The 72089-nt window shown below is 40.8% G+C and overlaps 1 protein-coding gene across 1 annotated transcript; it reads right to left on the reverse strand.

Annotated features, from left to right (window-relative positions):
* Positions 1-30217: 30217 nt before the first annotated feature.
* Positions 30218-31021, reverse strand: LOC102663831 (uncharacterized). Its single transcript, XM_006574001.1, has 3 exons — positions 30785-31021; positions 30414-30703; positions 30218-30329 (listed from the first exon to the last, which is right to left on the reverse strand). Exons 1-3 carry the CDS (start codon positions 31019-31021, stop codon positions 30218-30220), a joined length of 639 nt encoding a protein of 212 aa, XP_006574064.1.
* Between the last annotated feature and the right edge of the window lie 41068 nt (positions 31022-72089).

Here is a 72089-nt window from a genome sequence, read left to right on the forward strand (position 1 = left end):
CGAGCTCATATCACTAAGCAAGAGTCCATTTTTGGCGCTAAGCACGACAATTCGCACTCAGGACAGTTCCCTCTCGGGTTGGAATTGCGCCTAGAGCGCTTCTCGTGCTAAGAAAGAGATCAAAATTTGTTATTTTGCAAATCCCAACAGTCAAACTATAGGACCTGTGTTAGGAACCTACAGTTCAAATTTGAAGATGATCCAACAATTAACGAATCTAGGATCCCGGTTTTACTGGATAAGGTTTAGATAAATTTTGAAATCTCATAATTTCAACTTAGGTCAATAAAACTCCACATAACTCAACATCCACATCAAGCATATCACACATGGATAACTCACACCATACCTCAACTCATCCAAGTAAAAAATATAATCAAACAACACAATAAATACATTTAAACATCAATTTATAGTTAGCAAAATTTCAAGGCATTACAAATTTCCTAATTCAAATCCTAATTACTTATTAATTGGATGATACTTTAATTTGACTTTTGATCTCAATTTAATTACGGATTAGTTCGATTGAATTACCTCTAATTAGGTTGACTAAACCTTCATCTTAGGATCACGATCTTTAGAAAACTATGATAATTCGAATTTCTTGGATTTGGTGAATTGGTTTGATGCTCCTTAAATCTATTTCATAATCCTATTAATTTTGTGGTTCTATTTCTGAATTTTAATTGTCTACAAACTGCTTGATGAAATCCCTTGCTCTGATTTATAAGTGAATTGAAGTTGGAACTTAATTGGATGGTGTCTCTAAGTTGACCTAGGTTATTCCTATATTGCAGAATTGTTGGAATCCTAGTTTATTTTGAGACGATTCGGCATCGTTATTTGTGGGTATTAATGATCCCGCAAGGAATATTTACTTGATGCTCTCCTGTGTTGAATGGATGAATAGGTTCATTTATATCTATGCCTTGGCAGGCCTCTAATTTGGCCACGGTTGGATCTTCAACCATTTTTATAATTACGTGCTATACTAAAGAAAGAAATATTTATTAGTTCTTTCTAAAGAAGGGGTAAGTGGCATTTTTGGACAATACCAAATAATAACTAAATAGAAAATTTATATAAAGAATAAAGTATTTAACATAAATTTTTTTTACTATAATTTGTTTTTTAATTAAAACGAGTGAGTAGAAATATTTTTAGAAAAATAAAATTTAAGAGATAAGAGGAAATATTAAACTATTAAAAATAGGTAATTTATTTGTTTCGAAAATCAATAGGAGGGGTTATAAATATAATTTTTTAAGAATTTGAATATTTAAAATGGGAAGAGAAAACTTTTGTTGAAAATTAAAAGATAAAAATAGGAAAATGAATCTAAAAATATAAATCTTTTTTAAAACTGAAATATATAGTTATTTATTTTAAAAAAAATTATCAAAAAGGTAAACTAAAATTTAATGTTGAAAATTGAAGGTAAAATGAAAAAACTGAAATATATTTGTCTAAAAGTATTTTTTTTCGAAATTTATTTATCAAAAGGGAAAATAAAAGTAAGAAAAACTAAATACTGAAATTCTAAAGATGAATTCAAAATATAAATCTATGATCTAATAAGAAAACTGAATTATATCCTTATCTATATGTATATTTCAAGATTTTTAAGTTAAAAAGGAAATGATAAAACAAATAAGATAAAGACAAAAAATGATATAAATAAAAACCTAACAAATAAATAAAATCAAGACAGATAACAAATATGATAACTACCTAATAATATTAATGAAAATTACTTAATCTACGAATATAATTCCCTAAAAGATTTTAATTTGAATTTCAAACAACTATTCCCTGGCAATGGTGCCAAAAACTTGTTAATGTTTTAATTACATTAGGATTTACATTAGCCAAGTGTAATTGAATCTCAATTGTAGTACTAGACCAAAGCGCAAGTCGTCTACCAAGGAAATAATGTGAATGTATGAATACATGAATTTTGATGATGCCAAAGAAGAATCAAACAAGGCCGCTTCAAAGGATAAGCATTTGCTTCAAGATTGCTTCAACAAACAAAGCCTTGTTTCAAGATTCACTAAAGATCAAGTCTTACCTCAAAACAAAGGGTTTCAAAGTCATGCAAGGCTCTGGTAATTGATTACCAAGAAGTGTAATCGATTACCAGAAGGGAAGAATGAAAAAGAGTTGTGAAAAGGGTTTTGAATTTGAATTTTGAACATATAATTGATTACCATATGTTTGTAATCGATTACCAACAATGAAACTTTGGAAATTCAAATTCAAAAGTCATAACCCTTCAAAATATAACCGTGTAATCGATTACCAGTGAGAAAACTTCAAAAAAGCTTTTTGAAAAGACACATATCTTCAAACCATTTTGAAAAGGCACAAAGGGCCTATATATATGTGTGTGTCTAACTTCAAAAATCAATGAGAGAGATTCCAAGAGAAATTCATTGCCAAATGCTCTCTCAAAAGAAACTCTTGGGCAAACACTTGCAAATCAATTAAGAGTTCATCCATGGACTTCAATTGTAATATCCTTCTCTTAAAGAGAGAAACTTCTTCTTCTTTCTTCTCATTCAATGAGATTGATTAAGGGACCGAGGGTCTCTTAAGTTGTAAGGAATGCTGAACACAAGGGATAGGTTGTCCCTGTGTGGTTCAGACTTTGTAAACGGATTTTTACAAAGGGAGTGAAAAATCTCAAGTGGGTTGCCTGAGTACTGGACGTAGGCACGAAATTTGCTGAACCAGTATAAAACTGTGTTTGCATTCTCTCTTCCCTTATCTCATTTATTTTGTGGCAATCAATTTTGTGTTTCATGTTTAAAGAACATTATTAAATTGATTGCTGCTTCTTCTACATTCTAAGCCTATCCCTTTTAAGATAACTGAGGCCATTTGTCTAACAAATAATGCAAGGATGAATATTCAAATTAAAACCTTTTAGAAAAACATTTTTTTGTGTTTTTATATTTTAAAATACCTAAAACTAAAACTAATCAAAACATAAAATAAAAGATATTTTTTAGAGAGATTAATATGCTGAAAATTTAATAACAAAAATTAAAAAGAAAAGATAAAAAGTTACTTGTTTACATGAAAATAATTGTAGATGAAAACAATAATGTTGAGATGCTAAGATTGTACTCGGACTCCCCTTATTTACTGTAATTCCTCACACTTATATGTTGTTATATCATTCATCCCAAATTCGCTAATGTATTTTATCCCTAATCCCTTAGGTGATAGACCCTAAATAACTTGTCTTGATTCCCAATCCCTTGGCAAACCAACACAAGAAATCAACATTATCGTTCGTCAATTAGTGAGGCTTAACCAAGATTATTCTATCCCTAGAGATAATCTCAATTAAGTATCTGATTCAGTTCAGGTTTCAACGAAACTCACCAAAGTGCACGTTAATTTCTGGAATCATCTATGAGGTGCATAGGCTCACAAAGCATTAAGTATAAAAGGTGAATAATGAACTCAAACAATATACTAATGTGAGAAAACTACATCAAATAGGGTTCAATCCTTTCCTCTCTTAGCTTAGAAAGAAACTAGCCACTCATGAAATACAAGAGACAAGAGAAGAGGGTTTTTCAATGAAAGGTGGTGTGTATAGGTGTTTTTTGTTGCTGCCTATGTCTCTCTATTCATAGAATCATAGATATGTTTAATAGAGGCAAATAATTTCCTTAATTTATAAAATAATATATTTTATACAAGGAAATTATCTCTTCAACTAATATATTTTGTTTTAACTATTGCAATTATCTTCCAAGTGATTTTCTTCATTTATCTTTGAGCTATATCTCCATAATTATCTCTGTTTCCAACTAATTGAGTTTCTAGACGCACTATCTGGTGCGCTCCTCACTGAAGGGAGATATCTTATGTAATATTTCATCTTCTCCTTAATTTGAGTTGGCTTGAGTGGCTTATACCTTGTTTGAGCGAGGATACCTTGTAAAATTGCCCTGCTTCCTTGTAGAAACTCACAAAATCATATTAAAACTTCTAAAATCATAATTCCTATCTAAAATATATTAAAAATTGAAAACACAACTAATTTGATTAAAAACAAGGCTGAAAGTATATTAAAGTATCAAATAAACATCTCAAATTGCATTTGAAAATAAGGTAAGTTTGACATTTATAAGATAACTTGTAGCCCAAGGACTTTGCCGCGGACACTGCCAAAGCTCATTTTCTAGGATTTAGGCACATGTTATACTTTCGTAGTTGAGCAAAGGTTTCTTTTGCCATGGACACATGTTGTTTCTTTTGATTATCAAGTCATCTACATAGACTTCCAGGTTTCGACCTATATGTTTTTCAAAAACTTTGTTCATCATCCTTTGGTATGTAGCACCGACATTCTTTAATCCAAAAGACTTGACCTTGTAGCAGTAGTTTGTTTTTTCTATCATGAAGGCCATTTTCTCCTAGCCATCAGGGTGCAATGATATTTGATTGTACCCAAAGTAGCATCCACGAACCCTCCTGCTATGACATGTATTACCTCGTGCTCTCGATGAGGGAAATTTGGTCTTCTGTCAGGAGAATCCAACTTATGTTTCAACTCGGATTCATCACGATGCACAGTTTGCACATGATTTTCCACATCTTTAGCGTCGTATGTAGGTACCTTAGAGATCATTCTCAAGAATGTCTTCTTCTTTTGTATTAAAAAGGACTTCTTGAACTTTCTCGCTACTCATCATGAGGTGACTGATCATATCAAGGTCTGAACTTACCTCCTCGACCTGGCACATATTGTCGTAACCTACCCTTCGATGGGAGGGCGAGGAGAAAACCCAAAGGTGCGTTTTCCCTAAAAGAAAATGCGCAGGAGTCGCCACCAACGTTTATTCGAGGAAAACATTAGAAAAACCAAAAAGGGGTCTGCAAATTTTAAGAAAAAAGGGTTCAGGAGTTGTTTATGCATGGGGAAGGCATCGGCACCCCATGCATCTGTCACAAGGGACGGCAGCCTTTAATCGAGTGTGCAAAATCATGACTTCTATATTTATTTATTTTCCCTTTTTATGTTTTTTACTTTTTGAGGTCGACGAGAGCATTGCCCTTGCTCCTACGTATCCTTAAGTGCGACGAGGAACTCAGACCTACGTAGTTCTTTAAAAGCAAGAAAGTTGTGCGTTGAGTTGATTTTTAAACTTTTGAAAGGTTCATTTTAATCAAGAAAAATAAAAGAGATCGTTAAGGCATTGGACCTTGAATGGATTTAAGTGACTTTTATGGACAAAAACTCAATGACATGTTGATTTCATCTTGGTTTCACTTATTTACTTTCAATCTCATTAAAAGACGATTTGTGATGTAAATGATCGGTCAAAACTCATTTCACAAGAAGAAAAGATATTACTGATGGCAGAAGAATGAGATGAAGATGTGCAAAGCAACAAAGAGGACCCCTAAGGGTGCATAGATTGTATCCAAATCCTTAAAATAAATACTAACTGGATGATGAACGAAGAACGATGTAGAAGTCGATTACAGTTGCAATTCGGTAGCGCCTCGACCTCGTTTTTTTCTTATTTCTTCTTCTTCCCTTCAAATTTCACTGAAACCTTTCAATGTTTGAAAGCTGAACCCTTTCTTCAGCCCCCCCTCGCGCCTATTTATAGGAAATGAAGGAGTTTAGTGGATCTGCAACTTGCTCATGTGAGATGTTGCTTCAACCTGAAGTAACCTTGCTCGCCCAGGCGAGCTGGTTACTTCACCCCTAAGCTATTTGAGGGCCCAGGCAAGCTAGAGACTAGCCTGGGTGAGCTAGGGGTAAAAAAAAAGCTTAAAATGACCCTTTTGCCCTCTCTTTTGGGTATTTTCTGCATTCTTTACCAGAACGTTGAATAATCTTTCGTCTTGTGCGGCAACTGGTGTCGAACAACTCAATTTGGCTAGTGAGAATCAAAACGTTAGCGAATGATAGTCCCCGGATGAAATTAGGGTTTGACAGTTGCCCCTCTTTACATATCTTTTATTGAAAATTAAAAGGTAAGTAAAGATAAGGACACTAATTTCATCCCAGCGATCTTGTTATCCAACCGACAACTAGCGAAAACCCAAGCAGTGAAACCTCTCAAAAGAAATAAATGTATGAAGTATCAAGAGCACCAAACAAAAGACTTTGAAGTCTTGAAATATAAAGAAGACGTTGAAGTTTAACAAAAGACATTGAAGTCTTTGAAATGTAAAGAAGACATTGAAGTCTTGACAAAAGACATTGAAGTCTTTGAAATGTAAAGAAGACATTGAAGTCTTGACAAAAGACATTGAAGTCTTTGAAATGTAAAGAAGATGTTGAAGTCTTGACAAAAGACATTGAAGTCTTTGAAATGTAAAGGGCGGAAGACATTGAAGCCTCTGCAAGACAAAAGACTTTGACAGTCTTTGAAATATAAAGGGCAAAAGACATAGAAATATTTGTAAGACAAAAGACTTTCATAGTCTTTGAAATGTAAAGGTAGAAGACACTGAAGTCTCTGCAAGACAAAAGACTTTGATAGTCTTTGAAATGTAAAGGCAGAAGACATTGAAGTCTTTGCAAGACAAAAGACTTTGATAGTCTTTGAAATGTAAAGGCAGAAGACATTGAAGTTTCTGCAAGACAAAAGACTTTGATAGTCATTGAAATCTTTCACTAAAATGTGAACACGCCTAGCAAAGAAACAAACCCCCAAACCGATCAGAACAACATACATTTTTTCTTGAAGAAAAACAATGTGACTAATGGGAAATGAAAGCGTGCAGATAGAATTTCTCATAACCAAAAATGAGATTTAAGACATTAGTATCTCGTTTCTAAAAGAACATTAGAAGAAACATCGGGTCCAACCGAATAGATGAAAACCGCTCAAGGTGTATAAAGTTTCACAAAGGCAAGTGTTTCATGCTAATTCCAAACCATAGATATGTCATAAATTGACTTTGCAAGTCATTTCCCATCAAATCAAAGATAATACGCATAATCATCATGGATCAATAGGACTTTATAAGGTCGGATTTTGGTAGGAAATTTTGGCTTTGGCTGTTATGGCCTTTCCCCTTCCTTTTTCCTTTTCTCTTTTGTTTGGGGTGGAACAGGAGAGCAAACACAAAGATTTGGTTAGTAACTAAAGCAGGTGATCACTTTACACCCCCCCTCCCCCGTGTCTTAACCAAGTTACTATTGCTCTCCCCCCCTTTTTTCTTTTCGACAATTCTGCACTTTGTTAAGATATTGCCTGGTCCAAAGAACTTGTTTTTCTTTTCTATTTTCCTTTGCTCTTCTTCTATCTTTGATTAATTGATTCTTTTTCTTTCTTTTCTTTTCTTTTTCTTTTGCTTTCTTTCCTTGTTGTTTTTGTTCTTTGCATTTTTCTTTTGCTTTCTTTTTTCATTTTGACAAACACCTCTAACCCAAGATAATAAAAGCTTCGCTTGGAAGCCCCCCTCTCTCTCATCCTAGGGTAAGATTGGAAATTTCCATCCTAGGTCAAGGTTATGGCAAAAAGTCAATATTTGGCTCAAAAGGCCTCCAAAATGGCAGAACGTAATTTATATTGGGACATCTGTTTGGCCAATGGCTCAGAAAGAAGGGAATGCCCAGATCATTTCCATGAAACGCATATCATGATAACTAGAAATTCATGCAAAATTAATCATAGCACATATCCATGCGGACACTCAAATATAAGGCTTTGTGGCCATGCAAACACTAAGGCTTAGGGTTCATTTCCACATTGAGGCCAAACCAGTGTTTCAACAATTGCTTTTTTATCAAGTCATATAAAACGTCCGAGTCCATTTTGGAATTCGGGAAATTCTTTCATTGTTTTCACCCTCTAAGTGCATGTTTCTTTTTTTTTTCAAAAAACCTTTCGTGTTTTGATCCGTGAATTTTCAAAAGAAAACTGGCGATCATTTCTTTTTTTAAAAGCATGTTAGTTTTAGTTTTTCTTTTTTTAGAAAAAGTTTGAATCCTAAGCAAAGTTATAACCTGAGATTACACTTATCAAAGGGACAAAGGGCGCGTGAAAGAAAAGAAACCATACACTAATCCTTTTTGTTTAGTTTTTTTTCTGTTTCAAACAAACCACCACAATGAAATAACATGACAACATACTAGAAGTGATAAAATAAAGAAAAGTTCCATCATAATGAAATAACAAACAAAATACTGAAAGCGATAAATTAAATAAAGACGAGTTCACAATTTTAAGCAATCCTGGTCAAGCGGCTCAACCTCCTCAAAGGAAGAAGTTCATCACATCGGCCATGTCATCATCTTCCTCAACTTCGTCTTCATCTCCTGGGGGCCCTACGGGTCCTGCCCCTGCCTGAAAACTAGGCCTGTCTCCAGACCATGCGACTGTGGCCCTGAACTGCTCGGGAGTAGGCCACGAGTTAGGACAGGGATCCTGGCGCTGCTGATGCAAGGTATACTGATAGAAGCTCTCATTCAACTGCACCTGGCCCCTATGATTGGCCGCCTGCTGGTCAGCCATATGCTGCATATAGGGTTTCATCCTTTGCATGTGAGCAGAGATGGACTCTAGGGATGGTGGCTGCAGTAGAGGTGGCAGTGGTGCATCTGCGGCTGGCTGCTGCTGATGGTCCTGCCATTACTGCTATGCCTACCTTAGCATGCAGTACTTTTCTATGAAGGTCCTATTAATGGGAGGCTAGATGAGCTTTGTGGGCGTAATCAACACCCCTTAGAACTGGTAGAGACCCGTGATCAAGGCCGAAAATCCCAGTGCTCTATTGGACTTTTCTGGGTCCACTAGGTTTCTTGGAGGTGCGATCCCTGCAAATTGGTAAATGGCGTCCGAGATTAGCTGGGCCACATGAATACTAACCTGGGTCAAGATGGCGTAGACTAGCTAGCATTTCGAATGGGGAATATCAGAATTATGATCGCTGGGGAGGATGTTGCTGAAAAGTAGTGTCATCCAGATATGTGTCAAGGTGGTCATGCTAGTGCGCATGACTTTGAAGTCCTGTCTAGGAACGCATAGTAGCTGGCCTATGGCCTCCTCATCAAATCCTAAAGCCTGGCTCCTCCTCTCACTGAACTCGCAATGTCGTCCTTCTTCCAGGACCAATGGATGCCCCAAGAATTGATTAATGGCATCTTCGTCAAAGGGGACCTATTGGCCACGCACCCAAGAGCGCTTATCCCTACCTCTTTCCTCTGTGGGCCATCAATTAGCATAGAATTCCATGACTATTTCTAGGTCATATTTAGCCATGGGCCCTGTGAGTTGAGTCCATTGCCTCCTGGCAACTTCCCCCTAGAACTTAGTGTATTCTCCCTCTCTCAGTTGGACCCATCTCTCCTTGAGGTGTCGCAACCTACCCTTCGGCGGGATGGCGACGCGTGACTCGCGGGATGCGTGTTCCACGAAAGGAATACGCGCGGAGTCGCCACCAACGTTTATTTGAGGAAAACGTCGGAAAAACCGGAAAAGACGCGATCTACGAACTTTTTAGTGAAAGGTTCGGGAGTTGTATTTACGCACGGGGAAGGTATTAGCACCCCACACGTCCGTCCCAAGGGACGGCAGCCTTTAATCGAATGTGCAAACATGACTTTGATTTTTACGTTCCCTTTTATGTCCTTATATCCTTTATACCCTTTTTATATTTTTTCTCTTTTTGTGGTCGACAAGGGTGTTTCCCTTTGCTCCTACGTATTCCTCAATTTGGGATGAGAAAATCAGACCTACGTAGTTCTTTCGGAACAAAGTGTTTGGTTAAGTTATTTTTGTCTTTTTTTGCAAAATATGTTTTTATTGAACAAAAGGTCATTTAAGGTGTTGAACCATTAAACGGTCTTTTGATTTTGAAAGGGGAGAAACGTTAAGGCGTTGGACCATTAACGATCTCTTGTTTTTGAAAGGAGAGAAACGTTAAGGCATTTGGACCATTAACGATCTCTTGGGGTGGTCGACAAAAGCGGGGCTTTTGCTCCTACGTATCCTCAATTGCGATGAGGAAATCAGACCTACGTAGTTCTTGCAAAAGCGGTAAAGTTACATGTTGATTTTATGCTTTTGAACGGTCCATGTTAACCGATAAAAGCAAAGAGGACCGTTTAAGGCGTTGGACCTTAAAACGGTTTTTAGTGATTTTCGGACAAAACTTGATTTGTGAGTCTATTTTAGTCTTAGTTTCACTTTGGTTATTAATCAATTCATTCAAGGAAACTTCCAAAGAAAAACGTCCGATTGATTTTTTTGTTTTATTTTATTCAAAGATATTTTGTTTATTTTATTATTATTTTTCAAGATATTTTGATTATTTTATTATTATTTTACTTTTTTTGGTTTAACCGAGGTTATAGCGTGAACGATCGGTTAGATTTCATTTTAAAAGTGATTAAATGAGATTACAACACAAATGATCGGTTGAAATTCATTTTATCATTTATTAGGTGAGAAAACGGCTTAAACGGTAAAAGCGCGTTAAAGACGGAAGAAAAGAAATCGAAAATAAAGATGAAAGCTTAAAAAAACAAGAAATGAATTGAAAGTCTCGGATTCGAAAACTTACCCGTTGAAGAACGAAGAACGGATGAAAAACGATGAAGAACGGACGAAAACCTTCACGGATTTGCTTACGGAAACATCTCGGAAGCGTTACGGAAGCACCTCGGCTTGGATTTTCTTCACGGAAACAATTTTTTTCACCCAAAACAGCTGAAATACATAGCCAGGGGGCTCAGGGATGCTTAGAACAGCCCCCTTCAGCCTTTTTATAGGAAAAAGGGGGAGGAGGTTGCCGCCCAGCTCGCCCAGGCGACCTTAGCTCGCCCAGGCGAGCTGGGTTGCTTCCTCCAGAAGCAACCCAGCTTCAAAAAACGTTCTGGAAGGCCCAATTCAAAATTTCGAAATTGCTATTTGCACCCCCCCCCAATTTTGATAAGTTCACCCCCCCTCTTTCGTAATTTACGAAAAAGTTACGGAAGCCTTACGGAAGCATATAGGACTTGATTTTCTTCTTTTTTTCTCTTCCGTCTCACCCGTATTAAGTTAATTATGCTTATTTAGAGTTATGGGAATTTTACGGAAGCATTACGGGTGTCCCAGAAGCCCCGGAATCCCATTTTTCAACAAAACGGGGGGTGTGGTGGCCATCTAGCTCGCCCAGGCGAGCTCAGCTCACCCAGGCGAGCTAGGTTACTTCAATTTTAAGCAAGAAATTGCCCAGAAACCTCTAGAAGGGCCCAGATTCGAAAATTACTGTTTGCACCCCCCCATTTTACTAAATACACCCCCCTTTGGCTCTTTTTGGTGATTCTTTTTTCGTAAAGTTACGGAAACTTACGAATTTCGTAACGATACTTGTTTTCTTTCCGTAATGTTACGGAACCTTGCGGATTACATAATCATCCCCTTTTTGACTTACAGAATGTTACGGAACCTCACTTAATTATGCAACGATGCTTCCATTTGATTTCCGGTGTGTCACGGAAACTTACGGATTGTGCATCAATATTTTTTTGGTTTTTCGGCATGTCCTGGAATTTCATAAATTGCCTAATGATGGGTGCCAAGCACCTCACAAGGACCAAAGAATGGTCGCATGTCATCAAGCAAATGTCCCCAGACGAAATTAGGGTATGACAGTTGCCCCTCTTTACTTGTCTTTTATTGGAGATAAAAGGAAAGTAAAGATAAGACACTAATTTCGTTCCTCTCGATTTGACGAGAGTCGCAGGTGACCATAAAATCTCCACATGCAAATGACTTGTTATTCCAGAATTTCACAAATTGCCTAATGATGGGTGCCAAGCACCTCACAAGGACCAAAGAAAGGTCGCATGTCATCAAGCAAAGGTACCCGGACGAAAATTAGTGTATGACACTAATTTCGCTCCTCTCGGTTGACGAGAGTCGCGGGTGACCATGACTTGTCATTCCTAGAATTTCACAAATTGCCTAATGATGGGTGCCAAGCACCTCACAAGGACCAAAGAATGGTCGCATGTCATCAAGCAAAGGTCCCCGGACGAAAATTAGTGTATGACACTAATTTCGCTCCTCTCGGTTGACGAGAGTCGCGGGTGACCATGACTTGTCGTTCCTAGAATTTCACAAATTGCCTAATGATGGATGCCAAGCATCTCACAAGGACCAAAGAATGGTCGCATGTCATCAAGCAAAGGTCCCCGGACGAAAATCAGTGTATGACACTTATTTCGCTCCTCTCGGTTGACGAGAGTCGCGGGTGACCATGAAATTTCCGCATGTAAATGACTTGTTGTTCCCGGAGGAACAAAAGGTGCAGAAGACTATGTCAGTCTCTGCATGCTATCAAGCGTTCTGTCTTACAGATAGCAAAAGAATGTTTATACTGATAACCACTCGGGTATTTCCGCGTATCATCGGGCCCGCCGCCTCTGGATGATACAAGGGTGCAGAATGACCAAATTTGGTCTCTGCTTGTCATCGGGCCCGCCGCCTCTGGATGACAAAAGGGTGCGGATAACCGTAAGGTATCTCCGCGTATCATCGGGCCCGCCGCCTCTGGATGATACAAGGGTGCAGAATGACCAAACTTGGTCTCTGCTTGTCATCGGGCCCGCCGCCTCTGGATGACAAAAGGGTGCGAATAACCGTAAGGTATCTTCGCGTATCATCGGGCCCGCCGCCTCTGGATGATACAAGGGTGCGAATAACCGTAAGGTATCTTCGCGTATCATCGGGCCCGCCGCCTCTGGATGATACAAGGGTGCGAATAACCATAAGGTCTCTGCTTGTCATCGGGCCCGCCGCCTCTGGATGACAAAAAGGGTGCGAATAACCATAAGGTATCTCCGCGTATCATCGGGCCCGCCGCCTCTGGATGATACAAGGGTGCAGAATGACCAAACTTGGTCTCTGCTTGTCATCGGGCCCGCCGCCTCTGGATGACAAAAGGGTGCGAATAACCGTAAGGTATCTCCGCGTATCATCGGGCCCGCCGCCTCTGGATGATACAAGGGTGCAGAATGACCAAACTTGGTCTCTGCTTGTCATCGGGCCCGCCGCCTCTGGATGACAAAAGGGTGCGAATAACCGTAAGGTATCTCCGCGTATCATCGGGCCCGCCGCCTCTGGATGATACAAGGGTGCACGTCACATGACCTCAGGGTCAGTATGACAAAGATTATGGGGCGGCCGACAAAAGCAAGGCTCTTGCTCCTACGTATCCTCCAATGAGGAACTCAGACCTACGTAGTTCTGGATAACTTGTGAGACTTGAAAAGTCTCCATCGGAAAATGATGACATCTCCGGAAAGGGCGCAGATGACCATATTGGTCTCTGCTCGTCAATCACACTTGGGGTCACTGAATGACGAGGTGCGGATAACCGTAAGGTGTCTCCGCGGGCTACCAGCTCTTGAGTCATGGCGACAAAAGGCGGTGTGGTCGACAAAAGCGAGGCTCTTGCTCCTACGTATCCTCCAATGAGGAACTCAGACCTACGTAGTTCTGGATAACTTGTGAGACTTGAAAAGTCTCGTTGTTTTCTCCACTAAAATGCAAACATGCTTTAGCAAAGAGACAAATATTCCAACTGATTTAGAGCAGCATATGCTTTTTTGAGTGACAAACAATGCGCCTACCAGGGAAGGAGAGTCTGCTGATGGGATCCCCCATAACCATAAATTAGATCTTGGATGTTAGCATTTCGTTTCTAAATGACCATTTAGAGGAAACACTGGGTTCGACAAAAATAGAAGAAATCCACTCAAAGTGTATCAATCTCGCACAGGTAAGTGTTTTATCCTAATTCCGAACCATAGATATGTCATGACTTGACTTTGCAAATTATTTCCTATCAAATCAAAAATTACATGCGTGATCATAGGTCAATAGGGCTTCCCTTGGGAATGGGTTCTTTTGGTGGTTTCTTCTTTCGGTTTTTGTGTGTTTTTGGCTTTTGATTTTCCTGGCTTTTTCTTTTTCTGTTTTTTTTTTGTTTAGTGCGGGGCGAAAAAAAAGGGTCGCTAGCGCACGGAATTTTGGTTGGTAATTAAAGGGAGGAGACCATTTTTAGGTCGTGGTTTCCTTTCCTTCCTTTTTTTGTTCATTTGGTGACAATTCTGTATTGTTCAGATATTGTCTGGTCCAAAGACCTCTCTGCACATTTCTTCTAGTTTCTTTGATCAAGAACTTCCTTCTTTTTTACTTTCTCCCATTCTTTGGTTGGGAATTTTCTTTCTTTTCTTTTTTTCTTTCTCCCACTCTTTGATTGGGAATTTCCTTTCTTTTCTTTTTTCTTTTTCTCCCACTCTTTGATTGGGAATTTCCTTTCTTTTCTTTTTTTTCTTTCTCCCATTCTTTGATTGGGAATTTCCTTTCTTTTCTTTTTTCTTTTTCTCCCACTCTTTGATTGGGAATTTCCTTTCTTTTCCTTTTTGCTCCCGAGGGTAAGGATTGACATTCTCACCCTAGGTCAAGGTTCATGGTGAGTCAGGATTTTGGCTCAAGGTTTGTAGAATGGCTAGACATGATACATGTCGGGGTTTGGTTTGGTTCAAGGATAAAAAGGGATGCCCCACATTATTTCCATGACACAAAAATGCAAAAATGATGATTTGGAAATCTTATGCAAAACTGGCCATGCATGCACCTATGTGGACACTCAAGTGTCAAATCTTTATGGTCATGTGATGCTAGGGCTCAGGATTCATTTCCTCTATCTTAAATCAACCCAATGTTTCCAAAATATGTTCTTTTATCAATTTGTGCATTCATCCGAGTCCATTTCGGGCGTCCGGGGAAATTTCACAGCATTCACCCTTCAGGTGTAGACACATTTTCCAAAAATTGGTTATGATCAGTGAACTTTTTCCAAAGAAAAGTTGGAAGTCATCTCTTTTCAAAAGCATGTTGGTTTTTCAGCTTGACAACTTATTTTTCTTTTTTTTCTCCTTCTTTTTTTTTATCATTATCATTTGTTTATTTCTTTTTCTTGTTTTTTTTTTTCTTTTTTTTTTTCATGAGGTATTTTGCTACCTAAACATGTGCATATTTTTGTGAGGTATTTTTGCTATATACATGCATATCCAAGGTATCTTGCTACCTAAACATACATATATATGTTTTGTAAGGTATTTTTGTTGTATACATGCATATCCAAGGTATCTTGCTACCTAAACATACATATATATATATTTTGTGAGGTATCTTTTTGCTACATACATGCATATCCAAGGTATCTTGCTACCTAAACATACATATATATATTTTGTGAAGTGTGTTTTTGTTTACATACATGCATATCTAAGGTATCTTTCTACCTAAACATACATATATATATTTTGTGAGGTATGACTACCTTCCGAGCTTTGTGCTCGTTTTATTCAAAAGGTACTAGGTTGCCTCCTAGTAGCGCTTCTTTAACGTCTTTAGCTGGACGCCTTATGACTTGTCGGTCACTGACCTAGTACTTTTCTTACATTTGGCTTTGGACTTGGTCGCCTATTGGTCGGCCATGTTGTGTAGGCAATACTCAAACCTTTTTGTGGATGAGCAGAGGTGAACTCTAGAGGTGATGGCGGTGCGTCTGTTTCCCGCTGCCGACCATCCCAATGCTGCTGTGGTGTTTCGCCCTGCGCCTGTCTGGGGCGCAGTACTTCTTGATGAAAGCTCGATTAGTAGGGGGCCTGATGCCCTTGCTGGAGGTGACAGGTACTCCGTAGAACTGACAGAGACCCGTAATTAGAGCTTGACAATTCCAAGACTCTGTTGGACTTCTTCGGGTCCACTAGGTGTCTTGCAGTCGCGATCCCTGCAAACAAAAGATGAAATCAGAAATCAGTTGAGCGATGTGCATACTTACCTATGATGACGTGACCTTGCCGGGGGGGTACGGGCACCCTGTAGGACTGATAGAGGCCCGTAACCAGAGCTGGAAACCCCAGGGCCCTGTTGGACTTTTCCGGGTCCACTGGGTGTCTTGTGGGTGCGATCCCTGCAAACAATAAATGGTATCAGAAATCAGTTGAACTATATGCATACTTACCCATGTCGGGACGACACAGACCAACTGATACTTTTGCAGGGGGAGATTGGCATTGCGGTCGCTGGGCAGAATGTTGCTAAGTAGCAATGTCATCTATATCTGTGTAAGAGTGGTCATGTTAGTGCGCATGATCCGCACTCTTCTCTTTGCAGCGGCACGGGTGAAATCTTGCCCCAGTATGCATAGTAGCTGTGTGATAGCCTCCCTCTCTGGTTGTGCTCGCACAGTTGGCCCTCCTCCAATATCAGGGGGTGGCCCAGGAACCGTTAAAAGTAAACTACTGGTCCCTTAACCGGGAGTGCAAGTCTCGGTTAAGCATTTAAGGACAGAGGACCTTAAATTATCTTAAGGTGTGGATATGGAGTCCACTGAAAGTGAGGACGCGTAGTCCTCTAAAGACGAGGGCGTGTAGTCCTCTGAAGTTCAGGACGTGTCGCCTTTCGAAGGCGAGGGAGTGTAGTCCTATGATGGCAAGGACGTGCAATCCTCTAAAGGTGAGGGCATGCCCCCCTTTGAAAATGGGGAACATGTAGTCCTCTGATGGCGAGGACGTGTAGTCCTCTAAAGGTGAGGACGTGTAGTCCTCTGAAGGTGAGGGCGTGTAGCCCTACAAAGGTGAAGGCACATGACCCTTTGACGGCGAGGACGTGTAGTCCTCTGAAGTTGAAGGTACATGACCCTTTGAAGGCGAGGACGTGTAGTCCTCTGAAGGTGAAGGTAACTAGTACCCAAGGTGAGGGCGTGTAGCCCTCTCAAGGCGAGGACTTATAGTCCTCTGGAGGTGAGGGCGTGCAGCCCTCTGGTGGTGAGGACGTGTAGTCCTCTCAAGGCGAGGACGTGTAGTCCTCTGACGGTGAGGGTAAGTAGTACCCAAGGTGAGGGCGTGTAGCCCTCTCAAGGCGAGGACATGTAGTCCTCTAGAGGTAAGGGCGTGCAGCCCTCTGATGGTGAGGACGTGTAGTCCTCTCAAGGCGAGGACGTGTAGTCCTCTCAATGGTGAGGGTAACTAGTACCCAAGGTGAGGGCGTGTAGCCCTCTCAAGGCGAGGACATGTAGTCCTCTGGAGGTGAGGGCGTGCAACCCTCTGATGGTGAGGACGTGTAGTCCTCTCAAGGCGAGGACGTGTAGTCCTCTCAACGGTGAGGGTAACTAGTACCCAAGGTGAGGGCGTGTAGCCCTCTCAAGGCGAGGACATGTAGTCCTCTAGAGGTGAGGGCGTGCAGCCCTCTGATGGTGAGGACATGTAGTCCTCTCAAGGCGAGGACGTGTAGTCCTCTCAACGGTGAGGGTAACTAGTACCCAAGGTGAGGGCGTGTAGCCCTCTCAAGGCGAGGACTTATAGTCCTCTGGAGGTAAGGGCGTGCAGCCCTCTGATGGTGAGGACGTGTAGTCCTCTCAAGGCGAGGACGTGTAGTCCTCTGACGGTGAGGGTAACTAGTACCCAAGGTGAGGGTGTGTAGCCCTCTCAAGGCGAGGACATGTAGTCCTCTGGAGGTGAGGGCGTGCAGCCCTCTGATGGTGAGGACGTGTAGTCCTCTCAAGGCGAGGACGTGTAGTCCTCTGACGGTGAGGGTAACTAGTACCCAAGGTGAGGGCGTGTAGCCCTCTCAAGGCGAGGACATGTAGTCCTCTGAAGGTGAGGGCGCGCAGCCCTCTGTTGGTGAGGACACACAGTCCTCTTAAGGTGAGGGCGTGCAGCCCTCTGTTGGCGAGGACGTGTAGTCCTCTGAAGACCAGGGTACTAGTACCCGAGGGTCCATCCTTATGAGAAAGCAAGAGATCGACTCATCGAGAGAGCCGGTCATCCCAAATTCAAAAGATTTGGACATTTAGATGTAGGGAATCTATGTAGTTAACATGATTTTGAGGGATGCAAATGCATGCAACCTTTGTTGTGAAATTTGGGTAAATGCGGACTTTATATGAAACAATGCAATGTAATGGAAAGTTGTACAATGTTCATGGCATTCTTTCCCTATTTTGTGATTTTGATTTTGATTTGATTTTTTTTGGAAAACACAGATTGACTGTCCTTTTGAAAGAGGTGATAATTCATGCAACCTCATCCCATCTTTTTGCAAATCTCTCCGGGAACTCCCTCAGAGCGTATGTTCTGTTTGATTTAGTCACTTGACCATTTTGGAGTGACGGGAATGGAGTCGTTTGATAATTAATCAAGCTATTGAAATTCCAGGGCTTGTCTCCCCTTTTTTTTTTTCTTGTTTAAAAACATCGACGGGTGTGAACTTTTGATCGGCCCCTATGTTCACTTGAGGCTCATGCACGGTGCCCCTCATTGCCCCAGTGTAAGGCTTTGAGGTACCAATCGTTGCCTTTCGTCATGCCCTTGTAGGAGGGAACCTATTGGGTGAGAACTTCTAATCTGCCCCTAGGTTCACTTGGGGTTTATGCATGGTGCCTTTCATCGCCCCAGTGTAGGGCTATGAGGTAACCATCATTGTCTTGTTTTCATAGCCTCGTAGTGAGGAAGAATGAAAGAAGCAATTGATTTTTTGCAAAAAGAATTTTCCAAGGACGAGAAATAGTTGAAGGATTTTTTCAGTTGATGGATTAAGTCAAATGACTCCTATGTAGAAGCAAGATGTTTTGATGTCTTAATGATGCCAAAGGATCAAGTGCTTCCAAGTTTATTCGAGACAAGAAATCAAGATATATGATCAATTTGATCTCTAGAATCATAGGAAGAAGTTTCCAAATTGAAAAACAAAAGGTTTGACCAAAGAATTCTATCATTTCAAATTGAGATTTGCTCTCTGGTAATTGATTACCAGCAGTTGAAAATGTTTTAATTCAAATTTTTAAAACCTGTAATCGTTTACATAAGTCTTGTAATTGATTACCAAAGGGGATTTTCAGAAAATAATTTCCAAGAGACATATCTATTCAAATGTTTTATGAATGGCCATTCAAATGTTTTAAAGAGAGTTTTCATTGCCCAAACAGTTTTATCCTCTCGAAAGATCAAGAGTTTTTCTGAACTGAAATGTCTTATCCTCTCAAAAAGATTCCTTGGTCAACCACTTGCTTATTCAATAAGGAATTTTTGATTGGTCTTCATTGTACAATCTATCCCTTTTAAGAGAGATTTCTTCTTCTCTTCTTCTTACTTCTGAAAAGGGATTAAGAGACTGAGAGTCTCTTATTGTAGAGGATTCCTGAACACAAGGGAAGGGTTGTCCCTATGTGCATTGTTAATCCGAAAAGAGAGAGTGAAAGTTTAATTGGGGAATAATATTCGTATCTTAATTCAATCCCCTCTTCTTCTCAAGGTAACTGAGGCCATTTGTCCAACATCCTATTCTTGATAACTCACTTCTCTCTAAAAAGACAAACTTTCCAGGATGATAAAATGAGGTCACATGAACGTCTTGAAAGCACAGTCAATCAAATGCCTTTTTATTTTTTATTTTGAAACTTATTTTTTTATTTTGAAACTTATTTGTTTTGAACTTTGCTCGTTGTTTTACGGCACCCCCCACCAACGTGCAAGATGAGTAATCTCTGATTGAACGGTCTTGGAAGTCAACACTCAGGAGCGCAGGTTGCTTGAGCAAACAGACCAATGGCTTACACTCACATTCCGGTGGAAGTTGAATAAGCAAAGATGTGTTCGTGAGAGGATGTCCATTTTATCTTTTAACATTGTAACTGTGGTTTATGGCATAAACTTGAAAATCCTGATGAGTCATTAGGGACACCTAACAACAGCTTTCAAAATTGCCCCATGTGTGGCATCTCTTGTCAATGTCAGGATTTACACGCAATTCTCCTCAAATTTCAGCCAGCCCGCATCAATTAGACCTTGCACCTTACGCTTCAGAGCCCTACAATGCTCAATGGAATGCCGTAGGGCTCCTCCACACGTTGCGTTCGAGTCGTATCCTCAGAAAAGTGGAGGTTGATGAACCTTGGCTAGGGTTATGGCTACCATTGAATTATCAAGTAGATATGAGAGCAAGTCAGCATAGGACCCTGGAATTGGGGTGAATTCTACAGGCTTTCTCGCTGCAAAATTCACTTCTTGGTTGGTGTTTTTGGTTTGTGCTAAAGGTGGTGTTCGTCATTGGAAGTGCGGTAGACAGACTTTGTGGTAGATTTAGGGATGGCCTTTGTGGATACCTGGGTGGTGGGTAAGGAGAAGGTTTGTTATTGGCTGAGTAAAGATATTGTTGGGTTGGTGGGAAACTTGGTCGTACAGGAATGGCAGTCACAACATGGGTTTCTCCCTTATCCTCACCCTCTTTATTTGCCCCAGTTTTCTCAGTCGTCCTAGTAGGATGATCAAATTTGCCTCTTTTCGGACCCACATTGATCCTTTCACTGGCGAAGACCAAATCCGCAAAGCTTTTGAGAGTGCGTAGCCCACTATCTTTTCATAGTAGAGTACCGATAATGTGTCTACCATCACGATTATCGTCTCCCTTTTTGCACATGTTTTGTAGTTGCATCCTATCCGGAACCATATCAGAATAGTACTGATACTGCCTAACGAAGGCAACCATTAGGTCCTTCCAAGAATGGACTCGGGAAGGTTCCAAGTTAGTGTACCAGGTAACAGCTACCCCAGTAAGACTTTCTTGGAAGGAATGTATCAGCAATTCCTCATCTTTTGCGTATTCCCCCATCTTCTGACAATACATCTTTAGATGGTTCTTGGGACAAGTAGTCCCCTTGTACTTGTCAAAGTCCTACACCTTGAACTTTGGGAGGGGTGATGATATTGGGTACTAGGAACAACTCTTGTAGGTTAGCAAAGGCATAATCTTCACCTCCTTCAATGGCCCTGAGCCTCTCCTCTAGATGATCCAACTTTCCCATTCCTGCCATAGTCATGAGGGTTTTTAACCGCTGTGGAACGTGAGGGTTGTGGTTGTGGAAGATATTGAGGGCCCTCCAAAGTGTTTCGCAGGGGTATACCACCAACTGCTTGTCCTTCAGCAGCATATCCGAGGCAAGGCTCGAAGTTGGCTAGATCGTGGTGGGGAATTTCATGTGTCTCCTCCATGGGTCGAGAGACATGTGCATGATCAGATTGAGGTTGTTGGCTTTTATTGAGATTTTCATTGAGAGTGTATGCCACATTGGGTGGTGTATAGTTGGGAGGCAAGCCATATGATGGGAAGGCGTGCTCGTTTTGAATTTGCACATCATGGGGTCATCCGTACTTCCCAAATCTCTGCCTACCATATTTGAGGTTGGATGATTCATTTGGTTGATGCCGGATGGGGACATCAGGTTCACCTTAGCAACAACGCTGGTAGCGGCAATTGCAACCGCATTGGCTTCCATTATCTTCTTCACGCTCATCATGGCCTCCATCATTGTGGCCATTTTCTCTTTAATGGCCTCCATGTCGGCCTTCATCTTCTCTTGTATCTCCTCTACTTCACCCATTACTCTAGCTCTAGCACAAGTTCGGTGAAGACGCCATAAAGCATGTTTTTTTTCTTTTTGATAAGTTCATTTTATTTTATTTTATTTTATTTTTCAAGGAAAGAATGCAATGAGCAATGCAACCAATGAAAAGCATGGATGTATGCGAATGATGTACAGTTGAAGTATTGCGAATTTTTACGCAGGATATGGGGTTGAATCAATTTTAGATTTTCAACATGGTCCATGACATCTTTGTCAAGGTGAAACTGGAAGTAACAAGGACATAAACAATCCTAAATATGTTTGGCAGTAAACGAAGCAGTGATGTGACTCGATTCATCTTTTGCCCCAATTTTGCAAGACGGTTACTTCCATATTTCAACTTGACTTGATGAACCTTTTTGTAAAAGCATGAGCTTGGTTCAACCCCGTAATCCAAGGAATGGCAATTCTGATCGCCAATACTTCAACAACATCTCATAGGGATGAATGACTCGGGCATACTTTAAGCTATGCATGGAAAATGTAATTATGAAATTGAGATGCCTGAAGAAACATCCTTTCTTAGTTAAACATGCATTAGGTACCATGTTCAATCATTTTGTTTTTAAGTGAAATGGGTTTATGATCCCAACATGGTTGGCTCATGGTACCGAATATACGCAACTAAGAATGCAGCATGAATTTTCGTACTTCCCCTTTTTTTTTGTTTTTGTTTTGTAGAGGAAAATACAAGGATCATGTATGAGCAAACAAAAAGTATGTTGAACGCATATGATGATGCAATGACTCATGCAAAATGGGAATGTGATAACGGACAAATGCAGGAATGATATGTTCATTATGATGCTGAAGAGATATTTATGCGGTGCATGATATGAATGCATTTTACGGACACGAGAGCCCGGAAAATTATCTCTTCTTACTTGCGCATTTGGGGGCGCAGTGCCCCATGTGTACAATTAAGAAGGTGATATGGACCTTCCGGCTTCCCGTGACAAAGGACGAGACCAACATACAATGCATGCTAGAGATAAAATGCGGGAGTGACTTGATTTGCACCAGCTTTTTGGAGTAGAAACATGGGACCAACTCATTTTATTTCAAAAAGGAAGTCGTATCTAGTCAAGGTCTGAGAGACCATACAAGTTTCCTAACGATTTCTAATTATGTGGGCCATTAAGTCTATCATATGCTGACAATAGCCGAGAAGCCCATGAATCTCTTCGGGGGCGGAGTAGGTGTCTGCCATCGCCTTGGCCTTGGCTAACAATCGGGGAAGTTCTTGACTCCCGTTCAAGGTAAGAGCAAACCGATCCATCCACATGGTTGCCTCTTGGTGTAAAGAGTCGATCACCCTTCCTCTAGCCTCTTTTTCCGCATATACTTGGGCATACTCATCCGCGATTCTATGCTCGTGGGCCGTGGCTAGACCCAACTCTTCTTGGTACTTGGCGATGATAGCTAACATGTTGGTTTCTGTCTCGCATAGACGCTGAGACAAGCCTCTTTTGGACCTTGAACAAGCAATCAACTCCTCTTTCAGAACCATGCTATGTGCTCGCGACTGGTCCCTTTCTTCCCTTCGCAACTTGAGTTCATTATTGCTACCCCATAGAGCTCCGCGAAATTTGTTCCGGCCATACTCTTCCTTGCGAGCCCTCTTGGTCTCTTGTTCAAGGGCTCTTGCGGTAATTGCATTCTCTTCCCGTAACCCGGCACACTCCTTCCGAACGTTTGTAGCGGCCAACTTGAACTTCTCCTTGGCAAGTTTTGCCTTTCCTAACTCGCTTTTTGAGAGCTTGGACTTCTTCGTCCTTTTCCGGTGCTTCAAAACTCTCTTTGCTGACGACTTTTAACTTGGCGAGCCAATCTAAACCTCGTATATGAACTTTCAGCCATTCGTGGTACCCACCAATGATGCCATTACGAATGCCTCTAAGCTCTTGATCTTTCTTTAACGTGGTTTCCCACGCCTTATGGATTCTTTGTATAGTCTTGGAATTTTGTGCGCCGAGATCCCTCACAAGGAAAGGAGACATGCTTTCTTCTGTCGGTGCTCCCCTCATGGGGTACCCTAGTTGTCTTATAGCGAGCGTGGGATTGTAATTAATACAACCCCTCGTTCCTACCAGCGGAATGTTTGGGTATCTTCCACATGAGAAAAGGACTCCTTCTTTTCCTTCCTTCCATAGGGGGAACCAACTGATTGTTCTACCTCCTATCCCGGCCAAGAGCTGGTCCCAATCCATTCTCCTCTTTTCAGTACACGAGCGATGACTCAGGAGCGGACATGGATGTCTTGTGTCTTGTTGGAACAAGTGTGAAACCAACCAAACACAGAGGGCGGGTAAGCAACAGATGATCCGTGCGCTACTCTTCTCGCACCTTCGGTCAAATGTGCCAAATAGATCTGCCAAGACAGCTACCACCGGACTTTCCTTACTATGGTGGTAGGCAAGGAAAGCGTCGATTGCTGCTAGGTCTATCAAACCATCCACGTTTGGGAAGAGGACGACCCCAAAAATTAGCAAAGCTAACACATCCGTAAACGGGACCCAGTCTCCTTGATTGGCCATACCCCTCGCCTTGTCTTCTAGGTACTTCTGTGGTAGGCCCGTTATGCCGTTCCGAGTCTGTTTTATGCGGTCCAAACCTCTGGCTGAATCCTTGACCACAGTTGCAATTCTGCTCAAAGAGGGGAGACACCCGGAGGAAAGATATGGTTTCCTTCCCCCGAGAGGACATCCTAGAATTTCCTCAAATTCTTCAATGGTTGGTACTAATTGGAAGTCCCCGAATGTGAAGCATCTCAAGGGCTGGTCGTAGTATTGGGTAAGTGATGCAATGGCTTCTATGGACACCTCTGCTATGGTCAATTCTAAGATTTTTCCGTAAGTCTTGCGGAAGGCTTGCATTTGGAGGGGTTCCATCAACCGCCCTAATTCCTTGATGCTGGTGGTATCTGGGCTTTTGACCTTGACTTGGTAGAACCTCTTGCCGGTTTGATTTGTTCCCATGCTTACTAAAGTGAGATAAAAGCTGGTGCAAATCAAAACTCCGATATCTCATGGGTGGAATGGATGAATGCATGATGGAATGCATATGACACAGATGCAATCTAGGAATGCGGGGGTCCGGGGAATTTGTCCTCTTCTCAGATACGACGTCTAGGGGTAGCGAAATGCCCCAACGCACGTTTTTAAGAAGGCGACACGGACCCTCCGTTGGTTTGTTTACAGTAGGGATCAAGACAGAACCCATATGCAATGCCTATGCAAACGACACAATGCGGTAATGTGCACATTATGACAATATTTACCGAACATAAGCAAAAGGGTATATGATACTCATGCATGGCAGCGTGAAAAATGGCACGCAGCGTGTTTGCTTCGTGCCCCTATTTAAGGGATCTATAAGGGAGAGAACTAACTAGGCTTTTAGCAATAATTCCCAAGGTAGTTATATCTCTCTTGATGGTTTCTAGAGGTATCATCCCCTTTGAAGAACATATTGTAGCAGTAGGGACTACTAGCAACAATAGGTTTTCAAAGAGAAAAGCTCTAGATGAGGGTTCACTGTAATCAAGCAAGTCGGAGACCTAGCATGATCACAGATTCACCTCCACTCCTTATGTTCCCACGAACCCGGGTATAGGGCCCTTTTTCACTCACAGTGTGTGCAAATAGTGTCGGTGTTTGTGTGCATCAAATGAATAAATATTTACTTCATGCATACATTTAAAACGCACTAAAAGCAACAAAAGAGTTTATATACACAAGAACATAATGAAAGGAAACCAACAAAAGGGGTAAGTCATGGTAAAACATTGCACAAAATTAAATGGCCTAACTCTCTAAAAAAAGTCCTCAGTGGAGTCGCCAACTGTCGCAACCTACCCTTCGGCGGGATGGCGACGCGTGACTCGCGGGATGCGTGTTCCACGAAAGGAATACGCGCGGAGTCGCCACCAACGTTTATTTGAGGAAAACGTCGGAAAAACCGGAAAAGACGCGATCTACGAACTTTTTAGTGAAAGGTTCGGGAGTTGTATTTACGCACGGGGAAGGTATTAGCACCCCACACGTCCGTCCCAAGGGACGGCAGCCTTTAATCGAATGTGCAAACATGACTTTGATTTTTACGTTCCCTTTTATGTCCTTATATCCTTTATACCCTTTTTATATTTTTTCTCTTTTTGTGGTCGACAAGGGTGTTTCCCTTTGCTCCTACGTATTCCTCAATTTGGGATGAGAAAATCAGACCTACGTAGTTCTTTCGGAACAAAGTGTTTGGTTAAGTTATTTTTGTCTTTTTTTGCAAAATATGTTTTTATTGAACAAAAGGTCATTTAAGGTGTTGAACCATTAAACGGTCTTTTGATTTTGAAAGGGGAGAAACGTTAAGGCGTTGGACCATTAACGATCTCTTGTTTTTGAAAGGAGAGAAACGTTAAGGCATTTGGACCATTAACGATCTCTTGGGGTGGTCGACAAAAGCGGGGCTTTTGCTCCTACGTATCCTCAATTGCGATGAGGAAATCAGACCTACGTAGTTCTTGCAAAAGCGGTAAAGTTACATGTTGATTTTATGCTTTTGAACGGTCCATGTTAACCGATAAAAGCAAAGAGGACCGTTTAAGGCGTTGGACCTTAAAACGGTTTTTAGTGATTTTCGGACAAAACTTGATTTGTGAGTCTATTTTAGTCTTAGTTTCACTTTGGTTATTAATCAATTCATTCAAGGAAACTTCCAAAGAAAAACGTCCGATTGATTTTTTTGTTTTATTTTATTCAAAGATATTTTGTTTATTTTATTATTATTTTTCAAGATATTTTGATTATTTTATTATTATTTTACTTTTTTTGGTTTAACCGAGGTTATAGCGTGAACGATCGGTTAGATTTCATTTTAAAAGTGATTAAATGAGATTACAACACAAATGATCGGTTGAATTCATTTTATCATTTATTAGGTGAGAAAACGGCTTAAACGGTAAAAGCGCGTTAAAGACGGAAGAAAAGAAATCGAAAATAAAGATGAAAGCTTAAAAAAACAAGAAATGAATTGAAAGTCTCGGATTCGAAAACTTACCCGTTGAAGAACGAAGAACGGATGAAGAACGATGAAGAACGGACGAAAACCTTCACGGATTTGCTTACGGAAACATCTCGGAAGCGTTACGGAAGCACCTCGGCTTGGATTTTCTTCACGGAAACAATTTTTTTCACCCAAAACAGCTGAAATACATAGCCAGGGGGCTCAGGGATGCTTAGAACAGCCCCCTTCAGCCTTTTTATAGGAAAAAGGGGGAGGAGGTTGCCGCCCAGCTCGCCCAGGCGACCTTAGCTCGCCCAGGCGAGCTGGGTTGCTTCCTCCAGAAGCAACCCAGCTTCAAAAAACGTTCTGGAAGGCCCAATTCAAAATTTCGAAATTGCTATTTGCACCCCCCCAATTTTGATAAGTTCACCCCCCTCTTTCGTAATTTACGAAAAAGTTACGGAAGCCTTACGGAAGCATATAGGACTTGATTTTCTTCTTTTTTTCTCTTCCGTCTCACCCGTATTAAGTTAATTATGCTTATTTAGAGTTATGGGAATTTTACGGAAGCATTACGGGTGTCCCAGAAGCCCCGGAATCCCATTTTTCAACAAAACGGGGGGTGTGGTGGCCATCTAGCTCTAGGTTACTTCAATTTTAAGCAAGAAATTGCCCAGAAACCTCTAGAAGGGCCCAGATTCGAAAATTACTGTTTGCACCCCCCCATTTTACTAAATACACCCCCCTTTGGCTCTTTTTGGTGATTCTTTTTTCGTAAAGTTACGGAAACTTACGAATTTCGTAACGATACTTGTTTTCTTTCCGTAATGTTACGGAACCTTGCGGATTACATAATCATCCCCTTTTTGACTTACAGAATGTTACGGAACCTCACTTAATTATGCAACGATGCTTCCATTTGATTTCCGGTGTGTCACGGAAACTTACGGATTGTGCATCAATATTTTTTTGGTTTTTCGGCATGTCCTGGAATTTCATAAATTGCCTAATGATGGGTGCCAAGCACCTCACAAGGACCAAAGAATGGTCGCATGTCATCAAGCAAAGGTCCCCGGACGAAATTAGGGTATGACATGAGGAAAGACCAACTCTTGATCGCTTCAAAGCGGCATTGGTGTTCCTCATTTCAGAAATGGTGTCCGTCAAGTTCTATGTCCGCTTGTGGAGCCACACTGGATCCTTCTCCCGCGGCGTCATTCCTTGCCCTCTTAGAGAGAAGCTTCTTTGGAGCCATTGCCTGCAAAGACACATCCATAAAAAGTTAGTTTGCACAAAACACACAACCATTATTTCATTTATCTTAAGCAAGCAAAAGCCAACCAATCTTGGGCGACATGTGTTTATTTTGGTAATTGCAAGTGTTACCATGCAACTAATTAAAACAAATCACACATTGATGCATATTATTATTATTACTATTATTGTTATTTTGTGAAAAACAGTCTACAGTAACTTAGATGCAAAGTGCCTATCATAGTGTAGCATGCTCAACCAATAATTTAGGCTAATTTCACCCAATCACTTTCACATATTTATGTAATTCATGTATTTTGCATTCAAAACAAGGTCTAGATTTCTAAGCCTAGCTCATGCTCTTGGCATTTTGATCTAACAACCTAAGTTGCTCACACATTCTAAATGATGGCTATACACGCATAACCTCATTTCACACTTAAATTCCATAACAATACATGAAATTTTCATTGAGGCATTTTATCGAATGGTTGGTGGGCGCATGTTTAAGCATGTAAAAATGAGGAATGAAGAACAATATGACATGCCAATCTACAATAGGATCAAGGATAGGCCTAGGGCCATCCATTGCAGCCCCTAATCAAGCATTCAAGTCATGGATTCACAAACAATTTATCTCACAAACATTGCAAAGATCGTAACAAATAAAGCACCAAGATACCACAAGGAAAAGGTAAAATTGAATGGAGATGGTAGTTACTTGTGTGAGATGAAAGGAATGCGAAAAAAATGAAACCAAAAGTGCACAAAGGAAGCATGGGGGCTGCTGCCAATGGTGGCTCCCGTAAGCTCTTCCTGGAGCTTTCGAAATCCCTCCCCTTTTATGTTTTTCACGGCACTCATGCTCGCCCAGGCGAGCTAATTTTTTTTTCTTTTCAAAAAATCCTTTGCAAAGTTGTGTTATTCATTATTATGTTCTCTCTCTTAAAATCCTTTAATTGCATATAAAATTAGGCCAATTCAGGATATAGTTCAAGAAAATGAACAAGTATGAAATAGGAAATTAAAGAGCAAAGTTAGAGATACTAGGCTGCCTCCTAGGACCTGTTCATACCTGTCCCTATGCTTGGACAAAGAAAGTGTCATCATGCAAAAAACGTGAAACAATACCACAAGATGCTTGTATTACCTTTCACTTGCCTTTAGTGCTTACCCAAATTGGTGTGGTGTTGACCATCACTCAAAATTACTCTTTATTCATCTTCCAATTTGCAGGATCCCGGATGACAAGATGCAAATGCATGCATGTTTATGATCGAACGTTAAATGTAACAATTAAACAGGTGTTATTGTGTTCAATTTTACTTAAATGCTTATGACACCCCGTTGATCGAGTCGAATGGCTCCGGATTTAGTGAGCAATATCAAGAGTGTATGTTATTAGAGGCAATAAAAAGTAAAGGACACAACACTGGAGGTAGAGATGCAAATCATTAACCCATATTTATTAATGTTGTGATTTATGGTTTACAAAAGATTTCAAGACTTGGAGATTCCAATGAGTCCTTGAGGCTAGACGTTGACCCTTCCACTTGCCCCAGGCATTATGCGTAATACTGCTTGACGATATCAGAGTTCACAAGCAAAGGCAACTCTTCGTCATCCATATTTGTAAGCAATAATGCTCTTCCTAAAAAAGCCTTCTTCACAACAAATGGTCCTTCATAATTCGAGGCCCATTTCCCTTTGTGGTCCTTTTGAGCCTGTGATAACTTCTTTAGGAAAAGATCCCCCTTGCTGAACTTGTGCAGGTGCACCCTCTTGTCAAAAGTATTCTTCACTCTACTTTGATACAATTGCCCATGACTCATGGCGGCCAATCTCTTACCCTCGATAAGATTCAACTGATCAAAGCGAGCTTGGGCCCATTCTGATTCTTCCAACCCCGACTCGGCTAGGATTCTCAAAGAAGGAGCCTCCACCTCAAATGGCAGCACATCCTCCATCTCGTACACCAAAGAGAAAGGGGTTGCCCCAGTAGATGTACACACCGAAGTTCGATAACCATGCAATGCAAAGGGGAGAATCTCGTGCCAATCCTTGTATGACACGGTCATCTTCTGAACTATCTTCTTGATATTTTTATTAGCAACCGCAACTGCCCCATTCATCTTAGGCCTATAAGGCGTGGAATTATGGTGTTGGATATTGAAATCATCACACATCTCCTTCATCATCTTGTTGGTCAAATTGGTGGCATTATCGGTGATAATTTTCCTGAGCAACCCATATTGGCAAATTATCTCTTTTTTTATGAATCTAATCACCACACTCCTAGTCACACTAGCGTATGAAGCTGCTTCGACCCATTTGGTGAAGTAGTCAATGGCGACTAAGATGAAGTGATGTCCGTTTGAAGCCTTAGGCTTAATGGCTATGATCACGTCTATGCCCCACATAAATAATGGCCAAGGTGCTACCAAGACGTTCAAAGGTATGGGTGTAGCATTAACATTATCAGTAAAGGTCTGGCTCTTATGGCATTTCCTCACAAAGATGCAACAATCGCTCTCCATAGTGAGCTAGTAATACCCAGCTCTCCATTGGCATGTGTTCCAAAGGATCCCTCATGCACCTCTACCAGCATTTGCTCAGCTTCTCTGGCATCCACACATCGAAGTAGCACCATGTCATGGTTCCTCTTGTATAAGATATTCCCACTCAGGAAGAAGTTGGCTGCCAACCTTTGCAATGTCCTCTTGTCGTTGTTAGAGGCCTCATGCGGGTATTTCTTGTCTTCGATGTATCGTTTGATATTGAAGTACCAAGGCTTAGCATTCTTCTCTTCTTCTATTAAGCAGCAATGTGCAAGCTTACCACAACATCTAAATTCGATGTTCATCAAATCTCTGTGCGGGCTTAGCTGGAACATGGACGTTAGTGTGGCAAGGGCATCGACCATCTGATTTTCCTCTCTAGGAATGTGATGAAAAGATATGTCATCAAAGAATTCTATCAACTTCCTGATGTAGGCCTGGTAAGGCACCAATTCATGGTCTCTGGTCTCCCATTCACCCTTTAGCTAGTGAATTACCAAGGCTGAGTCCACGTATACCTTGAGCAACTTGACCTTGAAGTTGATTGCTGCTTGGATCCCAAGGGCACACACCTCATACTCAACTATGTTGTTCATGTAGTCAAAACCCAACCTAGTCGTGAAAGGTATATATTGTTCGTCTGGGGAAACCAATACTACCCTAACTCCATGGCCTAGTTCATTAGACACGTCGTCAAACCACACGATCCATTTGTCCCTATCTTCATCCTCTACTTCCTCCCCAAACAAGGTCATTATGTCCCCATCAAGGAATTATAGATGCATAGGCTGATAATCATTGATTGGCTATTGAACCGGGTAATCTGCCAAGGCACTCCTCTTTATCGCCTTCTGAGTGACATAAACAATATCAAACTCCGATAACAGAACTTTCCACCGAGCGATCCGTCCAGTGAGAGCGGGCTTTTCAAAGATGTACTTGACTGGATCCATTTTGGATACCAACCAAGTGGTGTAATTCAGCATGTACTGCCTTAAGCGGTGAGCCGCCCACACCAAGGTACAGCACGTCCTTTCTAGCAAAGAGTAGTTCATCTCGCATGTCGTGAACTTCTTGCTCAAGTAATAGACAACCCGTTCCCTTTTTCTGGACTCGTCATGTTTCCCTAACACACACCCCATTGACTCATCTAACACAGTCATATACAAGATAAGGGGTCTTCTGCGCACTGGTGGAACGAGCACAAGAGGATTCATAGGCACCGTTTAATCCTTTCGAACACCACTTGACAATCAACGTCCCATTAGACGGACTGATTCTTACTTAATAACTTGAAAAGAGGTTCACAAGTGGCAATCAGCTGTGATATGAACCTTGCTTTGTAGTTCAATCGTCCCAGGAAACCTCAGACCTGCTTCTCGGTGTGTGGCTCGGGCATTTCGAGGATGACCTTGTCTAGGTCTACCTCTATTCCTTTCTAACTCACGATAAAACTGAGCAACTTTCCGGATTTGACCCCGAAAGTTCACTTTGCGGGATTTAGCCTTAATCGGTATTTACTCAGCTGCTTGAACAACTTTTGCAACTTGACATGGTGTTCCTCCTTGGTCTTTGATTTAGCGATCATGTCATGCACGTAGACTTCGATCTCTTTATGCATCATGTTGTGGAATAATGCCACCATAGCCCGCTGGTAAGTTGCCCCAGTGTTCTTGAGCCCAAAGGACATCACCTTGTAGCCGAAAGTTCCCCATAGGGTGATGAAGGTTGTCTTTTCCATATCCTCTGGTGCCATCTTTATCTGATTATATCCCGAGAAGCCATCCATGAAAGAAAACAGGGAAAAATTAGTCATGTTATCTACAAGGATATTGATGTGCGGCAAAGGAAAGTTATCATTTGGACTGGCTCAGTTTAGATCCTAATAGTCCACGCACATTCATACCTTTCCATTCTTTTTAGGGACTGACATGATGTTGCCAACCCATTCTGGGTACTGAGCAATGGTCAAGAAGCCAGTGTCAAATTGCTTTTTTACTTCTTCTTTTATTTTCAAGGACATCTCGGGCTTCATCCTCCTCAGCTTTTGCTTTACCAGGGAACACTCGGGATTTAGAGGTAGTCTGTGTTGTATGATGTCAGAACTCAAGCCAGGCATATCTTGGTAGGACCAAGCAAAGATGTCTTGGTAGTCTCGCAACAAAGCCACCAATTCATCTTAGACGTTTGCGGTCATGCTAGTGCTGACCTTAACTTCCTTTCTTTCTTCGCCAACACCTAAGTTCACAACTTTTGTTTCCTCTTGGTGTGGCTTCACTTCCCTTTCTTCTCGCTCGACCATTCTTTTTAACTCTGGAAGAGACCCCCAATCCCCATTTTCCCCTTTCTCAGCTTGATTTATTAGTTGCTTAAAATCAACATTCGGGTCCTAGGTATCACTACCTTCATAGGACTCATTGTTGGATCTGTGTCAAATCATTTAATTGCAACAAAAATAAATATGCAGAAGAATGAAAATAGATGAAAGAGCAAGATGGAACTCATCAAATTAAAAAGGGTTATGTATTTATAATTTGTGGGAACAAAAAGATATGCCCAAACAGGAAGCAAACCCTAAAGCCTAGGCCCAACAATAGGGTTGGAACTATTGAATTACATTGAATTTGCCATGGAAATCCCGAGTTGTTTGATGACTTGCCAATTCCCCAATTCAAACTCTGGAGGACACGGCCACACCCAAATTGGTTAGTCTTGAGGGGTTTCTTCATTTATCATGGCAACTCGTCCCTCGCACATCCACCCTACATTGACGAAGCTTTCGTCAATGTGACAAAAGGGGACTTTTTCCACTTGTAGCCCTTGCGGCTAAGCCGAGCTTCTCTCCTTCCTTTCTAAGGCGATTTTCCTCTTATCGGCGCGCGTAGGCTGGTAACCTAACCTAAACCTTCCGCGATTCTCTGTGGACTCCACCAAACTTGTTATGCCATTCCTATTTCAGCCTAAACCCATTCTGGGCTCATATCCGTGCCCCAACATAACCCGAGCCACCATCAAAGCGGCACCAGATGAGCGCGGCTGCACTGAGGGAGACTCCACGTAAGCATTACTAACAACTTCCAGTGCCTGGAAGGATGTTTCTAATGACTCCTCTGCAGCCTCAACATAAGGCGTAGAAGATGGACAACTTATGAGTATGTCTTCTTCTCCCGAACCTATAATCAATTGTCCCTCCACCACAAATTTTAACCTCTGCTGCAGTGTTGATGGGACTACCCCAACCAAATGAATCCAAGGCCGGCCTAATAAGTAGCTATAGGTAGGATTTATGTCTATTACTTGGAAGGTAATTTGGTACACGTGGGACCCGATCTGAATTGGGAGGTCAATCTCTCCCCTTATATCCCGGTGTTGGATTTCCCCTGCAATTACTTTTTGGTCCAATTTTTCTTTATACAGATATGTTCAAGGGAAATCTGATTCGCTGAAAAGCACACCATATCCTCAAGTATTTAAAATTAAAATGGATGAATCCGAGTATCAAACTCAGGGAACTAGTATTAGACTGGGTTAAATTCAGAAATAAGACATTGTTGAAAGAAACATTGATAATTGATGGTTTAGAACAGAATTAAACTAAGTCTAGGCTAAAAACAGTAAAAATGCAAGTATGATTGACAACAACAGGTAAAAATGTTGGGTCTCTCTAACAAACAAGCTGATGCATATAAGGATATTTCTCTAATCAATCATGCTTTTATGTTCTATGCTATAGCCTAAAGTACTAAACTATGATCCCTTATTAGGCTAGCTTAACTCAAGCTTCGTCCTCAGATCCCTCTTGTTGGACTAGGCTCAACTTAAGCAACCCTTGTAGGTTTAGACTAATTTAAACTAAACTTCGTCCTCAGATCCCTCTTGTTGGACTAGGCTCAGCTTAATCAGCTTATGAAAGTTTAGACTAATTTAACCTAAGCTTCGTCCTCAGATCCCTCTTGTTGGACTAGACCTAGACTAAACAACATTATCATCACAACATATTAAGAAAACTAAAACTTAATCCTCATATCCCTCTTGTTGGACTAATTTTCAATCCTGCTTCTATCAAGTTCTAAGGCAACAATACATTTCCCAATGCTAAAGTCACCTAACTAGACATACAAATGGGTGACCAGACCAATAGCATGCAGAAATTAAGCATTGAAAGAAGCATTGAACATAGGAAACACAATCAATTAGATATTAAGGTAATTATATCAGTTGTTCCATAGAAATGGGTGATCAGACCAAGAGCATGCAGAAATTAAGCATTGCAAGAAGCATTGAACACAAGAAACACAATCAATTAGATATTAAGGTAATTATATCAGTTGTTCCTTAGAAATTCCCAACAAGAGTGTTTAGCCAGCCATACAGAAAAACCCTAACACAAATAAGACTAAGAGTAGAGAATAACTGCTCCTTACACAAGAAGGGGGATCCCTCCTCTTCTTCTCAGCATCTCACAATCACTCTGCAACTCACTAATCTCTCTCTAATTACAAAGCCTGGGTCTCTCTACAAAAACTGCTCCTCTTGCCGCCTCTAGAGCTCTTTTCTCGAAATAGGCATTGTGTTGTACTCCGGAATTGTTGTAAAACAATTTTGTGCCATCCATTCCCTAATTCTGCACAAGACAGGCTTTAAATAGGCTTTGAATCTGCGATGTTGCGCTTAGTGCCACCCTCGCGCTTAGCGCGAGTAAATGGATTTGAGCTTAGCCCCAGTCATGCATTGAGCCAAGCCGAAGACAACCGCTGCGCTTAGCGCACTGATCTTGCGCTTAGCGCGCGGCCTTGATATTGATGCTCTGCCAGATTCTTCTATCGCAGTAAGCACGCTGAAGCTGCACTTAGCGATAGATGCGTGCTGAGCCCAAATGGTGAGCTAAGTGCAACTACCACTTTTAGCACATCAAGATTTAGCCTCATTTAACCTGAAATTGAATAGATTTCATCATTAAATCCAATGGAAAGTATTCTAGAGACAGCTATAACAAGAAAACAAGATTTATTTACAAATCCCTACAAAATAACTATAAATTGGGGAAACTATACAAGTTTGGGAAAATGTTTTCTATACAAAAATTATTCGTATAAGATGACTAACACTCGGCGACTGCCATCGAAAGCCTGCACTACCATGGAGCTTGGGGCTTCTGAGTGGCGACATTCCTAGTGAAGTGGATCACCAAAGGCTTGGGCTTACTTGGGTTTTTGTCATCTGACTGCATGCACACATCCCCCCCTCCGTTTCTTCGCACTGCAAACTTCAAATTGGCCCTTATCCATCATCCCTTATAGCAACTCTTCCGCCATTGAGCACGTCTCCACATCGTGCGATTCCCCTGGATGCATTAAATAGGAATCTCCCTTGTCACCATTAAGGCGAATCATACCAACTTTGCCCAATGCTTCCAAAATGAACCTTCTAGAGGTTGACACATCCTTCATCTGCTTTAGCCCCCGAGGCTCCCACTCTTCCACTGCATTAACTGTCGAGCCTCCATGACTGGCGAGTGGATTAGTCCTCACATTCGGACTGTCCTTTTGAAATGTCAGCCATCCTGCATCATCAATCTTTGTACCATGTGCTTAAAGGCCACACACTGTTCTATAGAATGCCCTGGAACACCACCATGATAGGCACAGGTCGCATTGGGATTGTACCATCGGGGGAAGAGAGATTGATACACCTTCCTGGGGCTCACCACAACCATTTGGTTGCTGATCAAAGAGGGTAGTAGGTCAGCATAAGGCATTGGTATTGGGGTGAACTCGGAGGGCTTTCTTTCTAGGAAGTTCCTCCTCGGGTTTGTGTTTGTGTTGGGATTGGAATTTCCGGTTGGTCGAGACTGTGTGGGAAACGAATTTTTTGGGGGAGGCCTTTGTGGTTGAGTGGGAAATCTTTGTTGGACGGGCACCGAATTGGGAGGGGTTCCGATGTTGGCTGAATAATTTGGTTGATGCGGGGAATATTGGTTGGTGGGGATGTGAGCGGTTTGTTGGAATTTTGGCCATGTGGGAGTTGAAGTTACGGCATGGGTGTCTCCCTCCTTCTTCTTGGCTCCACCCATTCCGGACCTCCTATTGCTTGTACTTGATGAAGTGGCCTAATCGAGCTTCCCCCTTCTTAAGCCCACTTCAATTCTCTTGCTCGCAGACACCAAATCTGCAAAGCTAGAGGGCATATAATCTACTATTTTCTCATAGTAGAACACTGGTAGCGTGTCTACTATCATGGTTATCATCTCCCTTTCCATCATGGGAGGTTCTACTTGGGCTGCCAAAATCCCTCTACCTTTAGGCGTACTCCTTGAAGGACTCATGCTTCTTCTTGCACATGTTTTGCAATTGCGTTCTATCGGGAGCCATGTCAGTGTTGTATTGATACTGCCTAATGAAAGCAGCCATCAAGTCCTTCTAAGAACGGATCCAGGAAGCTTCCAAGTTAGGATACCAAGTGATTGTCGCCCTGGCCAAACTCTCTTGAAAAAAAGTGCATCAAGAGTTTCTCATCTCTTGAGTATGCCCCCATCTTCTGACGATACATCTTTAAGTGGTTCTTGGGACAAGTGGTCCCTTTGTACTTGTCGAAGTTTGGCACCTTGAATTTGGGAGGGATGACGACGTCGGGCACTAAGCATAGCTCCGCCATGTTGGAAAATGGATAATCATTGATCCCCTCTATGTGTTGGATCGAGTGGCCTCTGAATAATTAAGAAGTGGGGATTGAATTAATTATTCCTAAACCTTTACTAATTAAAAAATTTACTCTTCTAAGGCTTTTACTATGTTGTTAAGTGAATAAGGAGTAGAAGAGAAACTTAACCAAAAGTAAAAGCGGAAATTAAAATGCATAGTGGAAATTAAAAGAGTAGGGAAGAAGGAGACAAACACACAAGAGTTTTTATACTGGTTCGGCAACAACCCGTGCCTACATCCAGTCCCCAAGCGACCTGCGATCCTTGAGATTTCTTTTCAACCTTGTGAAAAACCTTTTACAAGCAAAGATCCACAAGGGATGTACCCTCCCTTGTTCTCTTTGAACAACCTAGTGGATGTACCCTCCACTAGAAATGATTCACAAGGGATGTACCCTCCAATGTGTTAAGACAAAGTTCTCAGGCGGTTAAACCTTTGAAACTTTGTGAATGAGGATACAAAAGAATTCTCAAGCGGTTAGTCCTTTGAAATCTTTTGTATATGGGAAAGGGAAGAATCAAAAGAATTCTCAGACTGTGTCGTTTTGAATTCTTTGACAAGGGAGAAGGGAGACACAAAAGAATTCAGGCGGTTAGTCCTTTGTTCTTTTGGAAAAGGGAGAAGAGAGACACAAAAAGAATTCAGGCGGCTAGTCCTTGGCGAATTCTTTTTGGCAAAGGGAGAAGGGAATGAAAAAGATGAATAGCACAAGTTTTCAAGGTTTGGAAAAACCAGAAAACTTTGGAAAGTTTTTGGCAAAAGGAAGAAGAAGAAGAAGAAGTTCAAAGAGATTCAAAGATTGTAAAGGTTGTTCAAGATAATTGAAATGCAAAACAAAGCCTTGCTTTTATAGACCCTTCATGTCTGGTCAAGAGAACGATTAGAAGAGTTATGACTTTTAGAAAACCTTAAAACCAATTTGAAAAAGTCAAAAACTATTTGAAGAGTTATATCTTTTGATTTGTTCAGAAACTATCACTGGTAATCGATTACCAAATCAGTGTAATCGATTACACAAAGCTTTTTTGTGAAAGGATGTGACTCTTCACAATTAAATTTGAATTTCAACGTTCAAACACACTGGTAATCGATTACCAAATCATTGTAATCGATTACAACATTTTGAAATCAATTGGAACATTGTAAATTCAGTTGAAAGCTTTTTGAAAACCATTTTGCTTACTCGTAATCGATTACAACAATCTGGTAATCGATTACCAGAGAGTAAAAACTCTTTGGTAAACATGTTTTGAGAAAAATCCATGTGCTACTCAGTTTTTGAAAAACTTTTTCATACTTATCTTGATTAAGTCTTCTCTTGATTCTTGATTCTTGAATCTTGAGTCTTGAATCTTGATCTTGATTCTTGGAACTTGAATCTTGAATCTTGATTCTTGTTTCTTGAAATCAAATTTCCTCTTGAACCTTGAAGTGTTCTTGATTCAATCTTGAACATCTTGAACTTATTCTTTGATTCTTGAGATCATCGTCTTTGTTATGATGAAGTGTTCTTCACCTTTGAGCATTTTGTCATCACCTCTGTTATCATCAAAACTTCTTTGAATCAATCTTGATTCATCATGAAGCTTGCTTCTACAATCTCCCCCTTTTTTGATGATGACTACTTCTAAAATCAAGAAACACACACACACACACTTTTTCCTAGTCGATCACTCTCATAGATTTCCATTCTCCCCCTTTGTTTTTGAATTTATGCTTCTCTTAAAATTAAGTTGATTACTCATGATTTCTTAATTTATGCTTATTTCTCTCCCCCTTTGGCATCAACAACAAGACAAAGTGCGTAATGTCATACCCTAATTTCGTCCGGGGACCATTATTTGGTGGCATGCAACCTTCGCTGGACCGCCTTGAGGTACTTAACCCCCATCGTTAGGTAATCCGTAAAGTTCTGCAACATTTCGGAAGTAAAAAAGAAACATTGTTGCGCAATCCGTAAAGACCCGCAACATTCCGAAAGTCAAAAAGAGCATTGTTGCGTAATCCGTAAAGTTTCGCAACATTCTGGAAAGAAAATGAATGTCGTTACGGAATCCGTAAATTTTCATGAGATTTCAGAACGAAAACAGCCAAAAACACAAAAATGGAGGGGTGAAGATATCAAGATAGGGGTGTAAATAGCAATTCAAGTCTAGGCCCTTCTGGAACATTTTGGAAGTTGGGTTGCTTAAGGAGGAAGCAACTGGGCTGCAAGCTCCTCCACGTTTTTGAAAAATGGTTTCCGGGGCTTCCGTGGCTTCCGTAATGCTTCCGTAAAATTTCTGAAAATCTTGGGTAAGCATATTTCACTTAACATTGATGAAAGGGAAGAGAAAAAAAGATGAGAATCAAATCCGAAACACTTCCGTAACTTTTCCGTAAAATACGAAAAGGGGGTGAACTTAGTAATTCGAGTGTGCTTAGAAATCTTCTTCATTAAGTCTCTGGGCGGCAAGCACCTCTCTTTTTCCCTATAAATAGGGGAGGGGGGCTGTTTCACAAAATACTCATCACCCCTTAGCTATGCATCTCGGCTATTTTGGGCATAAAACACATTTTCGTGAAGAAAAAATTGAGTCGAAGTGCTTCTGTAACACTTCTGTAAGCGATTCTGTGAAAATTCTTCATCGTTCTTCACCGTTCTTCGTTCCTTCTTTGTCGTTCTTCGGTCTTCAATCAGTAAGTTCCCGAAATCGAATCTTTCAATTCATTATATGCACCCTTAGTGGTCCCTACTTGTTTTGTGTACTTTCACTTTAATTTCGCTTACTTTCAGTTTTCTTTTCTTCCGTTTTTAACGTGCTTTAACCGTTTATTTTAGCCGTTTTCTCACCTAATAAATGATAAAATGAATTTCAACCGATCATTTGCATTGTAATCTCGTTTAATCACTATTAAAACAAAATCTAACCGATCATTCACGTTGTAATCTCGGTTAAACCAAAAAAGGCAAAATAGTAATAAAATAATCAAAATATCTTTGAATAAAATAATCAAAAAAATCAATCGGACGTTTTTCTTTGGAAGTTTCCTTGGATCAATTGACTAATAACCAAAGTGAAACTAAGGCTAAAATCAACTCACCAAGTAAAATGGATCATTTTAAGGTCCAATGCGTTAAATGACCCCCTTCCAAGTAAAAAGAATCACTTGATTCGCCCCTTTTGAAAGAACTACGTAGGTTTGATTTCCTTATCACAATTGAGGAATATGTAGGAGCAAGGGAAACACCCTTGTCGACCACAAAAAGATAAAAAATACAAAAAGGCATAAAAACGTAAAAAAGGGAAAATAAAACAATTTGAAGACATCTTTACAAACTCGATTAAAGGCTGTCGTCCTTTGTGACGGACGCGTGGGGTGCTAATACCTTCCCCATGCGTAAATACAACTCCCAAACCTTTCACACTTAAAGTTCGTAGACCACACCTTTCCGGTTTTTCCGACATTTTCCTCGAATAAACGTTGGTGGCAACTCCGCGCATCTTCCTCCCATGGAAGACGCACCCGTGAGCCCTCGCGTTGCCCTCCCGCCGAAGGGTAGGTTGCGACAGTTGGCGACTCCGCTGGGGACTATTATTAGAGAGTTCCCGCCGAAGGGTAGGTTGCGACAGTTGGCGACTCCGTTGGGGACTATTGTTAGAGAGTTAGGCAATCAATCAGTGTGCTTTCCTTACTATGACTTCTCTTTTGTTCTTTTTCTTTGGCTTTTTTTTCTTATGTTCTTGTATATATAAACTCTTTTGATGCTTTTGGTGTGTTTTAAAATGCATGAGGTAAATATTTATTCATTTGATGCACACAAACACCACCACTATTTGCACACACGGTGAGTTGAAAAGGGGCCCTATACCGGGTCCATGGGAACATAAGGAGTGGAGGTGAATCTATGGTCATGCTAGGTCTCCGACTTGCTTGATTACAGTGAATCCTCATCTAGAGTTTCTCTTTGATAACATATTGTTGCTAGTAGTCCCTACTGCCACAATATGTTCTTCGAAGGGGATGATACCTCTAGAGACCATCAAGAGAGATATGACCACCATGGGAATTATCATTAAAAGGCCTTTTGGTTCCTCCCGTGTAGGTCCCTAAAATAGAGGCACGGAGCAAACACGTTGCGTGCCGTTTTAAACACTGCCATGCATGTAGTCCTAAATGTCATGTACGCCTTTGCTTGTAATTATTTATGGATATTGTCGTACTATATGCATCCCCGTGTTATGCTTTTGCGCGTCTACATCATGTCGTCACGCACGCGTTGTATGTTGGTCTCGTCTTTTGTCATGGGAAGCCGGAAGATCCATATCACCTTCTTAAAATCCACACATGGGGCACTGCACCCCCAAATGTGAAAGTAAGAAGAGATAATTTTTCGGGCCCTCGTGTCCGTAAATGCATTCATATCATGCATCGCATAAGCATCTCTTCATGGCATCATAATGAACATATCATTCCTGCATTTGTCCATTATCATATTCCAGCATCACATTTTGCATGAGTCATTGCATCATCATGCATATGCGTTCAACATACTTTTTGTTCTACAAACTGCATACCTTTTGTTTTCATGTTCGCTCATGCATGATCCTTGCATTTTCCTCTACAAAACAAAAACAAAAAGGGAATCATGAAAATTCATGATGCATTCTTAGTTGCATATATTCGGTACCATGAGCCAACCATGTTTGGATCATAAACCCGTTTCACTTAAAAACAAAATGATTGAACATGGTACCTAATGCATGGTTAACTAGGAAATGATGTTTCCTTGGGCATCTCAATTTCATAATTACATTTTCCATGCATAGCTTAAAGTATGCCCGAGTCATTCATCCCTATGAAATGTTGTTGAAGTATTGGCGATCAGAATTGCCATTCCTTGGATTATGGGGTTGAACCAAACACATGCTTTTACGAAAAGGTTCATCAAGTCAAGTTGAAATATGGAAGTAACCATCTTGCAAAAATTAGGGCAAAAGATGGATCGAGTTACATCACTGCTTCGTCAACTGCCAAACACATTTAGGATTGTTGATGTCCTTGTTACTTCCAGTTTCACCTTGACAAAGATGTCATGGACCATGTTGAAAATCTAAATTGATTCAATCCCATGTCCTGCATAAAAATTAGCAATATTGTGCATCATTCGCATACATCCATGCTTTTCATTGGTGAAGGTGTCGTAAAACAACAAGTAAAGCAAAAATAAGTTTCAAAATAAAAATAAAAAAAAGCATTTGATTGACTATGTTTTCAAGTAAAAATATAGACATTCATGTGACCTCATTTTATCATTCTGGAAAGTTTGTCTTTTTTAGAGAGAAGTGAGTTATCAAGAATAGGAGTCATTTGACTTAATCCATCAACTGAAAAAAATCCTTCAACTATTTCTCGTCCTTGGAAAATTCTTTTTGCAAGAATCAACCGCTTCTTTCATTCTCCCTTGCTAAAAGGTCATGACGAAAGATAAAAATTGGTACCTCAAAGCCCTACACTGGGGCAATGAGGGGCACCGTGCATGAGCCTCAAGCGAACCTAGGGGCAAATAAAAAGTTCTCACCCGTCGATGTTTTTAAACAAAAAAAGGGGGGACAAATCCTGGCATTTCAATGGATTGATTAAACATCAAAAAGCTCCATTGTCGTCACTCCAAAATGGTCAAGTGACTAAATCAAACAGAACATACACTATGAGGGAGTTCCCGGAGAGATTTGCAAAAGATAGGATAAGGTTGCATGAATTATCACCACTTTCAAAAGGACAGTCAATCTGTGTTTTCCAAAAAAGTTAAATCAAAATCAAAATCACAAAATAGGGAAAGAATGTCATTGTACAACTTTCTGTTGCATTGCATTGTTTCATATGAAGTCCACATTTACCAAATTTCAAAGGTTGCATACATCTGCATCCCTAAAAATCATGTTAACTGCGTAGATTTCCTACACCTAATGTCCTATCTTTTGGAATTTGGGATGACCGGCCCTCTCAATGAGTCAATCTCTTGCTTTCTCAAAAGGGTGGACCCTTGGGTACTAGTACCCTCACCTTTCGAGGACTACACGTCCTCACCTTCAGAGGGCTGCACGCCTTCACCTTCAGAGGACTACACGTCCTCGCCATCAGAGGGTTGCACGTCCTCGCCTTCAGAGGGCTACGCGTCCTCACCTTTAGAGGGCTACATGCACGCCCTTAGAGGACTACGCATCCTACCTACACCTAATGTCCCATCTTTTTGAATTTGGGGTGACCGAGCCTCTCAATGAATCAATCTCTTGCTTTCTCAAAAGGGTGGACCCTTGGGTACTAGTACCCTCACCTTTAGAGGACTACACATCCTCGCCATTAGAAGACTACACGTCCTCACCATCAGAGGGCTGCACGCCCTCGCCTTCAGAGGGCTACACGTCCTCACCTTCAGAGGGCTACACGTCCTCACCTTCAGAGGGCTACATGCATGCCATCAGAGGACTACGCGTCCTCACCTTCAGAGGGCTATATCCCCTCGCCTTCAGAGGGCTACACGCCTTCACCTTCAGAGGACTACACGTCCTCACCTTTAGAGGACTACACGTCCTCGCCATCAGAGGACTACACGTCCTTGCCTTCAGAGGGCTACACGCTCTCATCTTCAGAGGACTACATGTCCTTACCTTTAGAGGGTTGCACGTCCTCACCTTCAGAGCGCTACACACCCTCTCCTTTAGTGGGCTGCACGCCTTCGCTTTTAGAGGGTTGGACGCCCTCGCCTTCAAAGGGTGACACGTCCCCAACTTTAGAGGGCTATGTGTCCTCACTTTCAGTGGGCTCCACATCCACACCTTAAGAGAATTTAAGGTCCTTTGCCCTTAATGCTTTACCGAGACTTGCGCTCTGGGTTACGGGGGCCAGTAGTTTCCTTTTATCAGTTCAGTTCCTGGGCCACCCCCTGATCCTGGAGGAGGGCCAACTGTGCGAGCACAACTAGAGGAGGAGGCTATCGTAAAACCACTATGCATACTGGGGAAAGATTTCACCCGTGTCGTTACAAAGAGATGAGTGTGGATCATGTGCACCAACATGACCACTCTAACACAGATATAGATGACGTTGCCACTTAGCAACATTCTGCCCAGCGACCACAATGCCGATCTCCCCCTACGGAAGTATCAGTTGGTCTGTGCCATTGTGACATAGATAAGTATGCACATTGCTCAACTGATTTCTGATGTCATCCACTATTTGCAGGGGTTGCGCCCATAAGACACCTAGTGGACCTGGAGAAGTCCAACAGGGCCCTGGGGTTTCCAACTCGGGTTACGGGCCTCTATCAATCCTACTGGGTTCCCGTCCCCCCCAGCAAGGTCATACCACCGTGACATAGGTAAGTATGCACTTCTCTCAACTGATTTCTAATGTCATCTATTGTTTGCAGGGATCGCGCCCGCAAGATACCCAGTGGACCCGGAGAAGTCCAATAGGGTCTTGGGGTTTCTAGCTCTGATTACGGGCCTTTGTCAGTTCTACGAAGCGCCTGTCGCCCCCAACAAGGTCATTAGGCCTCCTATTAACCAGACTTTCATCAAGAAGTACTGCGCCCCCATGCAGGCGCAGGGCGAGACACCACAGCAGCCTAGGGATGGCTGACAACGGGCAACAGGCACACCGCCACCACCTCTAGAGTTCACCTCAACTCATCCACAAAAAGGTTAGAGCGTTGCCTACGACACATGGCCGACCAATAGGTGACCAAGTCCAAAGCCTAAGGTAAGCAAAGTACTAGGTTCGTGGCCGACAAGTCATCATGCGTCCAGCTCAAGACATCAAAGAAGCGCTACTAGAAGGCAACCTAGTACCTTTTAAATTTCTGCTTGTTATTTGATCACCTTTGTTTCTCAAGTCATAGTAGGACACACCTAGTTGCTCATGATCCTAGGAATTTAAATAAAACAAGCACAAGCTCGGAAGGTAGTCATACCTCACAAAATATATATATGTATGTTTAGGTAGCAAGATACCTTGGATATGCATGTATATAGAAAAAATACCTCACAAAACATATATATGTATGTTTAGGTAGCAAGATACCTTAGATATGCATGCATATTGCAAAAATACCTCACAAAAATATACACATGTTTAGGTAGCAAAATACCTCAAAAAAAACAAAAAAAAAAACAAATTCCCAAGAACACAAAATATATCTTACGGCTGAAAAGCCAGCATGCTTTTGAAAAGAATTAACTTCTAGCTTTTCTTTGAAAGAGATTCACAGATCATGACCAGTTTTTGAAAAAAAAAATGTGTATGCACCTGAAGGGTGAATGCTGTGAAAATTTCCCCGAACACCCAAAATAGACTCGGATGAATGCATGAATTGATAAAAGAACATGTTTTGGAAATACTGGGTTGACTTAAATAGGAAAAATGAATCCTGAACCCTAGTATCACGTGACCATAAAAACTTGATGCTTGAGTGTCCACTTGGGTGCATGCATGACCAGTTTTGCATGAAATTTTCTAATCATCATTATTGCATGTGTATCATGGAAATAATGTGGGACATCCCCTTTATCCCTGAATCGCTGGCCAAACCTTGACATATATCATGTCTAGCCGTTCTGCAAACCTTGAGCCAAAATCCCAACTTACCATAAACCTTGACCCAGGGTGATAATGTCAATCCTTGCCCTCGTAAGAAAACAAAAAAAAAGAGAGAAAAGGAGAAAATTCCTGATCAAAAGAATCGGAAGAAATCTAAAAGAGAAAATTCCCAATCAAAGATTGAGAGAAAGCAAAAAGAAAGAAAACTCCCGATCAAAGATTGGAAGAAAACAGAAGAAATATGCAGAAAGGTCTTTGGACCAGACAATATCTGAACAATACAGAATTGTCACCAAGTAAACAAGAAAAGAAAGGAAACCACGACCGAAAGTGGTCCTCTCCCTTTGATTGCCAACCAAAATCCTGTGTGTCGGTGACTTGTTCACCTCACACTAAACAAAAACAGAAGAGGAAAAGGCCAAGAACACTCAAAGCCACATTCCCCACAAGAAAACAAACCATTCCCAAGAAAAAGTCCTATTGATCCATGATCACGCATGTAATCCTTGATTTGATAGGAAATGATTTGCAAAACCAAGTCATGACATATCTATGGTTCAGAATTAGGATGAAACACTTACCCGTGTGAGATTGATAAACTTTGAGTGATTTTTTCTATTTTTGTTGGACCCAGTGTGATGCAATCCTCCCTAGGAAGGGACCAGCCACTAGAGCCATGAGCAAGAGGCTCCAAGAGGATTGGGCTAGAGCTGCTGAAGAAGGCCCTAGGGTTCTCATGAACCTCAGGGTAGATTTCTGAGCCCATGGGCCAAGTTTGGGTCCAATATTGTAGGTAGGGTACCCTCGAAATATAGGATTTTTCAGCCCATGTATTTTAGGGCACCTAGACTAGTTTTTGTATTAGGGGTAGTTTTGTAATTTCACATGCACTAAGTGAATATTTGATGTGTGCGGTTGGAAATAAATTTAATTGAATTGGTAGAAGCCCAATCCAATTAAATTTTAGAGGGGGAGGTGAGGATTTGCTTACTACACCCCATTGCCCCATCATATAGTCACACTTTGTGCATGTCCTTCATGCTTTACATGCCTCATGACACCTAAGCACACTTAGTGGAGAATCTTGGAATTGATCTTGGATTAGTGGGCTGAACCATAACTAAAATTCACTAATCATAATTAGTGAAATTTTGGCTCCAAAGTTTGGCTCCACAAATTCAATTTCAAATTCAAGTGAAATTTGAATTGAAATTCAAATTTCCCTCCAATTTTGTGTGACACTTAGGCTATAAATAGAGGTCTTGTGTGTGCATTTTTTTGAAATTTGATCATTTGAATATTAACTTCAGATTTCAGAGCTCTTTTAGAGCACAAAATTCCGTGCTCTTCTCTCCCTTTGTCTTCATTCATGTCCTTCTTCCTCCAAGCTCTTATCCATGGCCTCCTATGGTGGTGAGCTTCTTCTAGACTCATCTTCTCCTTGAAGTGGCGTCTCCTCTCTCTCTTCCTTCTCCATTCCGCTGCCATTTATCTTCCAAGAAGCAAAGGAATCCATTGATGAAGAAGATCCTAGGCCTACAAGCTCCAATGGATCTTACACCATGTGGTATCAAGAGCATCTTCATCTAGGTGATGTTCTTTTGCTTCCTCTATCTTTTTGTTCGGTGAATTCCCCTTAATTCCTTGTTCTTCATCTTATTCTCCCTGTATATCCTCCATTGTCTTGTGGTTTGGTGCTATTTAGAGTAGATTCAAAAAAAAGAAACCGATTAAATCTTAGATCTACACTTGTTCTTGCATTTCTATGGTTCAAATTTTGTAGATTTGCTCTTGAATCATGTTTTTTGTGTTGATTTTAGGTTCTATCATTTTTCATTCATAATATTCTTGTGCTTAACCTTTAGATCAAAATTTTCTTCCAAAATATTGATTAGGAAAAAAAAACAAAAAAAATCTAAGTGTAAATCACTTAATCCATGTTGTCTTAGAGTCATGTTTAGCCATAGTAATTGTCACATTATGTTCTAAGTTTGTTGTCATACCCTAATTTCGTCTGGGGATTATTACTTGATGACATACAACCTTTGGTTAGTCGCTTTGAGGTACTTGGCGTCCTTTGTTGCACAATAAATGAAGTCTCGAGACGTCTCAGAAATCAAAAGGAAGCAAATAGCAATCTGGCCCACTTAGGCCTTCCAGACCCTTCCTCCAGAAGTGTCGCAACCTACCCTTCGGCGGGAGGGCGACGCGTGACTCGCGGGATGCGTGTTCCACGAAAGGAATACGCGCGGAGTCGCCACCAACGTTTATTTGAGGAAAACGTCGGAAAAACCGGAAAAGACGCGATCTACGAACTTTTAAGTGAAAGGTTCGGGAGTTGTATTTACGTATGGGGAAGGTATTAGCACCCCACACGTCCGTCACAAGGGACGGCAGCCTTTAATCGAATGTGCAAACATCACTTTGATTTTTATGTTCCCTTTTTATGTCATTATATCCTTTATACCCTTTTTATATTTTTTCTCTTTTTGTGGTCGACAAGGGTGTTTCCCTTTGCTCCTATGTATTCCTCAATTGGGATGAGAAAATCAGACCTACGTAGTTCTTTCTTATCAAGTGATTCTCTTTTTTACTTAAAAGGTGATCATTTTAAGGCGTTGGACCTTGAAAATGATCCATTTTTACTTAGTGAGAATTTGAAATGATAAACTTCAAAAACCTATTTTTATGGACGAGCTTGACTAGGCGAGTTGATTTTAGCCTTAGTTTCACCTTAGTTGTTAGTCAATTCAATTAAGAATGAGAAATCCCAAAGAGAAAACGTCCGATTGATTTTCCGCTTTATTTTACTAAAAGACATTTTTTCATTATTATATTATCATTTTACCTCTTTTTTTTTTTTTATTTCCAACGTGGTTACGGCACGACCGAACGGTCGGAATTCATTTTAACTGAAGTTAACGGATAATACAATTCAAACGATCGGTGGAAATTTATTTTATTTTTAGGTTAAGCGAGAAATGACTTAAATAAAATGGCTTAAGCATGTCAAGAGGGGGTATAAAAAGTGAATGAAACGAGAATAAAAATACACAAAACACAATGTGGACCACCACGGGTACATAGAATGAATCGAAAAGCTTGGTTCGAGGTACTTACCCGTTGAAGATCGAAGAACGATGAAGAACGAATGAAGAACGTCGAAGAATGGTCGAAACCTTTGCGAAATTCTTCACGGAAACGTTACGGAAACGTTTCGGAAGCGCCTCGGCTCAGATTTTCTTCACGGAAATAATTTTTCCAAGCAAATTCGAAAGAGAGAGAAGTGCTTAAGGGGCTGAACCCTTTTCCTTCTCACTTCCTCCCCTATTTATAGCAAAATAGGGGAGATGCTTGCCGCCCAGCTCGCCCAGACGAGCAGGGTTACTTCCTCCAGAAGCTTCCTCCAGAAGCAACAGCCTTCTGAAGGAATCTTCTGGAGGGCCCAAGTGGGCCTGGTTGCTATTTGCACCCCCATTTTTACTAAGCACACCCCCTGCTTTTTTTTGGTGATTCTTTTTTCGTAAAGTTACGGAAACTTACGAATTTCGTAACAATACTGGTTTTCTTTTCGTAATGTTACGGAACCTTGTGGATTATATAATCATCCCCTTTTTGACTTACGGAATGTTACGGAACCTCACTAGTTGTGCAACGATGCCTCCATTTGATTTCTGGTGTGTCACGGAACCTTACGGATTGTGCATCAATATTTTCTTTTGTTTTCCGGCATGTCCCGGAATTTCACAAATTGCCTAATGATGGGTGCCAAGCACCTTACAAGGACCAAACAAAGGTCGCATGTCATCAAGCAAAGGTCCCCGGACGAAATTAGGGTATGACAAGAAGGCTGTTGCTTCGGGAGGAAGCAACCTTGCTCGCCTGAGCGAGCTGAGTTCGCCTGGGCGAGCTGGGCGGCCAGCTTCTCCCCTATTTTGCTATAAATAGGGGGAGAAGTGAAGAAGAAAAGGGTTCAGCCTCTTAGGCACTTCACTCTCTCTCGAAATTGCTGAGGAAAATTATTTCCGTGAAGAAAATCCAAGCCGAGGCGCTTCCGTAACGTTTCCGTGAGTAATTATGCGAAGATTCTCGACCGTTCTTCAAGATTCATCGCTCGTTCTTCGGTTTCTTCAGTCTTCAACGGGTAAGTACCTCAAACTAAGCTTTTCAATTCATTCTATGTACCCGTGGTGGTCCACATTTTGTTTCATGTATTTTTATTCTCGTTTTCATTTGCTTTTTATACTCCCTTTTGACGTGCTTAAGCCATTTATTTAAGTCATCTCTCGCTTAATCTAAAAATAAAATAAATTTCCACCGATCATTTGAATTGTATCATTCACTTTCGAGTTTTAAGCTGTGTTTCATGATTTCCTAAGTGAGGACCCTCAAGGCAATCCTCCATTCTCACCCTTTTTCGGAGCCACATGAATGTTATTGCTTAGGGCTGTTCATGTGTCCTCCACTTTCGAGTTTGGAGTTGTGTTTCATGATTGCCTAAGTGAGGACCCTCAAGGCAATCCTCCATTCTCACCCTTTTTCGGAGCCACATGAATATTATTGCTTAGGGCTGTTCATGTGTCCTCCACTTTCGAGTTTGGAGCTGTGTTTCATGATTGCCTAAGTGAGGACCCTCAAGGCAATCCTCCATTCTCACCCTTTTTCGGAGCCACATCAATGTTATTGCTTAGGGCTATTCATGTGTCCTCCACTTTCGAGTTGGGAGTTGTGTTTCATGATTGCCTAAGTGAGGACCCTCAAGGCAATCCTCCATTCTCACCCTTTTTTGGAGCCACATGAATGTTATTGGTTAGGGTTGTTCATGTGTCCTCCACTTTCGAGTTTGGAGTTGTGTTTCATGATTGCCTAAGTGAGGACCCTTAAGGCAATCCTCCATTCTCACCTTTTTTCGGAGCCACATGAATGTTATTGCTTAGGGCTATTCATGTGTCCTCCACTTTCGAGTTTGGAGTTGTGTTTCATGATTGCCTAAGTGAGGACCCTCAAGGCAATCCTCCATTCTCACCCTTTTTCGGAGCCACATGAATGTTATTGCTTAGGGCTGTTCATGTGTCCTCCACTTTCGAGTTTGGAGCTGTGTTTCATGATTGCCTAAGTGAGGACCCTCAAGGCAATCCTCCATTCTCACCCTTTTTCGGAACCCCATGAATGTTATTGCCTAGCGTTGTTCATGTGTCCTCCATTGTCAAGCTCGAAGCCTCTGGTGACTGGGAAACACGTTATTCTGTTGTTTTCAGGATCGGTTCCTTCGCCAAATATGTGTATATGTGTATGTGTGTATATGTATATTATGTTCGTTGTTCTTGTTGTTGTTTGTATTTTGTTTTGTGCAGAAGAAAAAAAGAAGGAGTAGAGACGAGAGTCGTCATCACGAAAAGGGCAGGACGGACGAAATCAGTGTCCTATCTTTGCTTTCCACTTATCTCCGATGAGAGGTAAGTAAAGAGGGGCAACTGTCATACCCTAATTTCGTCCGGGGATTATTACTTGATGGCATGCAACCTTTGGTTAGCCGCTTTGAGGTACTTGGCGTCCTTTGTTGCACAATAAATGAAGTCCCGAGACGTCTCGGAAATCAAAAGGAAGCAGGCTTGCGCGATCCGTGAAATTCCGTAATGTGGCGGAAGTCGAAAAGAGATGTTTTTGCGCAATCCGTGAGTTTCCGTAACTTCTTCGAAAGCTAAAAAAGAGTAAATACATAATCCGTAAGGATTCGTAACCTTGCGGAAGGGAAATAAGTATCGTTACGAAATTCATAAAGTTTCATAACGTTACGGAAAAAGAATTACCAAAAAAATAAAAGGGGTGCATTTAGTAAAAAGGGGGTGCAAATAGCAATCTGGCCCACTTGGGCCTTCCAGACCCTTCCTCCAGAAGGCTGTTGCTTCTGGAGGAAGCAACCTTGCTTGCCTGGGCGAGCTGGGCGGCGAGCTTCTCCCCTATTTTGCTATAAATAGGGGGAGAAGTGAAGAAGAAAAGGGTTCAGCCTCTTAGGCACTTCTCTCTCTCTCGAAATTGCTGAGGAAAATTATTTCCGTGAAGAAAATCCAAGCCGAGGCGCTTCCATAACGTTTCCGTAACGTTTCCATGAGTAATTACGCGAAGATTCTCGACCGTTCTTCAAGATTCATCGTTCGTTCTTCGTTTTCTTCAGTCTTGAACGGGTAAGTACCTCAAGCCAAGCTTTTCAATTCATTCTATGTACCCGTGGTGGTCCACATTTTGTTTCATGTATTTTTATTCTCGTTTTCATTTGCTTTTTATACCCCCTTTTTACGTGCTTAAGCCATTTATTTAAGTCATCTCTCGCTTAATCTAAAAATAAAATAAATTTCCACCGATCGTTTGAATTGTATCATCCGTTAATTTTGGTTAAAATGAATTCCGACCGTTCGGTCGTGCCGTAACCACGTTGGAAATCAAAAAAGAGGTAAAATAATAATATAATAATCAAAAAATACCTTTTAGTAAAATAAAAGCGAAAGATCAATCGGACGTTTTCTCTTTGGGATTTCTCATTCTTAATTGAATTGACTAAATAACTAAAGTGAAACTAAGGCTAAAATCAACTCGCCTAGTCAAGGTCGTCCACAAAAATAGGGTTTTGAAAGTTTATCATTTCAGTTTCTTACCAAGTAAAATGGATCATTTTTAAGGTCCAACGCCTTAAAATGATCACCTTTCAAGTAAAAAGAATCACTTGATTCACGCTTAAGAAAGAACTACGTAGGTCTGATTTCCTCTCCAAAGGAGGGTACGTAGGAGCAAAAGCCCCGCTTTTGTCGACCTCAAAAAAAATAAAAAGAAATAAAAGTTAAGATAACACAATTCCACAATTCTAAAAAATAGGCTGTTGTCCTTTGAGACAAACGTGAGAGGTGCTAATACCTTCCTCAAGCGTAAATACAACTCCCGAACTTAGAATTTTCATTTTGACCGGTTTCCTTCGGTTTTTCCGACGTTTCCCACAAATAAACGTTGGTGGCGACTCCGCGCATCTTTCCTCCTTTGGAAAGCGCACCCGTGAGCCTCGCCTTCGCTCGCCCGCGAAGGGCACCTTGCGACAGTTGGCGACTCCACTGGGGACCTTTTTGTGAGTTAGGCCTATTTTAAGGAATTGTGGATTTGTGAAACTTCGTGTGTGCATTTGTTGAACTGTGTAAAATGTAAATAACTGTTGTCTATTTCGCATTCTTTACACTGCATTCTAAGCACCCACGGGTTTGAGTAAAAAAGAGGCCCTATACCCGGGTTCATGGGAATTTAAGGAGTGGAGGTGAATCTATCATCATGCTAGGTCTCCGACTTGCTTGATAATAGTGAAACCTCGTCTAGAGCTTTCTCTCTTTATAATGTGTTGTCGCTGGTATTTCATACCGTCACAATATTATTATCTTGAGTGATGATACCTCTAGAAAACAGCCGTGTGAGTTATGAATTGTTGGGGAGTAGTTATTAGAGACCCCTAGATATTGTCCTATAGGTTTCCAAATAGGGGCAAAGAGCAAACACGCTCCGTGCCATTCGTTCTCATGCATTTTTTGGTAAATAGCACTAGTTTATAGTTTTGCTAGTGATGTTTGGTTTCTTTAGAGTAATACGTAACCTTTTTAATACTACGTTGAGGCGCCATCATGACCAAAACGTAGCATTAAAGTTGGATCTCTGCAGTCTCGTATGTGTGAACTACCCCTTTGTGTTGTTTTCTTTCTGTTTCATGCATGCGCATCTGCATCATACCGTCACACATGCGTTGTATGTGGGTCTCATCTTTTGTCATGGGTAGCCGGAAGATCCATATCATCTTCTTAACTGCACACATGGGGCACTGCGCCCCCCAAATGCGCAATAAGGAGAGATAATTTTCCGGGTTCTCGTGTCCGTAAATGCATTCATACCATGCACCGCATAAACATCTCTTCAGCATCATAATGAACATATCGTTCCTGCATTTGTCCGTTATGACATTCCAGCCTCACATTTTGCATGAGTCATTGCATCATCATGCATATGCGTTCAACATACTTTTTGTTCTACATGTTTGCTCATACATGATCCTTGTATTTTCCTCTACAAAACAAAAACAAAAAAAAGGGGAAGCATGAAAATTCATGATGCATTCTTAGTTGCATGTGTTAGGTACCATGAGCCAACCAAGTTGGGATCATAAACCCATTTCTAAAATTAAAAAAAAAAAAAAACACACAAACAATAAAACAAAATGATTGAGCATGGTACCTAATGCGTGGTTAATTAAGAAAGGATGTCTCTTCGGGCATCTCAATCTCATAATTACATTTTCCTTGCATAGCATGCGTATTCTCGAGTCTTTCATCCCTATGAAATGTTGTTGAAGTATTGGCGATCAAAATTTCCACTCTCTAGGTTATGGGGTTGAACCAAGCTCGTGCTTTTACGAAAAGGTTCATCGAGTCAAGTAGAAGTATGGAAGTAACCATCTTGCAAAAAATTGGGGCAAAAGATGGATCGTGTTACATCGCTCCTTCGTCTACTGCCAAATACATTTAGGGCTGTCGATGTCCCTGTTACTTCCAGTTTCACCTTGACGGAGATGTCATGGACCATGTTGAAAATCTAAACTGATTCAACCCCATATCCTGTGTAAAAATTCGCAATACTTCAATTCTGCATCATTCGCATACATCCATTTTGTTCATTGGTTGCATTGCTCATTGCATTCTTTCCTTGAAAAGAAAAAGAGAACCTAATCATTGTTATAAAAAAAGAAAAAAAAACATGCTTTACGGTGCCCTCACCGAACCTGTGCTAGAGCTAGAGTAATGGGTAAAGCGGAGGAGGTACAAGAGTAGATGGAGGCCGACATGGAGGCCATGAAAGAGCAAATGGCCGCAATGATGGAGGCCATGATGAGCGTGAAGAAGATAATTGAAGCCAATGCGGTTGCAATTGCTGCTACCAGTGTTGTTGCTAAGGTGAACCTGATGTCCCCATCCGGCATCAACCAAATGAATCATCCAACCTCAGATATGGTAGGCAAAGATTTGGGAAGTACGGGCGGCCCCCATGATGTGCAAATTCAAAATGAGCACGCCTTCCTGCCATATGGCTTGCCTCTCAACTATACGCCACCCAATGTGGCGTACACTCCCGATAAGAATGTCAATAACTCCACTCCTATACCCATTGAGAGCCAGCAACCCCAAACTGATCATGCACATGTCTCTTAAACCGTGGGGGAGACACATGAAATTCCCCATCACAATCTAGCCGACTTTGAGCCTTGGCTCGGATATGCCACTGAAGGGCAAGCAGTTGTTGCGTACCCCTACAAAACCCTTTGGAGGGCCCTCAGTATCATCCCCAACTACACCTCTTGCATTCCACAACAAGTAAAAACCCTCGTGCTATGGCAGAAATGGAAAAGTTGGATCATTTAGAGGAAAGGCTCAGGGCCATTGAAGGAGGTGAAGATTATGCCTTTGCTAACCTAAAGGAGTTGTTCCTAGAACCCAATATCATCACCCCTCCCAAGTTCAAGGTGCTGGACTTTGACAAGTACAAGGGGACTACTTGCCCCAAGAATCATCTAAAGATGTATTATCGGAAGATGGGGGCATGCGCAAAAGATGAGGAACTGCTGATACATTCCTTCCAAGAAAATCTGACTGGGGTAGCTGTTACCTGGTACACTAACCTGGAACCTTCTCGAGTCCACTCTTGGAAGGACCTAATGGTTGCCTTCATTAGGCAGTATCAGTACAATTTTGATATGGTTCCGGATAGGATGCAACAACAGAACATGTGCAAAAAGGGGCACAGATATTTCAAAGAATACGCCCAAAGGTGGAGAGACCTGGCAACTCAAGTGGCACCTCAATGACGGAGAAAAAATGATAATGATAGTAGACACATTACCAGTATTCTACTATGAAAAAATGGTGGGCTACGCACCTTCAAAGCTTTGTGGATTTGGTCTTTGTCAGTGAAAGGATCAATGTGGGTCTGAAAAAAGGAAAATTTAGTCATCCTGCTTGGACGAATGAGAAAACTGGGGCAAATGAAGAGGGTGAGGATGAAGGCGAAGCCCGTGCTGTGACTGCCATTCCTATACAGCCAAGTTTCCCACCAACCCAACAATGTCATTACTCAGCCAATAACCAACCTTCTCCTTACCCACCGCCCAGTTATCCACAAAGGTCATCCCTAAAACAACCACAAAGCCTACCTACCGCACTTCCAATGACAAACACCACCTTTAGCACAAACCAAAAACACCAACCAAGAAATGAATTTTGCAGCGAGAAAGCCTGTAGAATTCACCCCAATTCCAGTGTCCTATGCTGACTTGCTCCCATATCTATTTGATAATTCAATGGTAGCCATAACCCCAACCAAGGTTCATCAACCTCCATTTCTCCGAGAATACGACTCGAACGCAACGTGTGCTTGTCATTGAGAAGCCCCGGGGCATTCCATTGAGCATTGTAGGGGCCTGAAGCGTAAGGTGCAAGGTCTAATTGATGCGGGCTGGCTGAAATTTGAGGAGAATCGCATGTAAATCCTGACATTAACAAGAGATGCCACACATGGGGCAATTTTGAAAGCTGTTGTTAGATGTCTCTAATGACTCATCAGGATTTTCAACTTTCACCAGAATTGAGTGCAAGCCATTGGTCCATTTGCTCAAGCGACCTGTGCTCCTGAGTTTGGACTTCCAAGACCATTCAATCAGAGATTACTCGTCTTGCACGTTGGTGGGGGTGCCGTAAAACAACGAGTAAAGTTCAAAACAAATAAGTTCCAAAATAAAAAAAAGGGTTCAAAAAGAAAAAGAAAAAAAAAGCATTTGATTAACTGTGTTTTCAAGACGTTCATGTGATCTCATTTTATCATTCCAGAAAGTTTGTCTTTTTAGAGAGAAGTGAGTTATCAAGAATAGGATGTTGGACAAATGGCCTCAGTTACCTTAAGAAAAAAAAGGAGGGTTGAATTAAGATACGAAGATTATTCCCCAATTAAACTTTCACTCTCTCTTTACGGATTAACAACGCACACAGGGACAACCCTTCCCTTGTGTTCAAGAATCCCCACGGTCTCTTAATCCCTTTTCAGAAATAAGAAGAAGAGAAGAAGAAATATCTCTTAAAAGAGATGGATTGTAAAATGAAGATCAATCAAAATTCCTTATTAAATATGCAAGTGGTTGACCAAGGAATCTTTTTGAGGGGATAAGACATTTCAGTTCAGAAAAACTCTCTTAATCTTTTGAGAGGATGAAACTTTTTGGGCAATAAAAGCTCTCTTTAAATTCGTGTTTCCAAGTCACATATAAATAGACCTTTGATGGCCATTCATAAACCATTTGAACAGATGTGACTCTTGGAAATTATATTCTGAAAATCCCCTCTGGTAATCAATTACAAGACTTGTGTAATCGATTATAGGTTTTAAAAATTTGAATTAAAACGTTCAATAAACTGCTGGTAATCAATTACCGTCCATGTGTAATCAATTAAACGTTATAAATTTTGAATTCAAATTTCTAGTGACTGTTATAAACATTTTTCAGCTGCTGGTAATCGATTACCAGAGAGCAAATCTCAATTTGAAATGATAGAATTCTTTGGTCAAACCTTTTGTATTTTCAATTTGGAAACTTCTTCCTAAAGATTCTTGAGATCAACTTGATCATATATCTTGATTTTCTTGGATTCTTGTCTTGAGTAAAACTTAGAAGCACTTGATCCTTTAGCATCATCAAGACATCAAAACATCTTGCTTCTACATAGGAGTCATTTGACTTAATCCATCAACTGAAAGGTCCTTCAACTATTTCTCGAATCAATCGCTACTTTCATTCTTCCTCACTACGAGGTTGTGAAAACAAGACAACGATTGTACCTCAAAGCCTTACACTGGGGCAATGAAAGGCACCATGCAAAAACCTCAAGCGAACCTAGGGGCAGATTAGAAGTTTTCACCCAATAGGTTCCCAGCTACAAGGTCATGACGAAAGATAACAATTGGTACCTCAAAGCCTTACACTGGGGCAATGAGGGGCATCGTGCATGAGCCTCAAGTGAACATAGGGGCAGATTAAAAGTTCTCACCCGTCAATGTTTTTAAACAAGAAAAAAAGGGAGACAAACCCTGGAATTTCAATAGATTGATTAAAAATCAAATGGCTCCATTGTCGTCACCCCAAAATGGTCAAGTGACTAAATCAAACGGAACATACACTTCGAGGGAGTTCCCGGAGAGATTTGCAAAAGATAGGATAAGGTTACATAGATTGTATACAAATCCTTAAAACAAATACTAACCAGATGACGAACGAAGAACACCGAACGAAGAACGATGTAAAAGTCGATTACGGTCGCAATGCGGTAGCACCTCGGCCTCGTTTTTCTCTTCTTTCTTCTTCTTCCCTTCAAATTTCACTAAAACCTTTCAATGTTTGAAAGTTGAACCCTTTCTTCAGCCCCCCTCATGCCTATTTATAGGAAATGAGGGGGTTTAGTGGATCTGCAGCTCGCCCAGGCGAGCTGGTTACTTCACCCCTAAGCTATTTGGGGGCCAGGCGAGCCAGGGGTCAGAAAAAGCTTAAAATGACCCTTTTGCCCTCCCTTTTGGGTATTTTCCGCATTCTTCACCAAAACATCGAATAATCTTTCGCCTTGCATGAAAATTGGTGTCAAACAACTCAATTCGGCTAGCGAGAATCAAAATGTTAGCGAATGATAGTCCTTGGACAAAATTAGGATCTGAGACATATCTATCCAGTTTTCCTCGATGAATGAGGCTTTCAATAACATTTTTCAATTGAAAATAATTGTTTATCTTGTCTAGTTTCTCGATGATAGTGAAAATATTTTTACTGGTGTTTTTTGCCATTTTCGGTTCTTAACATCAAGACTAGTATCCTTCAGTTCTACATTCATAATTTCATTCAATATTCTACCTCGAGATGCATTCAAGGGAGTGTACTTGTCATACATTGACCTAGCTTTGTGAGTTGGTTTGTCATCCACCTTAGACAATTTGTCATTTTTCACCTATGCTTTAATTTTTTGTATACTCTCATTTTCTACCATTTTTAGTTTTCCAACTTCTAAATTTTTTTCATAATTAATGTATTTTTCTGCCTTTTTTAGGAACTCCTCTGATGGAAGCTTGCTTGTGAAGCTTCTATGGAGGTTGGATCTTTGAGCTTCAATGAGGTCCTTCAATGCTAATTTTCCACCATGGAGATGCAGCGGAAGATAAAGGAGAAAAGGTGAGAGGAGGCGCCATCCACTAGGAAATAAGCCATGGAAGAAGAAGCTTCACCACTAAGAGAGTGCCTTGGATAAAAAGCTTAGAGAGGAAGCTTCAATGGAGGAAAAGAAAGAGAGAGAGAGGGGAGGGGAGCATAAAATTGAAGGAGGAAAAGAGAGAGAGAAGTTGAACTTTGAAATGTGTCTCACAAGACTCTCATTCATCAAAGTTACAACAAGTGTTACACATGCTTCTATTTATAGCCTAGGTAGCTTCCTTGAGAAGCTTCTTTCATAAGCTTCCTTGAGAAGTTAGAGCTTAGCTACACACACCCCTCTAATAACTAAGCTCACCTCCTTGAGAAGCTTCCTTGAGAAGCTTCCTTAAGAAACTTCCTTGAGAAGATAACTAGAGAAGCTTGAGCTTGGCTACACACACCCCCTTTAATAGCTAAGCTCACCTCCTTGAGATGAGAAGCTAGAGATTAGCTATACACACCCCCTATAATAGCTAAGCTCACCCCCATGTCAAAATACATGAAAATACAAAAAAGTTCCTACTACAAAGACTACTTAAAATGCCTCGAAATACAAGGCTAAAACCCTATACTACTATAATGGCCAAAATACAAGGCCCATAAAAAGGAAAAACCTATTCTAATATTTACAAAGAAGAGTAGACCCAACCTAGGCCCATGGGCTTAGAAATCTACCTTGAGGTTTATGAGAACCCTAGGGCCTTCTTTAGCAGCTCTAGCCCAATCCTCTTAGAGTCCTCTATCCAATACCCTTGCGGGGTAGGATTGCATCATCCTCCAAAGTGTTAGGTGACATTTTTGAAATGGATATGAAGAAAGGATCATTCCCTCACACTGTTCTTAGCTAACATCAACACAATTCCTGGCTAGAGGTAGCATATTTATTGAGTTGTGAGATGTATCCTTTGAGAGGTTCCTCGAGTCCTTGTTAGATTAGCTTTAGGGTGGCCTTCGTCTATGGTCTTTCTTAACTAGTTGCAAAGGCAGACCTAAATTTCTCCCTTAAATCTAGCCATGAATCAATGGATCTCTAAGGAAAAGATGGAAACCACTTTAGCACCATAGATTTTAGCAACAACGAGAATGTGTGACACATTATTGAGGCTAAAGTTCCTTTGTATGAAAATGCAGAAAAATGATCGTTTGGATCGGATGATCCATTGTATTGTTCCATTTCCAAAACTTGTCACAATTGTTATCAAACTTGAAGCTCCACCAAGCATTTAGAAAACAACATGTTGAAAGGAATAACCTCATCAGAATCCACCTCTTCTAACATATCTATGATGATAGTGATTGATAAAGATTTCCGAATCATCTCAAAACAAACTAGGATTGCAACAACTTTGCAGTATAGGAATAACCTAGGTCGATTTAGAGACACAATCCAATTAGGTTCCTACTTCAATCCACTTATAATTCAGAGTCAGGGATTTCATAGAGCAGTTTGCAGACAATTAAAATGTAGAAACATAATCACAAATTTTAACAGGTTTATGAAGCATATTTAAGGAGCATCAATCCAATTCACCATATCCAAGCAATTTGAATTATCACAGTTTACTACAGATGATGATCCTTTTACGAAGGTGGCGTAGCTCCATGTGGAGCTTGTAGGCCTTGGATCTTCTTCATCAATGCAGTTCTTTGCTTCTTGAAGTTCAATGGCAATGGAATGGAGAAGGAAGAAAGATGATTGGAGACACCACTTCAAGGAGAAGATGATTCAAGAAGAAGCTCACCACCATAGGAAGCCATGGATAAGAGCTTGAAGGTAGGAGAAGATGAGTGGAGGAAGAGGGAGAGAAGGAGCACGAAATTTCGTGTCCCAAATGAGGTCTGAACTTTGAAATTTAATTCTCAAATGATCAAAGTTGAAAAAATACACACACATGGCCTCTATTTATAGCCTAAGTGTCACACAAAATTGGAGCGAAATTTGAATTTCTATTCCAATTTCACTTGAATTTGAAATTGAATTTGTGGAGCCAAAATTTCACTAATTATGATTAGCAAATTTTAGTTATGGTTCAGCATACAAATCCAAGATCAAGTCCAAGATTCTCCACTAAGTGTGCTTAGGTGTCATGAGGCATGTAAAGCATGAAGGACATGCACAAAGTGTGACTATATGATGTGGCAATAGGGTGTAGCAAGCAAATGCTCACCTCCCCCTCTAAAATTTAATTGGATTGGGCTTCTCCCAATTCAATTAAATTTATTTCCCAACACACACATCAAATATTCACTTAATGCATCTGAAATTACAAAACTACCCCTAATACAAAAACTAGTCTAGGTGCCCTAAAATACAAGGGCTTAAAAATCCTACATTTCTAGGATACCCTACCTATATTATGGAGCCCTAAATACAAGACCCAAAAATAATGTAATCATAATCTAATATGTACAAAGATAAGTGGACCCAACCTTGGCCCATGGGATCAGAAATCTACCCTGAGGTTCATAAGAACCCTAGGGCCTTCTTCAACAGCTCTAGCCTAATCCTCTTGGAGCCTCTTGCTCATGGCTCTGGTGACTGGTCCCTTCCTAGGGAGGATTGCATCATCCCCTCCCCCTTGAAGAGGATTTGACCTCAAATTTGTTGGTTCCTCCTCCTCAATATCAGTTCCACCTGCAAAAGGAACTAAATCAAAAATGTTAAAAGTCGTGTTTACTCCATACTCTTCTTGGAGGTCCAACCTATAGGCATTATTATTGATCCTCTTCGAGACCTGAAAAGGTCCATCCCCTCTAGGTCTAAGCTTGGATTTCCTTTTAGTAGGGAATCTATCCTTCCTAAGATGGAGCCAAACCCAATCCCCCTCATTATGAATTAGCTCATTTCTTGCTCTATTACCTTTAGCTGAATACACCTTTGTTCGGTTCTCTATTTGGTTCTTAACCCTCTCATGCAACTTCTTTACAAACTCTAACCTAGATTCCCCTTCTTTATGTATAAAAGAAGTAGTGTCAAGTGGGAGGGGAATGAGTTCTAAGGGTGTTAGGGGATTGAACCCATAGACAACCTCAAAAGGGGATTGCTTGGTGGTTCTATGAACCCCTCTATTGTAGGCAAATTCTACATGAGGAAGATACTCATCCCAAGACTTATGGTTGCCTATCAGAAGAGCCCTTAAAGGGGTGGATAAATACCTATTCACTACCTCTGTTTGCCCATCAGTTTGTGGATGACAAGTGGTAGAGAAAAGAAGCTTAGTTCCTAGCTTAGCCCATAAGGTTTTCCAGAAGTGGCTATGGAACTTAGCATCTCTATCTGACACAATGATCCTAGGAAAACCATGGAGTCTCACAACTTCCCTGAAAAATAGTTTTGAGATGTAGGAAGCATCATCCACCTTGTGGCATGGTATAAAGTGTGCCATCTTGCTAAACCTATCCTCCACCACCACAAAGATAGAGTCTACACCTCTTTGGGTTCTAGGAAGCCCATACTAATGTCTACCCAAGGTGCAGATGGGATGGGTAAGGGAGTGTATAGCCCATGAGGCATCACCCTAGACTTGGCTTGTAAAAAAGCCGCACACCTAGTGCAATGCTTATGGACATATTTCTTCATATGGGCCCAATAAAACTTTTCTTATGTAAGACAAGGGTCTTGTCTATCCCAACGTGACCTATGAGCCCACCCTCATGGCTCTCTTTCACAAGTAATTTCCTGATGGATCCTTGGGGTATGCAAAGTTTTCCCTCTTTGAACAAATTACCCTCAGCCATATAGAATCCATCTTGGGCCTTTTGCCCACAACTCTCATAAATGGGAGAGAAATGTTCATCTAAAGCATATAAGTCCCTAATGTTATCAAATCCTAAAATTTGAGCTCCTAGGGAGCAAAACAATGTGTCTCCTAGAGAAGGCATCAGCTACCACATTTGTTTTTCCCTTTCTATATTTGATAACATATGGAAATTGCTCTAGGTAATCTACCCATTTTGCATGCCTTTTGTTTAACTTGCTTTGCCCTCTAATGTACTTAATTGATTCATGATCACTATGAATGACAAATTCCTTGGAAACAAGGTAATGTTCCCAAGTTTGGAGGGCTTTTATTAAGCCATAAAGCTCTTTATCATAGGTGGGGTAGTTGAGGGTGGCACCATGAAGTTTTTCACTAAAATAAGAAATAGGGTGCCCACCTTGTAAAAATACAGCTCCAACTCCCACTCCAGAGGCATCACATTCTAGCTCAAAAGTTTTAGAAATGTCAAGAAGAGCTAGAGCAGGTGCCTTAGTAAGCTTTTCTTTGAGCAAAGAAAAGGATTGCTAAATGCCACATTCTTCTTCACCAGCTTATTGACAAGTGAGGCAATTGTACAAAAATTAGGAACAAACCTTCTATAGAAGCTTGCTAAGCCATGGAAGCTCCTAATATGTCCCACACTTTTTGGGGTGGGTCATTCTTGGATGGCCTTGATTTTCTCAGGGTCCACTTGGACCCCATTTCTACCAACTACAAACCCTAAGTAAACTATATTATCTAAACAAAATGTACACTTCTCTATATTTGCATAGAGGGTGTTTTTCCTAAGGAAAGAACTTGCCTGAGATGTCCTAAGTGATCATCTAGGCTCCTACTGTACACTAAAATATCATCAAAATAAACAACTACAAATCTACCTATGAAATCCCTTAAGACATGATGCATAAGCCTCATAAAGGTGCTTGGTGCATTAGTGAGCCCAAAAGGCATCACTAGCCATTCATACAAACCAAACTTGGTCTTGAAAACAATTTTCCACTCATCACCCTCTTTCATCCTGATTTGTTGATAACCACTTTTAAGATCAATTTTTGAAAAGATGTTGGCACCATGCAACTCATCAAGCAAATCATCAAGTCTAGGAATGGGGTGCCTATACTTTACAGTAATGTTGTTGATGGCCCTACAATCAGTACACATTCTCCACTTACCATCCTTTTTTGCCACCAACAACATTGGTACAGCACAAGGGCTTAGGCTCTCTTGGACCCAGCTCTTTTTCAACAATTCTTTAACTTGAGACTCTATCTCTGATGTAAGCTCCATTAGAGCTTGTAGGCCTAGGATCTTCTTCATCAATGGATTCGTTTGCTTCTTGGAAGATAAATGGCAGCGGAATGGAGAAGGAAGAGAGAGAGGAGATGCCACTTCAAGGAGAAGATGAGTCTAGAAGAAGCTCACCACCATAGGAGGCCATGGATAAGAGCTTGGAGGAAGAAGGACATGAATGAAGACAAAGGGAGAGAAGAGCACGAAATTTTGTGCTCTAAAAGAGCTCTGAAATCTGAAGTTAATATTCAAATGATCAAAGTTCCAAAAAAATGCACACACATGACCTCTATTTATAGCCTAAGTGTCACACAAAATTGGAGGGAAATTTGAATTTCAATTCAAATTTCACTTGAATTTGAAATTGAATTTGTGGAGCCAAACTTTGGAGCCAAAATTTCTCTAATTATGATTAGTGAATTCTAGTTATGGTTCAGCCCACTAATCCAAGATCAATTCCAAGATTCTCCACTAAGTGTCCTTAGGTGTCGTGAGGCATGTAAAGCATGAAGGACATGCACAAAGTGTGACTATATGATGTGGCAATGGGGTGTAGTAAGCAAATCCTCGCCTCCCCCTCTAAAATTTAATTGGATTGGGCTTCTACCAATTCAATTAAATTTATTTCCAACCACACACATCAAATATTCACTTAGTGCATGTGAAATTACAAAACTACCCCTAATACAAAAACTAGTCTATGTGCCCTAAAATACAAGGGCTGAGAAATCCTATATTTCTAGGGTACCCTACCTACAATATGGAGCCCTAAATACAAGGATCAAATATAATGGCATCCTAGTCTAATGCGTACAAAGATAAGTGGGCTCATACTTAGCCCATGGGCCCGAAATCTACCCTAAGGCTCATGAGAACCCTAGGGCCTTCTCTTGCATCTTTGGCCCAATCTTCTTGGAGTCTTCTATCCAATGCCCTTGGGGGCTAGGATTGCATCATTCCCTCCCCTTGAAAAGGATTTGACCTCAAATCCCGAGGTTCTTGAAACTCATTAATTCTTTCCTCAACACCTGTAAAAAGAATAAAAACATATGTATTAGTGATGTTGGGTATGTTAGAGTACGGTAAGGACAGAAAACCCCTTTCCTGGCCATCTTCCCATAAGAGAATATTGTTCCTCACCAACTCAATGAGTGGTGCTACAAGTATAGAAAAATATGGGACAAACCTTTTGTTAAAGTTTGTTAAGATATTGAAGCCCCAAATTTCCCTTATATTTGGTGGAGTAGGCCACTCAGGAATGACCTTTATTCTCTTAGGGTCCATGGGAAGCCCTTGATCACTATTTAAAAATTTAAGTAAAGTAATGCAATAAAACATACCTTTTTCTTTATTTTCATGTTGATTAATCCTACAAAAAATTAAGACAAACCTAAGGTGTCCCACATGAGCACCTAGGTTTGCATTGAAACAAAAAATAAGAACAAACCTACCTAATGAGTCCCTATGTACACAAATAATGAAGATGTTGGGTGCATGAGTGATTTTACAAAAGAGTGTTGCACCACTCAACACATTCATCATACCACCTATCATAGGGATTTGGTGTCTAATAATACCTATTTTAGGCACCAACAAAGCACAAGGATTTAAGCTCTTGCGAACCAAACCCTCATCCAATAACTCCTTTACTTAAGGAATAACCTCAAGCTCAAGAGGTATGGCGGTGCTAAGAGATGTTTCCCTTGATAGGAGAAGGTAGAAAGATTGTTTAAGAAGGAGTGCCCTTTTAATATCACCTTTTGTTGCAAAATGATTTTCCTTCTTAACAATCTTCTTGGAGGAATCTTTTTCCTCCTTTTCCTTCCCCTTTGCCTTTGAAAACAAGGCCTTACTATCCTTCTTTTGCTTTTGTTTTTCTAGTTTTTCCTCCTCATCCCTCTTATCTTTTATAGTCAGTTGATCTTTGGCCATCTGTGAAGGTGTTTGAGGATACAACACAAATTTAGTGCCAAGATGGGTGAGGGTAATTTCATTAGTTAGGCCATTGTAAATGATCTTTGTATCAAATTGCCAAGGCCTTCCTAAAAGAATATGTCCTGCCTCTATGGGAACTATATCACAATTAACTTCATCCTTATATGTCCAAATGGAGAAATGTACCTTCACTTGTTGGTTAACTATCATTTCCCCTTGCTCATTGAGCCATTGAAGTTTATAAGGTTTTGGGTAGGGAATGATAGTGAGGTTCAACTTGGAAACTAATCTTGTGCTACAACAATTGCAATAAGATCCACTATCCACAATGAGAGAACAAGTTTTATCTAAAATTTTGCATCTTGTATGAAAGATGTTATCTCTTTGGGATTGAGATAGATCACAAGATTGCCCTCCAAGGAGCCTTCTAACCATTAAGAGGTCATCTTCTTCATGGGGGTAGACTTCCTCACTAGACTCTTCACCCCTTACTTCATCTTCACTTCCACTAGAGGAAGGGCAAGAAGTAGTCTCCTCTAGACTACTACAAATGTCTTGGCCCCTCATGATCATGGTTTTCTTTGTGGGGCATTGAGAGGCAATGTGACCTCTCCCAAGACATTTGAAGCATTTAATGTTGCTAGCCCTTTCTTGGGAACTAGTCTTAGGGGTGTATTTCTTTATGATCTTACCCTTATCTTCCTTGGGTTTTGAAGGTGCGGCCCCCAAAATTCATTGGGCTTGGTCCTTCCTCGGATAAGAGTGAGAGCCATAAGATTTTGAAGAAGGCTTTCTTTTAAGTTGTTGCTCCACTCTTATACAAAGTTGGACTAGCGCATCTAGTTCCCTATATGGAAGGAGTTCAACCTTATCCCTCACTTCCGTATGAAGCCCACTAAGGAACCTAGCCATGCTTGTTCTTTCCTCCTTGTCATACCCTAATTTCGTCCGAGGACTGTTGCTTGATGGCATGCAACCTTTAATTGACCGCTTCAAAGTACTTGGCACCCTTTGTTGCACAATATGTGAAGTCCTGAGACATGCCGGAAATCAAAAGGAAGCGATGTTACGCAATCCGTGAAATTCCGTAACGTGACGGAAATCAAAAGGAAGTATTGTTACGCAAGCCGTGAGTTTCCGTAACTTTTTTGAAAACTAAAAAAGAGTAATTACATGATCCGTAAGGTTCCGTAACCTTACGGAAAGAAAATAAGTATCGTTACGAAATTCGTAAAGTTTTGTAACGTTACAGAAAAAGAATCACCAAAAAATGTAAAGGAGTGTATTTAGTAAAAAAGAGGGTGCAAATAGCAACCAGGCCCACTTAGGCCTTCCAGATTCTTCCTCCAGAAGGCGGTTGCTTCTGGAGGAAGCAACCTAGCTCGCCTGGGCGAGCTGGGCGAGCTGGGTGGCAAGCTCCTCCCCTATTTTGCTATAAATAGGGGGAGGAGTGAAGAAGAAAGGGGTGCAGCCTTCTTGGCACTTCGTATTCACTTGAAATTGCTGAGGAAAATTGTTTTTGTGAAGAAAATCCAAGCCGAGGCGCTTCCGTAACGTTTCCGTGGGTAATTACGCAAAGATTTTCAACCGTTCTTCGTCATTCATCGTTCGTTCTTCATTGTTCTTCGATCTTCAACCGGTAAGTACCCCAAATCGAGCTTTTCAATTCATTATATGTACCCGTGGTGGTCCCCATTTGTTTTGTGTACTTTTATTCTCGTTTCATTTACTTTCCGTACCCCCTTTTGACGTGCTTCAGTCATTTATTTAAGTCATTTCTCACTTAATCAAAAAATAATATAAATTTCGACTGATCATTTGATTTGTAATATCCGTTAATTTTTGTTAAAATGAAATCCGACTGTTCGGTCGTGCCGTAACTACGTTGGAAATTAAAAAAGAGGTAAAATAATAATATAATAATCAAAAAATACCTTTTAGTAAAATAAAGCGGAAAAATCAATCGGACGTTTCTCTTTGGGATTTCTCTTTCTTAATTGAATTGACTAATAACTAAAGTGAAACTAAGGCTAAAATCAACCCGCAAAGTCAAGCTCGTCCACAAAAAATCACTAAAAAGGATTTGAAAGTTCAATATCTTAGTTTTGCTACCAAGTAAATGGATCATTTTTAAGGTCCAACGCCTTAAAATGATCACCTTCCAAGTAAAAAGAATCGCTTGATTCACCCTTAAAAAGAACTACGTAGGTCTGATTTCCTCTTCGATGGAGGGTATGTAGGAGCAAGAGCCCCGCTCTTGTCGACCTCAAAAATAAAAAAGAAATAAAAGTTAAGGTAACACAATTTCCACAATTCTAAAAATAAGGCTGTTGTCCTTTGAGACAAACGTGAGAGGTGCTAATACCTTCCTCAAACGTAAATACAACTCCCGAACTTGGAATATTCTTTATGATCGGTTTCCTTCGGTTTTTCCGACGTTTTCCACAAATAAACGTTGGTGGCGACTCCGCGCGTCTTTCCTCTTTTGGAAAGCGCACCCTTGAGCCTCGCCTCGCTCGCCCGCAAAAGGGTAGGTTTGACCAAAGAATTCACACCTTAAGAGAATATAAGGTCCTTTGCCCTTAGATGCTTTGGATTAAGTCAAATGACTCCTATGTAGAAGCAAGAAGTTTCCAAATTGAAAAAACAAAAGGTTTGACCAAAGAATTCTATCATTTCAAATTGAGATTTGCTCTCTGATAATCGATTACCAGCAGCTGAAAATGTTTATAACAGTCACTAGAAATTTGAATTCAAAATTTATAACGTGTAATTGATTACACATGGATGGTAATTGATTACCAGCAGTTTATTGAACGTTTTAATTCAAATTTTTAAAACCTGTAATCGATTACTTGCGCTCCCGATTAAGGGACCAGTAGTTTCCTTTTATCAGTTCCTGGGCCACCCCCTGATATTGGAGGGCGACCAACTGTGCGAGCACATCCAGAGAGGGAGGCTATCACGCATCTACTATGCATACCAGTGCAAGATTTCACCCGTGCCGCTGCAAAAAGACGAGTGCGGATCATGCACACCAACATGACCACTCTTACATGGATATGGATGACATTGCTATTTAGCAACATTCTGCCCAGTGACCACAATGCCAATCTCCCCCTACAGATGTATCAGTTGGTTTGTGTCATCATGACATAGGTAAGTATGCACATGGCTCAATTGATTTCTGATGCCATCTATTGTTTGCAGGGATCGTGCCCACAAGACGCCCAGTGGACCCGAAGAAGTCCAACAGGGCCCTGGAGTTTCCAGCTCTGGTTACGGGCCTCTGTCAGTCCTACAGAGTGCCCGTCCCCCCAGCGAGGTCATGCCATCGTGACATAGGTAAGTATGCACGTGACTCAATTGATTTCTAATGTCATTTATTGTTTGTAGGGATCGCGCCCACAAGACACCCAATGGACCCAAAGAAGTCCAACAGGGCCCTGGGGTTTCCAGCTCTGGTTACGGGCCTCTGTCAATCCTACAGGGTGCTCGTTCCCCAAGCAAGGTCATGTCATCGTGACATAGGTAAGTATACATATGATTCAACTGATTTCTGATACCATCTATTGTTTGCAGGAATCGCACCCACAAAGACACCCAGTGGATCCGGAGAAGTCCAACAGGGCCCTGGGGTTTCCAGCTCTGGTTATGGGCCTCTGTAGTCCTACAGGGTGCCTGTTCCCCCCGGCAAGGGATCGCGCTCGCAAAACACCCAGTGGACCCGAAGAAGTCCAACAGGGTCTTGGAGTTGCCAAGCTCTAATTATGGGCCTCTGTCAGTTCTACGGAGTGCCTGTCGCCCCCAGCAAGGTCATCAAGCCCCCTACTGATCGAGCTTTCATCAAGAAGTACTACGTCCCCAGGCAAGCGCAGGGCGAAACACCACAGCAGCCTGGGGATGGCCGGCAGCGGGCAACAGACGCACCGCCATAACCTCTAGAGTTCACCTCAGCTCATCCACAAAAAGGTTAGAGCGGTGCTTATGACCCATGGCCGACCAATAGGCGACCAAGTCCAAAGCCAAAGGTAAGCAAAGTACTAGGTCCGTGACCGACAAGCCATCACGCGTCCAGCTCAAGACGTTAAAGAAGCGCTACTAGGAGGCAACCTAGTACCTTTTAAATCTCTGCTTGTTATTTAATCACTTTTGTTTCTCAAGTCATAGTAGGACACACCTAGTTGCTCATGATCCTAGGAATTTAAATAAAACAAGCGCAAGCTCGGAAGGTAGTCATACCTCACAAAAAAAAAATAAAAAAAAAAAAATAAAATATATATATATATATATATATATATATATATATATATATATATATGTATGTATGTTTAGGTAGAAAGATACCTTGGATATACATGTATGTAGCAAAAATACTTCACAAAATATATGTATGTATGTTTAGGTAGCAAGATACCTTGGACACGCATGTATATAGCAAAATACCTCACAAAAATATACGTATGTTTAGGTAGCAAAATACCTCATGAAAAAAAAAAGAGCGAGCAAGAAAAGAAAAAGAAGGAAGAAAAAAAAATAGAAAAAAAATAAATAATAATAATAATAATAATAATAATAATAATAATAAATAAATAAATAAAAAGTTGTCTAGCTAAAAAACAACATGCTTGTGAAAAGAGATAATTTCCAACTTTTCTTTGAAAGATTTTACTGATCTTAACCAGTTTTTGAAAAAAAAATGTGTATACACCTGAAGAGTGAATGCTGTGAAAATTTTCCGAACACCCAAAACGGACTCGGATGAATGCATGATTTGATAAAAGAACATATTTTGGAAACTGAATCATAAGCCCTAGTGTCACATGACCATAAAAACTTGATGCTTGAGTGTCCACATGGGTGCATGCATGACCAGTTTTGCATAAAATTTCCTAATCATCATTGTTGCATGTGTATCATGGAAATAATGTAGGACATCCCCTTTATCCCCGAACCGCTGGCCAAACCCTGACATATATCATGACCAGCCAATCTACAAGCCTTGAGCCAAAATCCCAACTTATCATAAACCTTGACCCAGGGTGAGAATGTCAATCCTAGCCCTCGGAAAACAACAAAAAGAAAAAAGAAAAGAAAAATTTCCAATCAAAGAGTGGGAGAAAGCAAAAAAAGGAAAGAAAATTCCCGATCAAGGATCGGAAGAAAACAGAAGAAACATCTAGAAAGGTCTTTGGACCAGACAATATCTGAACAATACAGAATTGTCACCAAGTAAACAAGAAAAAGGAAACCACGACCTAAAGTGGTCCTCTCCCTTTGATTGCCGACAAAATCCTGTGCGCTAGCGACTTTCTCGCCACGCACTAAACAAAAACAGAAGAGGAAAAGGCAAAAACACTCAAAGCCAAATTCCCCACCTAAAAACCATTCCCAAAATAAGTCCTATTGATCCATGATCACGCATGTAATCTTTGATTTGATAGGAAATGATTTGCAAAATCAAGTCATGACATATTTATGGTTCGGAATTAGGATAAAACACTTACCTGTGTGAGATTGATACACTTTGAGTGATTTTCTCCTATTTTTGTTGGACCCAGTGTTTCATCTAAATGGTCGTTTAGAAACGAAATGCTAACATCCAAAATCTCATTTATGGTTATGAGAAAATTTCATCAGCATACTCTCCTTCCCCGTTAGACACATCATTTTTCATAAAAAAAAAGCATATGTTGCTCTGATCAGTTGGAAGTTTTGTTTCTTTACTAAAGCATGTTCGCATTTTAGTGAAGAAAACACCGAGACTATTTTTAGTCTCACAGTTTCAAGAACTACGTAGGTCTGAGTTCCTCATCACAAATTGAGGATACGTAGGAGCAAAAGCCCTGCTTTTGTCGACCACCCCACCTTTTGTTACCGTGACCCAAGAGTCTGGTGGCATGCGGAGCCACATGACCATGGGATCCCCAAATTCGTATGTTCCATCATTTATCATTTGTATGTTATCCTATTTCTATGACTTGAGGGACTAACGTTTGTTTTGTTTTTTCGATCGTCCTTTGTTTTGTGCATACATGTTGTTTGGACTGTTACGTTTGTGCTTACTTCGTTGTTGTCAATAGTGTTTGTTGAAATTCCGGAACTGTGTAGAGCTTTCATTTAGGAACGTCGTCCTAAAAATAAAATGAACCAAAATCGTGATAACGCCAAAAATAAGAAAGAATAGTTGTGAACAAATGTCGTGTCTATGTGTACAAAGAAAAGAAAAGAGTTTTTATATGTAAAAGAAATGTTT

Source organism: Glycine max, chromosome 1 (assembly GCF_000004515.6).
Source record: "Glycine max cultivar Williams 82 chromosome 1, Glycine_max_v4.0, whole genome shotgun sequence".
In the NCBI taxonomy this organism is placed as follows: Eukaryota; Viridiplantae; Streptophyta; class Magnoliopsida; order Fabales; family Fabaceae; genus Glycine; species Glycine max.

Bases quoted from the DNA above. Each gene is read 5' to 3' on its own strand.
- LOC102663831 (XM_006574001.1), bottom strand. From the start codon at position 31,021: ATGACCTTGTTTGGGGAGGAAGTAGAGGATGAAGATAGGGACAAATGG. The intron at 30,704-30,784 runs GTATACGTGGAC...GTGCCTTACCAG, and splicing joins TCAAGGTCAAGTTGCTCAAG to GCCTACATCAGGAAGTTGAT. The intron at 30,330-30,413 runs GTTGGCAGCCAA...TGTGGATGCCAG, and splicing joins GACAAGAGGACATTGCAAAG to AGAAGCTGAGCAAATGCTGG.